At 35.5% G+C, this 72,089-nt stretch overlaps 4 protein-coding genes across 5 annotated transcripts; all 4 read left to right on the top strand.

Moving 5' to 3' along the window:
• Positions 1 to 20,307: 20,307 nt before the first annotated feature.
• On the top strand, positions 20,308 to 23,853 carry LOC113717286 (RING-box protein 1a-like). The gene is made up of 2 exons (XM_027242059.2): positions 20,308 to 20,645; positions 23,531 to 23,853. The coding sequence occupies exons 1-2, from the start codon at positions 20,329 to 20,331 to the stop codon at positions 23,607 to 23,609; spliced, it is 396 nt and encodes a 131-aa protein (XP_027097860.1). The 5' UTR covers positions 20,308 to 20,328; the 3' UTR covers positions 23,610 to 23,853.
• A 7,194-nt stretch (positions 23,854 to 31,047) lies between these two features.
• Positions 31,048 to 33,539, top strand: LOC140016442 (uncharacterized). Its single transcript, XM_072069962.1, has 6 exons — positions 31,048 to 31,469; positions 31,581 to 31,799; positions 32,509 to 32,741; positions 32,856 to 33,077; positions 33,198 to 33,274; positions 33,525 to 33,539. Exons 1-6 carry the CDS (start codon positions 31,048 to 31,050, stop codon positions 33,537 to 33,539), a joined length of 1,188 nt encoding a protein of 395 aa, XP_071926063.1.
• An 8,623-nt stretch (positions 33,540 to 42,162) lies between these two features.
• On the top strand, positions 42,163 to 45,596 carry LOC113716376 (cysteine-rich receptor-like protein kinase 10). 2 transcript variants are annotated; one of them, XM_027240676.2, is made up of 7 exons: positions 42,163 to 43,089; positions 43,523 to 43,657; positions 43,760 to 43,881; positions 43,980 to 44,190; positions 44,311 to 44,548; positions 44,726 to 44,873; positions 44,987 to 45,596. In XM_027240676.2, the coding sequence occupies exons 1-7, from the start codon at positions 42,255 to 42,257 to the stop codon at positions 45,320 to 45,322; spliced, it is 2,025 nt and encodes a 674-aa protein (XP_027096477.1). In that variant the 5' UTR covers positions 42,163 to 42,254; the 3' UTR covers positions 45,323 to 45,596. The 2 variants fall into 2 exon arrangements, with proteins under 2 accessions (XP_027096477.1, XP_027096478.1); XM_027240677.2 differs by lacking the exon at positions 42,163 to 43,089 and adding an exon at positions 43,118 to 43,362.
• Positions 45,597 to 49,999: 4,403 nt separating this feature from the next.
• Positions 50,000 to 63,740, top strand: LOC113715869 (cysteine-rich receptor-like protein kinase 10). Its single transcript, XM_072069961.1, has 8 exons — positions 50,000 to 50,009; positions 51,248 to 51,385; positions 51,721 to 51,837; positions 51,942 to 52,063; positions 52,162 to 52,372; positions 52,494 to 52,731; positions 63,132 to 63,278; positions 63,368 to 63,740. Exons 1-8 carry the CDS (start codon positions 50,000 to 50,002, stop codon positions 63,738 to 63,740), a joined length of 1,356 nt encoding a protein of 451 aa, XP_071926062.1.
• Positions 63,741 to 72,089: the final 8,349 nt, after the last annotated feature.

Raw genomic sequence — 72,089 nt, 5'->3', positions numbered from 1 at the left:
TACCTTGTATTCTGGTGGAGCCTGGCCAACGTCCAGGAAAGGGGTGAATGAAATGAACGAACGAACAAGGGTTTTACTTACAAAAATGCATTTTCAAATAATTGGAAGAATAAGGGGAAATGACAGGAGAATGAATGAACGAACAAACGAATGGCTCCCTGTGAGCCCGTATCCTATTAATGAATCGCTTTCCATTGTAAATGTTACTTGAATTATTGATACTCTATGTTTTCAAATACTGAGCTTTTAGCTAATTCCTTTAGTTTTGTTTTCCTTAACAGGGGAAGGCGAGCCAGGACGGGAGTTTTGTATAGACTAGCTTAGGCTAGATCTTTGATTTTGTAATGGTTCTCGCCCTAGTGCGCGGCACGGGTTGGATGTATGGTAATTTGAGAACCTTTGTATATTCGATGTTTGTACTCCCTTTTGAGATAGCAATGTACATAAGTTTTGCTTTAAGTTTTGGATCGTTGTTATGTTTATTCCTATGGTTTTATGCAGGTTTTGATTGAGGGTTGAAGTGAACGAACGAGTCCAGGCGAGAGTTGGGCAGGCAGTCCGCCGAACCCTTTGGTTCGCCTTAGGGGAAGGTGGGGCTGTCACAGATTGGCTTTAGAAATCTAGAGGCTTTCAACACAGCCTTGCTGGCAAAGCAAATTTGGTAATTCTTAACTTCTCCTAATTTGCTAGTAAGCAAGATGATGAAAGCTAAATATATGAATGACCCTAATTGGCTGGAAAAAAAACCCTCCAAATTCAGCATCATGGAGCTAGAAAAGCATCCACAGTGCAAGGAAATTACTACTTGCTAGATTATGGAAAAGAATTGAAGATGGAAACAGAATGAACATATGGAAGGACAAGTGGATAACAGGCTCAGAAAATGGTAGAGTGACCACAGGTAAGCTGAAATTTGTCACTTGGAGAAGGTGAGTGAATTGATAGATGGTGATAAATGGAGAGGGGAGATCTTACAACACCTATTTTGTAAAAAAGATTTAGAATTGATAGAAAGCATGTGATGTCTCACAAATTTTAAAATTTTAAAATTCCATTTCGAGTTTATTTAAATATTTAATTGCCCATTTACTCTGATTATTATTTTCTAACCTCTTTAGACCTAATTACATGGACTTATAGTTTCGTTATATTTTTAAAGTGACTCGTTCAAAAATTTATTTTTTGGAAATTCATTAAGTGAAAATAGTGAATACGCGATTTGGGATTTTAGCTGGTGTGGAAATACCATAAGTTGGGAAAATTGGATACTCGTATAATGGAGTTAAGATAGGTATTTTATGTTTAAATACTCAAGTGATAGTTATTAGTACCATCGTTATAAGAAATTCCTGGAGGTTTCGCTTTATCGCGCTTAATTTGGAGATACGCGTTTTTTACATGCGCGATTTAATTGAGAGACTTAGACCCTTATTTTGGGATAATTAAGAGTAAATAATATTAATATGATTATAAGTATATTGGAGGTTTAGTGCACTGGTAAAATAAACTCGAGAGGAATCGAGCACAAAACGCGCGCGTACGCGCACTATTGGAGAGTTAACTTTTATACACTTGAAACCCACAATTGCTAAGCTTCTCACGGAAGCCTCACCATCAGCAAGCACTCTCCATTTTTCACCTCAACACAACCAAACAGCAAGGGAAAGAAGAACCAGCCTTGCTCCATCACTTTCTACTCCAAATTCATGCACCAAATCTCAACCAAATCAAACCAAAATTGAACTACACCTAGTTGAACACTTGGGGATTGTATCTAGCTAAAAAGGGAAAGCTTTTCATGGTTTATTTTGAAGCAAGGAGGGGCCAAAAATTCTGTCTTGTTCACCCATGCAAGTAAGTGACGATCAATCCTCAAATTCTTAGCCTATGGAAGTTGATTTACACTTATGAGCTTAGATCTTCATATGGGTGGCTTGTTATTGTTGGAAAATTTTGAATGTGGGCTCTATGAACTCCCACTCTTGGATTGATGGCTGATGTGATGATTGATGATGGATTTAATGTTGGATTAGCGCTCAAATTGGTAGATTAATGGTGCATAGCTAGTATAAACTTCAAGGTGTGCATGGATGTAAAGTTTCCAATTCTGCCCCTGTTATGATCGTGCCTCTTTTTGTGGAATTTTGAGGTTTTAATGGCTTGTATATGATGTTTATATGTTGTATGGATGATGTATAAAGTTTCATCGAAAAATATTGCGGTTTGGTTGGTCAAATGGATTAATCTCACAAAGCTAGCAAACTTGGAAAAATTTTCCCATAATGCTCAGACAGCCTTCTTGTTTCATCCATAACTTTGTGATTCGAAGACGAAATCAAGTGCAGTCAGTGGCATTTGAAACTAGACATTCCCAGATTTCCAATGGTATAAAATGCAACTCCTATTTCCACCCGAGTATTCCGTACCAACCATTTAAAGATGACTGTCATGTTTCTCTGTTTTCTGGGAACGAAGTTCAGAAGCTACAACTTGAGGCTCTAATTTGAGATGGCTATGTGCTGAATTTCAAAAACGATTTCTTCTGTGAAATTATAGTTTTATGAATTTATTTTCCAACACCACTAACCATAATCAATTCTGAGTTGAATTGAGTGATTTGTGATAAAAATACAAAACCTGCCCTGTTCTTGAAAATCCTAAATTTTGGGTAGAATTGATGCTAGACTTGGTGTGGACTTGCCAATTGAATTTCTTGGAGTTGAAACACTTACAAATATACCATGAATGTTCCTTAGGTTTTTCCTACACAAATGAACCATGTTTGAAGGATTTTCCTTGGCCAAATGTTTGGAATGGAAACAAAAAGTTCAAGGCAGTTTTGCCATAGGATTTTTCGAAACTTTGGATGTTTGGTTGACTACCTTTCTGAAGGTATTTTTCCATGAAATTTGATAGAAGTATACCCTTTATATAGGAGTATTATATTGCTGAATTTGGTACCAATCCGAGTCCATTTCGTTGCTCAAATAAATTTCCAAAGTTCATGACTCGAGTTTGGAAAACCCTTGTTTCACAAGGGAATTTTGGTAACTTTGAGTTGCCATATCTTAGTACTCAAAACTCCGTTTGTCATTCCGCTTGTTTTGTTGTAAACTTGGATTCCGACTCTAATAGAGGTCCAAATTTCAAAGGTTAGTTCCAATCAAGTGAATTTTGCCGAATTTTCAAAGTTGGCCAAAAATCAACTTAAATCTACCTTATGAGCCAAAACAGTGACTTTGAGCTCATTTTTGAATGTTTTCCATTTGGAATCTTAGAAAAGTGTATTCTAGAAACTTTTAGTACTTTGCAAGAGGTTTCCAACGGTACCAAGTTTTCCAATTTTTGACATGTGGAATGTGAGATACGATTTTTTAAAATATCATATCAAAATTGAAATTTTTCGAATATCAAGGAAATGAAGTTTTCGAGTACTCCATATTCCTACGATAGTACTTGAATGTTTATGCTTGATTTCCAAGACGAAAGACTCGATTGCTCTTATACTTTAAGAAACTCCACTTGAATCTCGATTTACGAGTAATTGAGCTCCATTATCATGAAATTTTCCTAGATTGTACTCGTGCACGATCTTCCTTGATAATTGGGATATGTGAATGATAATTCACTATTATTTGCTCAGGCGCACACGAGGACCTTCAAGAGGACCCCACGGTGGACGCTTGAACTTCAATTGAATCTACTTACTCTTGTTGCTTGGTGAGTGTCAAGTGTATGAATACTTGATACCTGCTTAATTGTTGTAATTGTTTGGAGATTTTAAAAATGAAGGCGAGCGTGTACTTTACCGCACTCGTTCTTATTTTAAATGAATGACTGAAATGTATTGAATGAACGAATGAAATGCAATGGTATGCTATGGCTGTATACGTCACTGGAATGAATCTCCTCGACTTATAAATGTTAAATGGGGGACGCCCAAACTCATAGGCAAACCTTGGACTCGTGCCAACATGGGTTTGGTCGGGAACCTTGGCGAGCCATCAGAATTATCTGATAAACTTGATCTATTGGAGAGATCTTGCTTGGCATACTCGTTGAAGTATCACCTTATAAATGACGTTCAGACCAGGTGGGGTTATGTGCGGTGGACGAATAGAAGTAAGTGGTGATCTATGGGACAGAGTGTCATCGCGGGAAGGTATATGAATGACAGTAGCAAAACAAGTGGAAATTAGCTCCTATGAGCTCAGATATCCTTGAATTGTTTCTGCTTACTTTCCGCTCGAATTGTCATTTATTGCAATATTGTTGCTTCACTTGTTGAATTGGGATTGTTACTTGAACAATGTGCTTGCATGTGTGTTCGGCCTCACGAGCGTTTTACTCACCCTGTAGATTTGTTTTTCTTAACAAGTTTGGGCTTGATATGAGATTCGAAGGAATTTCTCTTTTGTGTACTCATGTAATAGGGTTCCAACTCTATTATCTAGATTTTTGGCTATTGTATATCTTGGGATGTATTATGGAAACCCGATGTAAGGTTTGGATGATCGTTAAACTCATTACGTTTGAACGCTTCAGCACTATTTGTATGTATATTTTCTAGTTATCGACTTCTATTATCGTTATAAGTTTGAATGGAAATTACTTGACTCCTGGCGAGAGTTGGACAAGCATCCCGCGGATACCCTTTGGTTCGCCTTAGGGAAAAGTGGGGGCGTCACAGTTGGTATCAGAGCATTAGGTTAGAGATCTATATGGGAGACATATTAGATACTCTATCCTTAAAACCTGAGACCGGATAATTAAATTATACCTTAAGAGGTATTTGGGGCATACTAGTAATTGGCTTAGGCATGCATAAACGACATCCGAACTGGATAGTGATTTAATTTCTAACTCGAAAAGCGCTATTATTTTGCAGGGATGGAAAATGGAAATGGAGTTCCGGCAGCTGACGGGAATGGCCATATGAATGGTCATGTAGTGTCTCCTAGGCCTATCTTCTACCGAACTCTAGTTAGAGGAGATCGAATACGCTATTCCCTATCTGACAGATATCCCCGATGTTCCTGTAGGTTGACCTTCGCCTATCTGAACCACCTCGTGCTTACTTTGGACGACGAGCATCGTCAGTTAGTGGATTTTAATTGGGATTTACAGGCCGAGGTGGACGAGATTAGACAGATGGTTAGCGCTCAGGGAGAGAGAATTGTGGAGCTCGAGGAGGTACTCGAGGACGAGGTGGCCACATCTGCTGTGGTTCGTGAGGAGTTTCAGAATACTAGAGCTCGACTTACTAGGTTGAGAGAGGAGGTCCGTAGTCGGGGTTCCGATATCGTAACTGATGCTACTAGGCTAGTGGATAAGGCGATGGAAGTAGTCCAGAGCCCTGAGGAGGAGGAGGATCCTGAGGAGAAGATTCCCCCTGGTAGTCCTACTTTGGATTAGGTCCCTAGCGATTGACTCTTTTGACCCTTTTGACTAGTACAGCTAGGATTAGTAGGGGTGATACTAAGTGCTGAAACCATTGTATTTTGCATGACTGTGTGGCTTATTTTTGAAGCACTTGCTTTTACTTTAGTTTTCTATGACTAAAAGTACTTTTGTGGTACCTGTGTGCTATATTTTTGTGACTACCCCATGACTTGCTAGTTGTATGAACTTGACATGCTAATGAATGTAAATTATTGTTATTTTCAATGTTTTCTTGATTGGTTCCTGCTCTCTACTTTGCATCGCATAATTTATTTATTTCTTGCACTAGGCACGCCTAGGTTATGGAAGGACTAAGAAGTGGTCGAGACCGTGGTCGAGGTCATGGGCGAGGAACTAGATAGGCCCAACCTCAAAGGGATAACCAGGGATCGGCAATTGGGCCGACCCAAGGTCAGGAAAATATTGAGGGTAATCAAGTAGCTACTGCCATTAATAGGATGACTGATATCTTAGAGCGCTTAACTGATAGACAAGGTCCTGGACTGTTCAATCAACCTAGGGGTCAGGAAAGATGAGAGGATAAATGCTTAGAGAGGTTCTTAAAATTCAACCCGCCTAAGTTTCTTGGAGAACCTAATCCTGAAATAGCGAAAAATTGGTTAGAGAGGATGGCCAACATATTCGCCGCTCTAAACTACTCTGAGGATAAGCGAGTGAATTTTCCTGGCTTTTAATTTGAGAGAGTAGCCCGTGCTTGGTGGGATCTGATAAAAGGAAAATGAGAAAGAATTCAAATCCCTTGGACTTGGGAGAATTTCACGAGAGAGTTTACTGAAAAATTTCTTCCACCCTTGATTCAAGAAAAAAGAGAGGATGAGTTTATCAAACTGAAACAGGGGACTCTTAGTGTAGCGGAGTATGAAGGAAAATTCACTAAACTTTCTAAGTATGCTCCTGAGCTAGTAGTCAATGAACGGAAGAGAATAAGGCAGTTCGTGCAGGGACTTAATGTGAAAATTCAGGAGGGCTTGGCCGCAACCCAAATTTCTACTTTTACTGAGGCTTTAGAAAAGGCACAAAGGGTTAAAAGTACAAGACTGCAAGTGAGGGACTTTCACAATAGAAAGAGGAATTTTTCTAGCTCTGCGTCTGGGCAGGCTAGTAAAAATGCACACCCTTCCAAGATGGGAAAAGGAATGGGAGGAATAAGGACTACTGGAGCTTCTATGGGAGTTTTATCCCGAGGAGGTCGCAGTGGACCGGCTTAGGCTAGAGGAGCGCCTTCTACTGGTTCGGCTGTGACTCTTCAATCATATGTGGGTACTGTGGTAAATCCAACCACTTTGAGAATGATTGTTGGAGAAAGTCTGGGAAGTGTTTTGCTTGTAGTAGCATTGAACATCAACTCGCGACTTGTCCAAGTAAGATGAAAGTGGAAGGTAACACCCAAAGACCCGAGAAGTCAACCTCTAAACAGACCAGTGCGGGAGGAAGTCGACCAAAAGTACCGGCCAGGGTTTATGCATTGGATTATCAACAAATCCCTAAAGCGACTGAAGTGGTTGAAGGTACAATTCCAATCTTTCATCGTTTAGCTAGAGTTTTAATTGATCCGGGTGCAACACATTCTTTTGTAAACCCTAATTTTATGAGTGGGATAGATTTAAAACCAATTAAATTACCGTATGATTTGGAGGTTAAAACACCCACTTGAGATCAAAGTTTAATTGCTAACCTGGTGTATAGAGACTGTGAAGTCTGTGTTGAGGAGCGAAAATTATTGGTCGACCTGATAAGTTTAGCAATTAAGGGATATGATATGATTTTAGAAATGGATTGGCTAGCCCATTATAATGCCCAGTTAAACTGCTGAACAAAGATTGTAGAATTGTGCATTCCAGGGAAGGCAACCCTGAAGTTGGATGTAAGGGGTAAATTAGTTTCGTCCGCACTTATCTCAGGGATTCGGGTTAAAAAATTATTAAGTAAAGGAGTTAAAGGGTATTTGGCTTTTCTTATTAACACCCCTAGTGATAAGGTGAAATTGAAGGATGTGCCTGTAGTGAAAAACTTTCCAGATGTTTTTTCTGAAGAGTTAAAGTCTTTATCCCAGAACGGGAAATGGCACCAGCGAAATTGAAGGAGTTGAAATTGCAACTGCAGGATTTATTGGATAGGGGTTTTATAAAGGAGAGTGATTCTCCATGGGGAGCCCCGATTTTGTTCGTAAAGAAATAGAATGGGAGTTTAAAACTATATATAAATTATAGAGGCTTGAATGATGTCACAATTAAGAATAAGTACCCATTGCCCCACATTGATGAATTGTTTGATCAATTGCAAGGGGCGGTAGTATTTTCGAAATTGGATTTGAGACAGGATTATTACCAATTGAGAGTTTTGGAGAATGACATACCCAAAACTGCTTTTAACTTGAGGTACGGGCACTTTGAATTTGCAGTGATGCCATTTGGGTTAACTAATGCTCCTGCAGCTTTCATGGATCTAATGCATAGGGTTTTTAAGCCTTATCTAGATCAATTTGTGGTGGTCTTCATTGATGACATTTTAGTGTATTCTAAGAATGTCAAAGATCATGAGAAACACTTGAGAATTGTTTTACAAACCCTGAGGGAACATCAGTTATATGCTAAGTTTAGCAAGTATGAGTTTTAGTTAAAAGAAGTGACTTTTTTGGGACACATAATTTTTAAGGATGGGATTAAAGTGGATCCAGTTAAAGTTGAAACTATTTCGAAATGAAAACAATCGGAAAACCCTATCGAGATTCGGAGTTTTATTGGATTAGCAGGGTATTACCGGAGATTTATCCAAGATTTTTCTAGAATTGTTGGACCAATGACCGAGCTGACCAAGAAAAGTGCGAAGTTTACATGGAGTCCCAAGTGCGAAGAGAGTTTCCCGGAATTGAAAAGACGTTTAACCAAAGCATCAGTGTTAGCTCTACCTAATGGGAAGTATAGTTTTGTTGTTTACACAGATGCATCTAGGGAAGGATTGGGATGCGTTTTAATGCAAAATGACAAAATGATAGCATATGCCTCTAGAAAATTGAAACCGCATGAAGGGAATTACCCGACTCATGACCTGGAGTTAGGGGCTATGGTCTTTGCTTTGAAGAAATGGAGACATTATCTGTGCGGAGTGACATTTGAGATTTTTACAGACCACAAAAGTCTTAAGTACTTATTTTCTCAAAACGAGCTGAATTTCAGGTAACGTAGATGGATGGAATTTCTGGAAGACTATGACTGCACGATCAAGTACCATCCAGGAAAGGCCAATGTAGTGGCAGATGCTTTGAATCGTCAAGTGCAAATGGCTGGATTGATGATCAAGGAGTTACAATTGTTGGAATAAATTAGTTATTGGAATTCTCGACTGGGACTAAGGAAAGTAATTTTGAAAAATATAGTAGTGAATTCCACCTTATTGGAACACATCAAGGAATCTCAAGGAAATGACACTAAAGTGTAAAAATGGGTGAAAAAGGTTAAAAAGGGAGACAAGACGGATTTTAATTTGAGGTCAAATGGAATATTGAGATTTCGGAATCGAATAGTAGTGTCAAAGGATGAAGGACTTAGGAAGAGAATTTTGGAAGAGGCACATCGATTTAAGTTTACGGTACATCTTGGAGGGAATAAAATATACCAGAACTTGAAAAGTATTTATTGGTGGAAAAGCATGAAGAAGGAAATTGCCCAATTTGTCCAGACATGCTTGGTTTGTCAACAAGTTAAAACTGAACATCAGAGACTATCGGGACTTTTACAACCTTTAGAGATACCTGAATGAAAATGGGAAAACATTATTATGGATTTTGTATCGGATTTACCTAAGACGCAAACAGGCCATGATGCTATTTGGGTAATAGTGGATAGACTGACCAAATAGGTTCATTTTCTGCCGATTAATGTGAAATACCTATTGGAGAAGCTAGCTAAGCTATACATGGACGAAATCATCAGGTTATATGGAATTCCTGTGAGTATTGTGTCCGACAGAGACCCGAAATTTGTTTCAAGATTCTGACAAAAGATGCAAGAGGTTTTAGGAACTAAATTGAATTTTAGTACCACTTATCATTCTCAGACCGATGGACAATCTGAGAGGACAATCCAAACTCTTGAGTATATGTTGAGGATTTGTGTTCTGGATTTTGGGGAAAGCTGATGCAATTTTTTGACTCTGGTAGAATTTGCATATAATAATAGTTTTCACTCTTCTATACAAATGGCTCCGTATAAAGCGCTTTATGATCGAAAATGTAAGTCTCCGATTTGTTGGGATGAAATAGGTGAACGGAAGATTTTAGACTTGACCACAGTGCCTTGGATCGAGGAAGCGAATGAGAAGGTAAAATTGCTACGTCAAAGGATTCAAACCGCGCAGAGTCGTCAAAAGTGCTATGCAGATAATCGGAGGAAGGATTTGGAATTTTCGGTTGGAGATCTAGTCTTTCTTAAGATTACACCTCTAAAAACAAGTTTGATGACTGGAAAAGGAAAGAAATTACAACCGAGGTTTGTAAGACCCTACAAAATTATCCAACGCATGGGAAATGTGGCATACAAGTTGGAGTTGCCGCTAAGTTTATCTCGAATTCATAATGTGTTCCATGTATCTATACTTAAGGAGTACCATCCAGACCCTTCTCACATTTTGCAACCGAAAAATATTGAAATTGATGATACCCTGACCTATGAGGAGAGACCGGTAAAACTTTTGGACAGGAAGGTGAAAGAATTGAGAAATAAATAGATACCGTTGGTGAAAGTTCTTTGGAGGAACCACGGTCTAGAGGAAGCGACTTGGGAAGTCGAGAAAGCAATTCGAGAAAAGCATCCAGACCTGTTCATCAATCAAGGTAAATTTTGAGGACGCAATTTTCTTAAGGGGGAGAGGATGCGATGTCTTACAAAATTTTATTATTTTAAAATTTCATTTCGAGTTTATTTAAATATTTAATTGCCCATTTACTCTGATTATTATTTTCTAACATCTTTAGACCTAATTACATGGATTTATAGTTTCATTATATTTTTAAAGTGACTCGTTTAAAAATTTAATTTTTGGAAGCTCATTAAGTGAAAATAGTGAATACGTGATTTGGAATTTTAGCTGGTGTGGAAATACCATAAGCTGGGAAAATTGGAGACCCGTATAGTGGACTTAATATAGGCATTTTATGTTTAAATACTCAAGTGATAGTTATTAGTAAAAATCGTTATAAGAAATTTCTGGAAGTTTCGCTTTATCACGCTTAATTTGGAGATACGCGTTTTTACACGCGCGATTTAATTGAGAGACTTTAGACCCTTATTTTGGAACAATTAAGAGTAAATAATATTAATATGATTATAAATATATTGGAGGTTTAGTGCACTGGTAAAATAAACTCGAGAGGAATCGAGCACAAAACGCGCGCGTACGCGCACTATTGGAGAGTTAACTTTTATACACTTGAAACCCACAATTGCTAAGCTTCTCACGGAAGCCTCACCATCAGCAAGCACTCTCCATTTTTCACCTCAACACAACCAAACAGCAAGGGAAAGAAGAACCAGCCTTGCTCCATCACTTTCTACTCCAAATTCATGCACCAAATCTCAACCAAATCAAACCAAAATTGAACTACACCTAGTTGAACACTTGGGGATTGTATCTAGTAAAAAGGGGGAGCTTTTCATGGTTCATTTTGAAGCAAGGAGGGGCCGAAAATTCTGTCTTATTCACCCATACAGGTAAGTGACGATCAATCCTCAAATTCTTAGCCTATGGAAGTTGATTTACACTTATGAGCTTAGATCTTCATGTGGGTGACTTGTTATTGTTGAAAATTTTTGAATGTGGGCTCTATGAACTTCCACTCTTGGATTGATGGCTGATGTGATGATTGATGATGGATTTAATGTTGGTTTAGCACTCAAATTGGTAGATTAATGGTGCATAGCTAGTATAAACTTCAAGGTGTGCATGGATGTAAAGTTTCCAATTCTGCCCCTGTTATGATCGTGCCTCTTTTTGCAGAATTTTGAGGTTTTAATGGCTTGTATATGATTTTTATATATTGTATGGATGGTGTATAAAGTTTCATCAAAAAATATTGTGGTTTGGTTGGTCAAATGGATTAATCTCACAAAGCTAGCAAACCTGGAAAAATTTTCCCGTAATGCTCAGACAGCGTTCTTGTTTCGTCCATAACTTTGTGCTCCGCCATGAAAATCAAGTGCCGTCAGTGGAATTTGAAACTAGACATTCCTAGCTTTCCAACAGTATAAAATACAACTCCTAATTCCACCCGAGTATTCTGTACCAACCATTTAAAGATGACTGTCTTGTTTCTTTGTTTTCCTGGAACGAAGTTCAGAAGCTACAACTTGAGGCTCGAATTTGAGATAGCTGTGTGCTGAATTTCAAAAAAATTTCTTCTGTGAAATTATAGTTTTATGAATTTATTTTCCAACGCCACCAATCATGCTCAATTCTGAGTTGAATTGAGTGATTTGTGATTAAAATACGAAACCTGCCCTGTTCTTGAAAACCCTAAATTTTGGATAGAATTGATTCTAGACTTGGTGTGGAATTGCCAATTGAATTTCTTGGAGTTGAAACACTTACCAAATGTACCATGAATGTTCCTTAGGTTTTTTCTACACAAATGAACCATGTTTGAAGGATTTTCCTTGGCCAAATGTTTGGAATGGAAACAAAAAGCTCAAGGCAGTTTTGCCATAGGATTTTTTGAAACTTTGGATGTTTGGTTGACTACCTTTCCAAAGGTATTTTTCCATGAAATTTGATAGAAGGATACCCTTTATATAGGAGTATTATATTGCCAAATTGGTACCAATCCGAGTCCATTTCGTTGCTCAAATAAATTTCCAAAGTTCATGACTCGAGTTTGGAAAACCCTTGTTTCACAAGGGAATTTTGGTAACTTTGAGTTGCCATATCTTAGTACTCAAAACTCCACTTCTCGTTCCGCTTATTTTTTTGTAAACTTGGATTGCGACTCTAATAGAATTCCAAATTTCAAAATCTAGTTCCAATCAAGTGAATTTTGCCGAATTTTCAAAACTGGACAAAAACCAACTTAAATCTGCCTTATGAACTAAAATAGCGACTTTGAGCATATTTTTGAATGTTTTCCATTTGAAATCTTAGAAAAGTGTATTTTAGGAACTTTTAGTACTTTGGAAGAGGTTTCCAACGGTACCAAGGTTTTCAATTTTTGACTTGTGGAATGTGAGATACAATTTTTCAAAATATCGTATCAAAACTGAAATTTTTTGAATATCAAGGAAATGGAGTTTTCGAGTACTCCATATTCCTACGATAGTACTTGAACGTTTATGCTTGATTTCCAAGACGAAAGACTCGATTGCTCTTATACTTTAAGAAACTCTACTTGAATCTCGATTTACGAGTAATTGAGGTTCATTATCAAATGATAATTCACAATTATTTGCTCAAGCGCACATGAGGACCTTCAAGAGGACCCCACGGTGGACGCTTGTATTTCAATTGAATCTACTTACTCCTGTTACTTGGTGAGTGTCAAGTGTATGAATACTTGATACCTGCTTAATTGTTGTAATTGTTTGGAGATTTTAAAAATGAAGGCGAGCGTGTACTTTACCACGCTCATTCTTATTTTAAATGAATGACTGAAATGTATTGAATGAATGAATGAAATGCAATGGTATGCTATGGCTACATACGTCGCTGGAGTGAATCTCCTCGACTTATAAATGTTAACTGGGGGACGCCCAAACTCATAGGCAAACCTTGGACTCGAGCCAGCATGCGCTTGGTCGGGAACCTTGGCAAGCCATGAGAATTATCTGATAAGGTTGATCTATTGGAGAGATCTTGCTTGACATACTCGTTGAAGTATCACCTCATAAATGATGTTCGGGTCCGGTGGGGGTATGTGCGGTGGACGGATGGAAGTAAGTGGTGATCTACGGAATGGAAATACCAACCTGGTTGACGGAGTGTCATCGCGGGAAGGTATACGAATGACAGTAGCAAAGCAAATGGAAATTAGCTCCTGAGAGCTCCGATATCCTTGAATTGTTTCTGCTTACTTTCCGCTCGAATTGTCATTTATTGCAATATTGTTGCTTTACTTGTTGAATTGGGATTGTTACTTAAACAATGTACTTGCATGTGAGTTTTTGGCCTCACGAGCGTTTTGCTCACCATGTAGATTTGTTTTCCTTAACAGGTTTGGGCTTGATATGAGGTTCGGAGGAATTTCTTTTTTGTCTACTCATGTAATAGGGTTCCAACTCTATTATCTAGACTTTTGGTTATTGTATATCTTGGGCTGTATTATGGAAACCCGATGTAAGGTTTGGGTGATCGTTAAACTCATTAAGCTTGAACGCTTCCGTACTATTTGTATGTATATTTTCTGGTTATCGACTTCTAGTATCGTTATAAGCTTGAATGGAAATTGCTTGAGTCCTAGTGAGAGCTGGACAGGCGTCCCGCGGATACCGTTTGGTTCGCCTTAGGGAGAAGTGGGGGCATCACAAAGCATCCCTCTTGCTATTAACAACTTATGGCAAATTTGGAAAGCTACAAACAAAAAGGCGTTTGAAGATTCCAACCTAGATCCAAGTAGAGTTGTGTAGAAAGCCCAGTAGGAATGGATCGAGTATGAACAGGCAAGAGAAATAGACAAAGAAGACACTATCCTAGTAGTTGAGCAGCAATAGCAACAAATCACAAGGGAGCACAAAATGAATGTGTGATAAGATTAAACATGAATGTTGCCATATCTGTAAGGATGGTAAGAACTGGGCTGGGGATAATAGTCAAAAATTGGATAGGGAAAATTGTAAGGGCAGAAAGGATAGTAAAGTAGAGAAATGGAGAGGCAAGTAAAGAGGAAGCACTAGCTGTGAGAAATGCATTAGTGATGGCCAAGGATATAGGGTGGGCCAAAATAGAGGTCTACACAAACTGCAAATCAGTAGTGGACCAGATTAACACAAGTAATGATTATGACTATAACATTGCAACTGTCCTGGAAGACATTTAGGACTTAAGACAATATTTTGAATACTGTAGCTTTTCTTTTGTGCCTAGATCAAAAAATAAATGCAGCTATGCACTAGCTCAATTTACTATAAAGCAAGTCCGAAACGTAGGATGGGAATGTGATTTCCTAGTATGGTTGGTTGATATAGTAAAGACGGAAATAAGTGTAATTGCCCCCTTTTTGTAATTAACTCTTGCAATATCAAGTGTTAATATATGCATACACGTGTGTGTGTGTGTGTGTGTGTGTCTGTGTTAACATTTGTTAAAAAAAATGAAAGGCTTCTAGACCTCATGGTTTCACGATTGAATGCTTTAGTCAAAACAGGGAGATAGTAAAACTTGAGTTTACACAAGGTATCAATTACAAGTTTTCACAAGGATATATGTATTTCCTTTTGAATAGCACTAGTATTACTTTAGTTCCTATGATTCAAAGTCCAAACAGCATGAAAGACTTCAGGCCTATATCTTGTTATAATGTTATCTTTAAATGTTACTCCAAGATACTAACTGAAAGATTCAAGAATGTGCTACTTAGTAATAGGCAAAATGGATTTTTGAAAGGATGGTCTAATGCAGATAACATATTATTAATGCATGACATTACGAGGGGTTATCACAAGGAGATGAGAAAGCCAAGCTGTGTAATAAAAGTAGATTTGCAGAAGGCATATGATACAGTTAATTGCGAATTCATTTTCACAGCTTTGGAAATTATGAGGTTTCCTTCAAAATTTCCCAAGTGGTTGAGAAATGGAGTCTGTACAGCTTAATTTTCTGTTAATCTCAATAGTGCTTCAGTGGATTATTTTTCAAATGCAAAAGGGTTAAGACTGAGTCATCCTATACCACCATATTTATTTTTAGTAGCTACGGAGGTGTTTTCTTTACATTTTGATGCAAGAATACAACAGTCGTGATTTGAGTTTCACCCAATATGTGAAGCTTTGAATATTTCTCATATAAGTTTTGCTAATGATCTCTTCTCACTACTTGCAACTACTCTAAAAACAGCTGAGATGAAATCTATTTTGGATGATTTTAGTAAATGGTATGGATTATGCCCCAGTACATCAAAAAGTGAAATTATTTTTGATGGTTCTAGTCTTCCTTTAAAAGCTACTATTAGCTCCATGCTTGCAATCTAGGATGGATCTATCCCACTCAAATATCTTGGTTTGCCTCTTATCAGTACTAGATCAAGGGTAATTGATTGCCAAGTAATTATTGATAAAATCAAAAAAAGGATTTATAGATAGAGTTAACTCTATCCTATGGTGGAAGGTTACAACTTGTTAAAACTATATTAATCAACTTACAGTTATATTGCAATACTGTGTTTATGCTGCCTAAAAAAGTTATTAATGTAGAACATGCTTTATCTTTGTTTGTCTAGATTGGCTCTTATAAAACATCTAGAGTGAAATCAAATAGGCTGAGTTGTGTAAACCCTTGAAGAAGGGAGGTCGTGAATTGACTAGATTGCAGATATGGAAGAAAGCTCTATTGTAAAAGCATGTACGGAATATATTTCACAAAAAATATTCTCTTTGTATAGCATGGATTCACACTGCAAAGTTGAAGCATAATTCCTTCTAGATTACTATTGATAGTTCATGGTTTTGGATGAAATTGCTCTGAATGCGAGACTTGGCAAGACCACATATTTAGATACTGGTAGGCAATGGTCATACTATTCATACATGGCAAGATTCATGGCATCCACCTGGACCTCTGTAACAATATTATAGGTCTGATGTTATTAGGCAATTTAATAGTTCAAAGAATGCAAGATTGGCTTCAATTATGAATGCAAGTGCTTGGATTTGATTCATAATCTTCTTTCTGCTTGTGTACCTTTGCCTAGGGAGGATGATACATTCAGATGGTTGCATGACAAAATTGGAAAATTGACCATAGAGTCTGCTATTGCTTCGTTGAGAGAACATAGAGTGAATGTTGAGTAGTATAAAGTGGTGTGGTTTAAGCAACACATTCCTAGATATGCATTTATAGCTTGGCTTATATTTAAGCAACATAGAGTCAATAGCTTGGCTCTTGGGGCTCCATTTACTTTCTTTGGTGTGAGTGCAATCAAAGGTAGTTCAATAGCAAGGTGTCGAGTGTTGATTATGCTATACAACACAGGGGGGAGTGCCCACGTATTACACAAGTGTTTGGTACCTGTGATTAGAGAGAATTTTTCATTGGACTAATAATAGTACATTCTAGAAAGAAATGGTCATCAAATATGACAAAGCTAATAATATTACATTCTAATTGTAGCACACACTTGTACAATTTGCTTTATCAATACTTTTAAAATTTTACTATTTCCAAAATGTTTCTACAGATGTCAATTGAAAATCGCCTAAGAGCAGATATAAGTTGTTTCAGACAAAGGAATACGTGACATTAAGATAACGCAGATTCCTTTTTAGTTCTGATCAATTAAACATGATATCCAAAGAAACACACATTGACCAAGATTTGCAGCAATTCTTACAGTTGTGTACTACAATATATTTATTTAACTTCAAAATTTGCCTAAAAAGCCAGCACAAATTTGCAGCAAATAGAATCCAGTAAATCATAATTTACAAAAAAGTGATCAGCTAAAAGGAAAAGAAACAACTAACCTCAGTCCCAGAGAGAAACCATAACAATGTGAAAACATCCTCATGGATTCTATTTCTCAAAAAGCAATAACACAGAGAAACAGAAAGCCAACAAAGTAACAAAAGAAGTACAAAGATCAATCATTTAGCCATGGTGTAGTAATTGCTATAATTTCCCATTATAAATACTCAATACCATTCAATGAAGAGCCTGCCAAGATCCTAAGTAGGTTTCTTTCTTAATTCTACTTTGTTGGAGGTTTTAAACCTAAATAAGGGCATAAAAAGAAATTGGCACTGCTCTCAGCTATAATTAATTGTACTAATAGCAACTAATGTATCAACGACCCCAACCAAAAGACATAGGAAATTAATCGGTTATGTTCCTTTTATTTTGCTATATAAAAGCTTGGACTTAAGTACAAGCTTTGTTCTAGCAACTCATATAGCAACTTGTTAATTGTACAACATGTTAATATTTCTTTGTGTTAATTGCGCAACAAAAGCCACACTTCAATTAAATGTATCTATAACACCATTTTAGTAATTATACCAATACGTAAGCTTATATGAGTTGTACTTGATGCAAAAACGATTGCAAAATAATTTAATATTTTAGAAATACCCAAATGTCTCTATAAATCAGAGCTTTAAATGTACCAAAGTAAGGGCATTTTGGTAAATATGCCTAAACACGTGCTGCCCTCAGTTGTACCAAAAGTTTTAAAAAAACTATACAATATTTCACATTCCCAAATATTCCTATCCATCCGATTGAAATTCAAAACCCCTTTGACCACAACTCATTCTTATATAGTATAAGGATGTCATTTCTACTGTTAGGCAAACTGTAGCAGGTTGGCAAAAGGTGCAAAGGACACGTAATAACTGGAAGTTAGCATTGGATGGAATTTTGGTTAGTAGATTTTTTTCCCTTAGTTTAATATTGTATAGCTATAGGATTTATTCTCCATATAGCATGGGTTCTTGTTCTATTGTGCTTGTATAGGGCAACTTTTCTTGCTATTAGAAACCGTTCCTTCCTTATTTAATGAAAAGAGTTATTGTGCCTAAAAAATAGATATCGTCTATTCTTATTCTAGTGCATGTATTCATTTGAAACCTATGTAAGACTTTAAGTTATCAGTGAGAGGGCAGATGCATTATGAATTTGACTAATAATTATGGTAAAAATTAGTTGAAGCTAACATAAGGAATATTCTATTGGTTGGTTACAGACTTAAAGCCCATTTGATAAAACTTAAGTTTGAAATTTGAATTCTAAAATCTAAAATTTAAGTACTGAATATATTAAGTTGCTGAATTGATTAATATATATATATATATATATATATATATGTTTGGTAATTAAGTAAATTACAATATTGAATTGAAATGTCGAACAAATAATATTGTTTTATCTTAAAAATAATTGTCTTTGTTTGTGTATTTGGAAAGAAAGAAAAGTGTGTCTGTGTATGAGAGAGAGAGAGAGAGAGAGAGAATAATAAAATAATTTAGAGATAGTATAATAAATATGTGTATTTATGTGTCATTGTGTGTATGCAAGCATATATGTGTGTCAAACAAAAGGAGAACAAATGTGCACTTTGTGTTAAAACATGTATGAAAATGTGTTATATATGTGAGAAGTGTAATATATCAAAATATTGAGTACAAATTTTCTACACAAATTAATAGTGCTTAATATATGAAGAGCCTATTCGATAAATTAAAATTCTGAATTTTGAAAATTAATTGCTAAAAGCATTAAGTTGCTAAATTTTTAATTATGTCTTTTTAATAATTAACTGGATTATAATACTGAATTGAAATATCACACAAATATTGTGTTTATATTTTTAAAAGAATTGCATTTATTTGAGTGTTTGGAGAAAAAGAAAAGTGTGTGTGTGAGAGAGAGAGAGAGAGAAAATAATGAAATAATTCAGAGGTGGTATCTAAATATGTGCATTGTCTGTAAGAGAGTCTGTCCATGTGTATGTGTCTATGTGTGTGTCAAACATAAAGAAAACAAACATGTATCGTGTGCAAGAACACTATGAGAGTGTATTGTATATGTGAAAGGTATAGCTTGGTAGTCAATTCAAAAGATTCACTAGGGATAGCAATCAAGTCAGAAATAAGTTGATGGGTCGGCTCGAGACTCGGGAATAACAAATAACTTGTTGATCCAAACACAACCCGCCAACCTAAAATAGTTCAAGTATCCTGACCTGAACCCGAAAATTTTGGGTGGGCGGGTCAACCCGAATGATTTGAAACATAATTTCAATTTACTAATTTATCACTGTCTAATAGAACCAATTTTGCACAAGGCTAATTACATAATCAAGTATTAAAAATCTCGATAAAACAATCTCAAACTAGATCTGAAATAAATTAGAACACTGTAAAATTATTTTATCCGAAACCAGATCTAAAATAAATTAAAATACTATAAAATAGAAAATAATGTAATATATCATTTGTCCAAACATAACAATTTCAACTTCACACAAGTTAAACAAATTCATTTAGAATTAAGTGGTTAATGCCTTTGGAAAAAAAAAAAAAAAAAGAGAATAACTTAGTTTAGTTAGATAAAATATTTTGATATTTATTAAATTATTGTAATTCATAAACGAGTTATTGGGTCAAACCATAAGCGACCTGAATTCGACCTGTTTTTTTTTCGAGTTCATCATGTTCAACCCAATTCTAATCCGAACCCACGAAGTCTCAACCCAAACATATTAATTTCGTATTAGATTCATATCGTGTTTTCAAATCATGTTGAAAATTGCCAACCCTAAGATTCACTGAAAATTTTTACTTAAAATTTTGTACACAAATTAAGCAATGCTTAATAAATTAAGTGGTAAGGCATTTCTATTATCAAACATGCTCGATTCAAAAGGCTCAGAATGAATAAATTTTAGCAGTAGAGTTATCAAACAGATCCTAAATGGCCTAAAATTTTGAACAGAAATTAAATAGTACTTAATAAATTAAGTGGTAAGATATTTCATTTATCAAACATGCCAAATTCAAAAGAAGTTTTGAATGAATTAATTTTTAGCATTAAGTAAAATTATTAAACACACCCTTAATAAGGGGCAACAAAGGAACAAGAGATAGTGCAAGCGAGTTGACATATGTTAACTGATCTAACAGAATTAACTTTGTTGCTACTCGTGAAGAGAGCTCTCTTCGAGCCAACCCAATGGCATCTCTTAACACCGAAGTCACCATGGTTCCGGCTGGAGAAGGCTCCAGCGGAGCCGGACCTTCATCCTTCACGGTGTCCACCTCAACTTCTGGTAAGAAAGCCAAGCGATTCGAGATCAAGAAGTGGAACGCCGTCGCTCTTTGGGCTTGGGATATCGTGGTGGATAACTGTGCAATTTGCAGGAATCATATTATGGATCTTTGCATCGAGTGTCAAGCTAATCAATCCAGTGCTACTAGCGAGGAAAGCACAGTTGCTTGGGGTGTTTGCAATCATGCTTTTCACTTCCACTGTATTAGCAGATGGGTAAAGTGTAAAACCCACGATTTTTTGCACCGACTTTATTATTTTATTTCCCCAATTAATTAAATAGATAAAATTACTAAGTAAAAGAAAATAAAATAAAAATAACTGTAGGATGGGATAAGGGGTCTAATAAATTAAAACTCTGGCCCAAGCCACCTACTAGTAAGTAGGGCTAGGTTTAGGTTTGATCAAAACCCTAGACAGGAAAATAACCCCAACCTTACATTTCTTTCGTCTGCCTCCCTAGAGCAAGAGTCGTCAGAAAGGAGAGAAAGAGAAACAGACAACACCATCAATTGATCCGACGACTAGACATCTAAACCTGTAAGTCTCGAGTTCACGCAAGAAAAACTTTTCTTTTAAAGTGTAGTTGTTATATTAATGGGTCTAGAAATTTTATGGGCATGTATTGTTATTATATAGTCATAGATATATATGTTTTGATAAGATTCGTATCTGGGTTAATAGATCGGGGAGGTTGATTTTTAATCTGGTGAGTATAGGGCGAGTGAATCTGTTTTATAAAATAAAAAAAATAAAAAAAAAAAAGAAGGGGAAGAGCAGCGGCGGCTGCTCTGTCTTGGTGCGGCTGCCATTTCTGGCGGCAAAGAAAAGAGCTTCAAGGGTTGGCCGAAAGACAGCAAAAAAAAAAAAAAAAAAAAAAAAAAAAGGTTGTCGCCAGCACTTGCTGGCGACATTGGAGTGAATTCATTTCGGCCAACCAATTGAGGGTCTGGTCTGGCGGCCATGGTCAGACATGGTTGGCCTTTGGCCAATCATGGGTCCCACCCGAGGGTAAAAAAAATATAAATAAATAAAAAATAAAATAAAACATATATATGGTAATAAATAAAAAATAAATAAATAAATAAAGGGAAACAATTTAAACTTGGACCAAATTATAGTATAAAAATTTAGTAAATGTTTAACAAATAAGTTTTAAATATAACTAGTCCATTTTTATAGTATATCATGAATATTAAATTGCAAGACCCAATTTATGGCAATTGTTACAATAGAAGGGTTAGTCATATAAAGTTATACTTGGTTAATTACGTATAAGATATTTTAATGGAAACCTAAAGCATCTTAATCTAGCTATATTAAGTTAAATTATACAATGTAAGATAAGCTCTAGATTGAGGAACGAAATGCTTAAAATAATAACACTAATAATAATAATAATAATAATAATTAACAAGCAATATTAGTAAGGATAATAACAATATGGACATGGAAGAAATAAATTAAGTATATAACGATGATAAAAGTATAAATGCGAGTGAAATAAACTAAGACAATACTAATTGTAATAGGCCAATATATATATAAGTGGTAATAAAATAAATTAGCGACGACGAGGACGATAATAATAATAATGAATAATTATAAATTATAAGTAAATATAGTAAGATAGTAGTCAAGATATTAAATATGATTATGATTAATTATTTTCTTTTAAATTAAGAAACTTTACAAAAAGGAGAACTTTTCGAATTAAGGAACTTTCTAAAAATAGAAACTTTCCAATTTATGAACACGTTCCAAAAATAGAAATCATCCAATTTGAGGGAAATGCTATTAGGGTCCATATAATGGTCTAGATATGAATCTTGTACTTACTTAGAGGTTGTATATTTATGCATCTATAGGAAGTAATAACTAATTAGGGAACTCATGCATTTGATAGGTACGGTACGAGGATTTAAGGTAGTTCCACTCGAGCAACCAAACAAAGGTAGGTGGTACTTACCCTTTTGAGATTTCAAATGTGTAAATGAAACTCTCGTTTTCAATCCTATTTGGCTATGTTGACTCGAAATGTGTTTGATTAAATGCTTTACTTGGGTATTTATGGAAGCGGTATTTTACTATACAAAGATGGACCATGTGACTTATTTGAAACGTTTTGATATGTTATTATATACAAAATGAGTTGAATCTTTTATGAAAGCAAGGAATTATGTATATGAAATACGAAATGAATTTTGACTAGTAAAACTCAGAGCGGTCATGGAATAGACGGTAGGGGCTATAGTCCTGTCTAATCGCTATGGTAGCCTGGTATAGAGTCCGGCCGATTGACCCAAATATGAATGAGACCAATCGGTAGTCATGAAACTTATTGGTCGCCCACCTAGTAGGGGTTTAATCTCTAGGCTGAGTACTCAGTAGCCGGTTATTACATGTACTTGTTATGAGCTGATCTGGAGGAATGATTTATGAGCCGATATAAAATGAATTTATGAACTGATTTGAAATGAGACTTATGAACTGAAATGAATTGATTTATGAGTGGATATGAAGAGATTTGTGACTTGAGACAAAATGAGTCATGACTTTACGATTTCTTATGTACAACTATCAATAAGATGCTTTTAAATTGCTTGTCACTCTTTACTACTGATTGCTTTATAAATAATGTTACTTTTAAAAATTACGGGTGTGAATGATATGCACATGATTTGAGTTGTACTTATATATTTGTGTACCTATAAAATTAAGAGTGCATGGTCCAACAGAGGGGTAAATATTACTTACTGAGCGATTGTCGCTCAACCCACTTCTTACCATTTTTGCAGATTTGGAAGAGTATGAATTGGTTTACATAGAAGACCCTGAGGATGACTTTTGTTAATTTAGGTGCATAGAAGTTGGCAGGCTAACTACTTCTAGTGTTATCCTATTTACTTTTGTTTCCGCTGTTTCAATTGGAGAATAAATGTACGAACGCCTTGAATATTCGTAGACTTCCTTTTATATGTAATTCGAACCGCACCTTATTTGTTTAAATTCTTTAGTATTGCCAAGTTAAATTAGTTAATGTAGCCTTGTATTCCTAAATGAGACTTGGGAGTACGGCGGATGTCATGTGACGGGCACGTGCGAGCTCGGGGCGTGACATCAAGACACGCCAGGTTTGCCCATTAGATAACAGTGAGTGGGAGTTCCAGAAGTACGGTCACTAGAGCTTGGGCAATTGACAGATGGGTCTCTCTGTGTGTTGTTGAAAATGAAGATTTAGCCCAGCCTTTACTTTCCTTTACCAGTTTGCTGCAAATACGAAGTCAAATATTCTAAGAAACCTTATTTGTTGTAGAATGCAATATCTGGTTCTATTCGGTAATATGTCGGATTCATCGGTAAATTAGTTCGCAGTTACTCGTACTGAATTGATGTCTGTTCTTTGCTTTTAATGATTTTAACACCTTATTGCTGGTTGTTGTCTAAAATAATAATAATAATAATAACTTTGTTGCTACTAAAATTGGGATAATTTTAGAAACCTCCTTTGAGATTTATAACTATTTTACTAGCCACCCTTTAGGTTTTTAAAATTACACTATTCTCCCTTGTGGTTAATTCTCTTGTAACATTTAGGCCCAACTGGCAATTAAAAAGTGATATCAGGAGAGTGAAAATAATATGATTCTATCATTGTCCTCATCTACTATATTATTTAATTAATCTAATACCAGTCCACACATTAAAGAAAAATACTAAATTTTGCTGTTTATTATCAGGGATCAAATCACAGATAATATCAAAAAATAGTATATTATTCTACACACTATACTTAATGTAAGATCCAAATTATTCTTTTCAACTACAGACCCATTATCAAACATAATCAATAGCAAATCATAAAAAAAAACTTGCAACCAAAAAATTATAAAGAGTGAATTTTAAAGGCCAAAAAATCTCAGTAGCACCATAATATCCTTGTGACTTAATACATTGACAAGAATATTAATGATATTAAAGTTCGCTCTTTACAATGTTTTGGTTGCAAATTTTTTTGATTATTTGTTTTTTTTATTATGTTAGGCATGTAACTGAAAAAGAGTAATTTGGCTATTGCATTTAAGTAAAAAAAATATAGAATGATATACCATTTTTTAATGCTGTATGTAATTTGATCTTTAGTGATAAACAACAAATTTTAGTATTTTTTTAATGTATGGATTAGTATTAAATTGACTAAATAATATAGTAAATGAGGGACGGTGATGGAATCATAATATTGTCTTTTCTCTCCTTCTATTACTTTTTAATTACTGGTTGGATCTAAATCTTACAAGATAATTAATTTCAATGAAAGTCGGTGTAAATTTTGAAACTTGGAGGGAGGCCAGAAAAATAGTCAGAAACCTTAGGAGAGATTTATGAAATTATCTCATTAAGATTTCACTTCAACCCAACAAAGATCAAGCAATATGCATACGTTTAGAGTTAAGCATCAATGGATAACTAGCTACATAAATATGACTTTGACCCCTAACAATGATTATTTTTCACATGGTTTAGATTTTTTTTCTCTAATTTCTCTTTAAAAGAGTGTACTATGACATATCGGTGTGTACCATTAGCATATACATTAAATAGATGATTACTATAGAATTTAATTAACAAGTAATAAATTAATTGCATAAAATATAATATTAATGTTACATTTATAAGTCTAATTTCGTGTTTACACTTGTTTGCTTTGATTTGATTAGCGAATAAGGTCTTAGTGGTTTGATGATTAAGAAGGTCAATTATAGTTCAATCTTCATATTGTCACTTGTTTGCTTTGGTTTGGTTAGCGAGTAATGTCTTAGTGCAAGTAAATAGGTTCTTGTATAATATAATCATGCGCCTTTACACTCATTTGCTTTAATTTAATTAGCCACTAACGTCTTAGCAATTTGATGATTAAGAAGGTCAACTATTGTCCAATCTTCATAAAATCACTTGTTTGCTTTGATTTGATTGGCGAGTAACGTCTTAGTGTAGGCAAATATGTTCTTGTGTAGTCTAATATTATTTTACACTTGTTTTTCATTATCTATTCAAAAAATCCAAAATTGAATACCTTAAAAGACCAAATAGCGTATTATTTTTAAACATTTTAAAATTTAATTAATATTTTTTTTAAATCCAAGGTTAAATATCTTATTTATTATTTGAAAAAACAGCATTTGTTTTTAATATTTTGTATGCGTATTTTCTTAATGCATTGGATTTATTACTAACAAATTCTACTGTGTAAAAGATACACATAATCAAAATAACTTTTTTAACAAAAACCAATTCAGTGTACCAATAAATGTTTTTTTTTGAATTCTTACCAATAAATGTTCAAGTACCACTTTAACATCTAGTTTATGGTGTGATTTATGTTTAGGAGCTATTGCAATTAATTGTAGATATGATCGTGTTGGAGGGAAGTATAAAAATTCAAGAACTGTTTCCCTTCTTTGCTTTGCTCTTCCGAGAATTTGATATTTTTTATTTGGTACCAAAGACGTGTTTTTCACTTGTAGACCCGGTATCCAGCATCTAATTGTTAGTTTTGTAATATCACGACGCAACCAATCCTACGGTCCTGCAGAATCTTGATGAATGGGCGGTTTAGACATTATTTCTGCACTATATAAGCATACTAACAACTGAGATTTTTTTCCAAATCAATTAATAATTACGACAATCATATCCCATGCACAAACCAATCCTTTATCCAATTGGTTCATAGTACAGATTAAATGTATGATATACTAACTGTGACGGAAAAATTACTTGTCTTAAAAAATAAAATTACTAACATTTCTTTAATCTCGTGGATCTCGAAACGAGTGTTTGTGCATATGAGCAGAATTAGCTTGGGCTTGTAAACATATGTAAATCACAATAGAAATGTGCGCACATATTCATTCTTACGTACACAAGGCAAGGAAAGAAAGACGGAAAGAAAATGAATGTTTTCTACTTTTGTGTGCACATATGATTTTTCCTCTTGCATATGTCACAGTTAATTCAAAATGAACTCCTTGGACTAATGATTGCTTGTGTCCCTAATCCCTTTATATTAGTCATTCATTGAAAAAGACCAAAGTATAGAAGAAGTAGTGAGAGGATTGTTCAATTGCAACTAACTATCTAATCTTATGGTATCTATTTTGTCTGGAAAATGGCTTGGCATCTAGTTACCTTTTGTGCTTGACACATATTGCCAACTAGCCGCACAGTTTCAAACCTCCTTAATAATCCTCTAAATAATCACATCTGCTGGTTTCCCAAGTTACCCCTTCGTTGGTGCTGGAAATTTTTCTATTTGGCTAAACTTTGACTAAAATGACTGAATTGACCAAAAACAAAAGTTAAAGGACTAAATTTGAATTAATAAAAAGAAGTTGAATGACTTAATAGTTGTTCACCCTTAACTAAACATGTATTTGAAGACCTTCAATGAAAATTACCATTTTAGTCCATTTTCTTTCGTTTTGTTTTCGTGAGTATGGTCCCGAATCCATCACCATTTGCCACTTAGTCCCTTATCTTTGTCAGAATTGACAATGTAGGACAATTAAGTTTTACCAAAAAAATATGTTGCGGGTTAATTGAACAATCAGGTCAATTGCAAGTGCGCCATTAACATAATAATGCAAATGTAGAATTTGGTCCTAAGGTCTTGACCAGTGTTGCCTTTTACTTATCATGGTAAACTAGTAAAATTATTTAATTACCATACACATGTGCTTTAAAGCGAGTCAAATAATACATACATACATACATACATGTGTGTGTATGTATATATATATATGTATGTATTGTATGTATGTATATGTCTAAATACATATACATATATACATATATATAAACAGAACAAATAAATAAATTCAAAAACCACATTATATGCCTCTATTGTGAATAACTTATATCGCGATCAATGTGAAATGGCAACAACCGAGATTTCAACCACCACTGTAATTGTGAACCATTCTTGGAAGTAATGGATGAATGGAACACCGCTAGCTTTGGTGGATCCTAGTTGTTGAAAAATAATCCGAACAATGCTAACAATATTGAAGATATAATTTGAGCAAGTTTGAGTCTTGTTAAACAATACTGATCTAAGAAATTATTTCAGAAAGTTGAAATGTTCCCCCAAGATTAAATAATCCTTCTTCCTATAAACAAAAAAGAACAGAAACAACAAATATTGTATAAACCCATCAAAAAAGGATAAAAGGGAATAGAGAGAAGAAGGAGGAGGGAGTGAGCTACCAGGAAAGAACAACTGGAGTTTTGTGTTATGATGTGCTTTCTAAACTAGGAGTGGCGAGTATTTATAGGCCTCAAGAAAGCTATGTTGGAAAAGGGATAAAATTTCGGTAACAAACGGAACGTTGCTAGGAGATAAAATTTTATCATCTAGTGGAAAGAGTCATCTATTGAAAGGATAAAACTTTATCCGTAAAGTTTAAGATAAAATCCATTTTTCACTGTAAATGTACAACGGAACGTTGCTAGGAGATAAAATTTTATCATCTGGTGGAAAGAGTCATCTATTGAAAGGATAAAACTTTATCCGTAAAGTTTAAGATAAAATCCATTTTTCACTGTAAATGTACAAATAAAAATTTACTTTAGGTAGAAAAACTAAAGAAGTAAAGCTTACTTTTGAAAACAGAAGCACTTAATTTTAAAAAATGAAAAATAAAGGTGATGGATGGGCAACTTTTATGGTTATACTTACAATCAGATGTCATCAATTTTTGGTAAGCATAAATTTGAAGCAAAGAAAAACTAACCTTACCCTCATTTCTTGGTTTTTTGAAATATTTAGTTATGTCACTATAAGGGCATTTTGGGGTTATAGAAGTTAATTTATCACTAGATAAATTAATTTTCTTCCCTTAATTATCGAAAGGGGAAGCTTTTGATATTATCTAACAACCAAGAGAAAGGTAGCTGCTATTTAAAAATTAAGAGTAGAGATCCTTGACTTTGCAAAAACTAGAGGTGAGGTTAGTGTAATTTACCCTAATTTCTACTACTAGCTCTAGATCTTTCTGGTTTTGTGACTCTATCCTCGATATAGTTCAATAGAAAAGTTCCTTCATAAGCCTCTCGTGGCTCTTTTGGCTAGCTCTCTCACCTAGTATGGATATAGAATGTAGGTTGGATGAGGTGTTGGCATGTTGTGAGAAGAATTGTTGGGCATGAGAACTACAAAGGCCATGTTAGGCCTTTCCTTAATGTCTTCTTGAGCATAGAGGGAAGCCAATATGGATGCTCTGAATGGCTTCATCTCTTGCAGAAAGTCTACTTCACTAGCGTTGTAAATGATTGAGTATTTTAAAAGATTTTATTCTACATTGGAAAACCAAACAGATTTCCAATCACCTTTTAAGGCTTAGTTTCTTATTGAATTTGTGTTAGGTTAATAAATAGTGTGGGCTTACACGCATGAAAGGGAAGTTGAATTGGGCCTATCTACTGTAAATTGATAGTTTTAGTCCCCTTACATGTGTGTTAAGCACAACCTAATTTTTTACTTCATTTTTTTCACCTGAAGTAAATTTTTATTTGTATGTTTACGGTGAAAGGATTTTATCTTAAACTTTACGGATAAATTTTTATCCCTACAACAAATGACTCTTTCCACCAAATGATAAAATTTTATCTCTTAGCAATGTTTCTTTGATTGAAAACCCGGAAACTATCCTTTGTTTTGTTACAAAAAATCAGAACTCTAACGTTTCATTTATTACTGAAATTTTACTCTTTTTCCGATGTAGCTTTTGATAAAGCAATTATTTGGCACATTTTGCACTGTTATTTTGTCCTAATTTTGGCTACTTACTGTGCTAAGTATTGAGGTTTAGCTCATATTTCATATTTGTATGAATTATAGGTGGTTGGTGTAAAAAATGCTTTCACGAGGCAAAATTCCAGAAAACTCTCTATTTCATGGCGTGACCACGCCAGAGAAAGGAAGAGGTACATCAAAAGGACGGACCCGCGGGATTAATTGCAAAAAAGCCAACTAAGGATGTCGGTCCACGCGAACCCGAAGCACTGGATCAGAACCTTTAAACAAGAGCTTTGCTCCTGGGTGGACTTCTCCTGCGGCATTATATAAGAAAACAAGCAAAGGGACCCGCAGCACTGAGAAGGAATAGATTAGCTTTAGTTTTCTTTTTCCCTAGCCGTCAGACGTCAAAAACTTTCGTTTTGCTTTTGGCTGGGAGGCTTTTGACTCCATTGCTTTTACTTTGGCTCTGTACAATTTTCGTTGGCTTTTGCGTTATGCTTTTGGGCTTCAGTACAAACATCAACGCAAAGACAAGGAAGACTTTTTCCTTTTTCTTTCTTCAGTGCTTCATCGTTTCAAATTCTGTGATGTTTGCGCGGATGTTTTCAATTAAATCACATGGGATTGACATGATGAGGAGCGGCTAATCTTCTCCTCTACCCAAAGGTTGACGCAAAGGCGCGGTCCATAATATCTGTGAGATCTAATCGAATCTTCATTATTTCTCCCAATTTATTGCTATTCGTGCATTTCCTGAATTAATTGTTCATGGGTATTTTATTAATTGAATATCAATGGCCGGGTATTTGATTTAATTTAATAGCCTACTGCCACGTTAATTAAATAGAATCCGTAATTGTTCATTTAGTTAACACCCCGTGGCAACCACCATAATTGGTTTTATGATGGGAAAACGCAGGATCTAGTTTAAATAAATCCTCTTAGCGTGTTTGTTGGTTAGGGTTGGGTTCTTCTACCTTTAATGCAATTGGGTAATTAAATTCCTACGGTCGTACCTAGGGTTGTTATCTGGTTAGGGAAGCAGTCAATGGTCGTACCTTGACTGTCGAAAAGGTAAGGAAGAACTGGTTGTCAGAGCTTATTGGTAACTATAACCAATATAGTGATGAATGGATGAAATATCTTTGCATCGATGATCATTTAATTGGACCGTGCCTGAGCAGTTGATCCTTTGGGTAGAACTTTTATTAATTGCTATTTTTAGTGAATTGTGCTTTGTGAGTTAGTTCTGAATTTTGTTTGTTTTATTCTTATTTTTATTTGCCTCCCATTGAAAATCCCCCAATTTCGTTCTACTAATTTGGAAAGAAATAATTTCCTACCCGCTCCCTGTGGAATTGACCCTACTTGCCATTGTACGCAAAATTAACATTTTTATAGACAAATCTGGTATATCGGATCAAGCAAACTCTTCGGGAATAGGGTGAATCAAGTAACCCATTGCATACCTAGGGTCCCTGCTCCAGTACTTGGGTTTGTTCTATAATTAATTGTGGTGGTAATTAGGACTTTTTAGTAATTATTATTGCACAGATTCGGCACCTGTCAATTTTTGGCGCCGTTGCCGGGGAGCTGGCGTTTGAATTACTTGTTTCTTTTCAAATTCAGTTTTTATTTTATTTTTATTTTCTTCTATTCTTCTTGGTATTTTTGCTAGTTTATGCTCCGTTCTTCTCGCACAGGTGAATTGGTATACAATCCTGAGGTTGAGAAGGCAGTGCGTAGGCGGAGGCAAGACACACAAGAGGCGAAAAGAAGGACACTTATTTGCTGCGAACGAGTCAGTGGAAGACGAAGTAAGCATGGCCAACACCCAAACATTAAGGGAGCTGGCTGCTCCGGAGTTGACTCACCAGCCCTTATGCATCACATTCCCCACTTTGGCTGAGAATACTGCTTTCGAACTGAAGTCGGGGCTGATTCATCTCTTACCTTCTTTCCATGGTCTCTCTGGCGAAGAACCCCACAAGCACGTTAAGGAGTTCGAGATGGTTTGCTCTAGTATGAAACCTCTTGGGGTCACTGAAGAGCAAATTAGACTGAGAGCTTTTCCGTTCTCTCTCAAGGATGCGGCTAAAGATTGGCTGTACTACCTACCAGCAGGTAGTATTACCACATGGGTACAGTTGAAAAAGAAGTTTCTGGAAAAATTCTTCCTTGCATCTCGGGCTGCGAGTTTGAGGAAGGAAATCTGCAGCATTAAACAGTATCCCGGGGAGTTCTTGTATGAATATTGAGAAAGGTTTAACAAGTTGTGCACTAGATGCCCGCAGCATCAAATTAGTGAACAACTGTTAATCCAATACTTATATGAAGGACTCCAATCAACTCATAGGAGTATCATTGACGCTACGAGTGGAGGAGCACTGGCAAACAAGACACCGAAGGAAGCATGGGAGCTTATTGAAGCTATGGTAGAGAATTCTCAACAGTTTTGCTTCCGTGAGAGTAACCCTACCCGCAGGGTTAATGAGGTGGAGTCAACATCTATTCAGCAACAGTTGTCGGAACTCACATCCGTTGTTCGACAATTAGCTGTGGGGAAGTGCCCCAAGTAAAGGCCGGTGGAATTTGCACAAATATGGGCCATCATACTGACTCATGCCCTATGTTGCAAGAAGATGGGACTGAACAAGTGAACATGGCCGGAGGCGTATCCGCGCCCCGCAGGCAGTATGACCCGTACTCCAATACATACAACCCGGGTTAGAGGGACCATCCCAATCTCAGTTATGGGAACAGTCAACAAAATCCATTCCTGAATCGTCCACCAGGATTCCAACAACCGTGGCAACCAAAGACTCAACCCTCATCCTCTAGCTCAGGAAATTCTTTGGAGGAGATTGTCAAAAGTTTGGTCACAACCAGCAGGAGACTAGAACCTTAGTCACGACCACCGCTCAACTCCAGCAAGAGACTAGGTCCTTAGTCGCGAGCACTATTCAGTTCCAACAGGACACCAGAGCGGGCATGAAAGACATGGAGACTCGAATGAGCCAAATGGCAACTGCCATTAATCGCCTGGAGTCCCACGTCTATGGGAAATTGCTTTCGCAGCCTGAAGCAAACCCTAGGAATGTAAGTGCCATGATACTGAGGAGTGGCAAGGAACTGAAAGGGCCTAGATTGGAAAATTAAAAAAGCAAAAGTGAGGAGGAGATAGAAAAGGAAATCGAAGAGGAGGGGCGCATTCGCGAAGACCCTAAGGTAACATCTATTCCTTCGATCCCTATTAAATCTAATCTAGCTCTTTTTCCTTGCAGGTTGGAAAAGACAAAGAGAGCAGAAAAGAAAAAAGAAATCCTGGATGTGTTCCGCAAAGTTCAAGTAAACATCCCCCTATTGGACGTGATCAAACAGGTACCCAAATACGCAAAGTTCTTGAAAGACCTGTGCGTTAACAAAAGAAAGCTAAGGGGTGATGAGAGAGTGATGGTAGGAGAGAATGTATCAGCTGTACTTCAAAGGAAATTTCCACCCAAATGCGGAGATCCAGGTATGTTTACTATTCCCTGTAAGATTGACCATTCTAGTATCAAAAATGCCATGATAGATTTAGGGGTTTCTATTAATGTGATGCCTAAGTCAATCTATGATTCCCTAAATTTAGGACCTTTAAAAGAAACGGGGATAATAATTCAATTGGCTGATCGTACATGTGCTTATCCGGATGGGATAGTTGAGGATGTTTTAGTGCAAGTAGATGGATTAATTTTTCCTGCTGATTTTTATGTGCTTTACATGGATGATAGAAGTGCCCCAAATCCATCACCCATTATATTAGAAAGGCCATTTTTGAGTACTGCCCGGACTAAAATTGATGTTAGTAAGGGTACTCTCACGATGGAATTTGATGGAGAAATAGTCCACTTTAATATTTTTGATACAATGAAACATCTTGTTAACTCTCATTCTGCGTTTGCTATGTATACCACTAATCCCTCTGTGCAAGAATTTTCTAAATTTGCTTATAGGGGTAAATTCAAGGTTGCTGCGAATAAGTCCTATAGGATGAAAGCAATTCATGAGGTAAAAATGGAGAGAAAATTTAGGAAAAAGGTTGCACTCAATGGCCACGTGGATCCCGGAGGAAGGCCACCAATTACAAGAAAAATTCAATTACATCCAGATTAAAGAGTGGTGCTATGTCTAGCCAAAGACATTAAAGAAATGTGCTGCTTGGGAGGCAACCCAAGGCTTCTTTTGTTTTAGTTTTCTTATATTTTTGAAGTTTTTGTTAAGTGTTAGTGTCATTTAGTGGGTTGTTATTTTGTGACAGGAAGTTGGCAGTTAGACATGCCCAAACAGGTCGTCACACCTAAGAAATGGAGTTTTGGAATTGACGGTCAGAAGACTATAACTTCTAAGGCGTGCCCACGCCTTCCAACCCTTCCGAAAATGAAATCTTCCCCTTCATGTTGGTGTTGCGTCCGCCGCCGCCGCCACTCCACCTTGCATCCGCCGCCGCCACACCACCTTATGCACGCAGTCGTCTCACCTCCTCCACCTTAGTGTCTCACTTTCCCTCCCCGGTGGTCAGGGAAGTTTCTCTTCTTTTCTTCTAATACTTCATCTGTCTTTTCTACATTGAGAACAATGTCGGTCTTAGGTGTGGGGGGAGTGGTTTCCATTATTTCTTTTTGCTTTGTTACTTACAACAAAAAAAATGAAAAATGAAAAAAAAAGAAAGAGAAAGAGAAAAAAAGTGTAGTTAGTTGAGTTCTTTGCTATGATGAATAACTCAATCAAGGTGCATGGGCATGTGGTTAGATATACTAGTTATGCATTTCGTTTTGCCTTGACAGTATTGTTGAGTGTTGAATACACTAGACTTGATCCATTCTTGCAACTTTTGGGAGCTTTTGAGCCTTGCTTGAGCATATTATTCTTGTTTGCTCTATTTTTGCTTGATTGAGTGGGTATCGCACATGGTATTGGCATTCTAGAACTTGCTATTTTATACATGTCAAGACCACATTTTGTTGAATTGGATGCATTTGAAATGATAAGGGCATTTAGGATTTAACCCCCTTTAGCTATCTAAAAACCAAGTCCTCATCTTATCTCCCGATAGTGAACCGATGTGAGCTTTTATCCTTCTCTTTGTTTGTTAACCATGTTTAATAACCCATGACTTCTTTTAGACTTTCTTATTCAACCTTGTGTTATAAAGAGATGTCTGAAACTCATTACTTATACAAGGCAAATAAATCTATGGTCGCAAGTGTTTTCAGAGTAGATATTATATGGTGCTGTTTCTGTACATCTGAGATCGATCGCAAAAAAAAAAAAAAGTAAGAGAGAGAAAGCGGCTCGTGAACAAAAGACTCCAGCCTACAAGGCGTGCCCACGCCTTGCAAGCCGTCTTTCAAAAAAAAAAAACTTTAGCACCTGCACAGTATGGACAGCAAATGAAAATTGTCTTGCATGTGAAACTCCTCCGGTATAGCACTGTGGTTATATGGTGGGTTTCGGACATCATCTTGACACATTAACCCTTATTTCTACCTTCTTATCCCGCCTTTCACCTGAGCCCCATTACAACCCTATTAAAGTCCCTTTGATTTATGTATTTCGTTCACTTTTGAGTGGTGGAGATGTGATAAATGTGCAAGCCTATGGTAATGGCAGTCCGTGATGTTGATTTGAGCGTTCCTAGCATTTATATATTTTCCTTGAATTACAACATGTCCGGTGTTCTAATTTTGGCGATATTGTCAGGAACCTGAGATGCTTGTGTTAGTATAAACTACTACATGACCTTTGCTCTCTTGGTTGTACTTCTGAGCTTCGAAATGCTTGAGCCCTATAAATACTAGTCACTCCTAGTTTAGAAAGCACACTAACAACACAAAGCTCCAGTTGATCTTTTCTGGCAGCTTACTCTCTCCTCCTTCTTCTCTCCATTCCATTTTCTCCTTCTCTACTGGGTTTATATGATATTTGTTGTTTTCATTCCTTCTTGTTTATAAGAAGAATGGTTGTTTAATCTTGGGAAAACATTTCAACTTCGTGAAATAGTTTCTTAGGATAGTGCTGTTTAGCACGACTCAAACGTGCTCAAATTACATCTTCAATATTGTTAGCATTGTTTGGATTATTTTCCAACAATCTAAGACACTATGGCCTCTGACAATGTTAGCAGATCGTATTCATCATCCGCATCAGTTGCAGTCGCAATGCCATTTGCCAAGCCTTTTCCAGACGTCTCCAAAATTGAAGTTTTCGCTAACGAAAACTTCAAAAGGTGGCAAGAATGTGTACATTCACAGGTCGACATCCATGGAGTTGCCTATACACTGACTGATGCTCAACTTGCTATAACTACAGATGCTATGTCACAAGAGTCATGGCAATATGCCAATAAGGTATGTCAACATACTATTTTGCAAACACTTTCTAATGAATTATTTGACGTATACTCCAGCTGCAAGGGAGCCAAAACTATCTGGGAAGCTTTGATAACAAAGTTTACAGCAAAAGATGCAACCAATCAAATTTTTGTCATTGCAAAGTACTACTAGTGGCAAATGACCAATGACATCGAAATGAAATCTCAAATCATAGAGTACAAAATGCTTTTCAAAGATTTGAAAAATGAAAACATCAGTCTGCCTGAGAAATTTGTTGCAAACATGCTAATTGAAAACTGTCAGAATCATGGACTAATTACAAAAAGAACTTGAAGCACAAGCAGAAAAATTACAACATTGAGGAACTTGTGAAACACATCTTTATTGAAAATTCTAATAGGAAGGAATTAAGAGCTGTCAAAACCAAGTAGATGGCTTTCAAAGCCAACTTGGTACAAAACAACAATAAAAGGTACATTAACAAGTCCCAAAATTACAAGCCCAAAAATCCCAACTGTAAGAAAAATAGAGACAATTGCAACGTTTGTGGAAAACCAGGACACCATGCTGCCCAATATAGATACAGAGATAGAGGCGAAAAAGCAAATGCTAATCCTCCTAAGGTTAATTTAACCGAAGGAGATGAAATAATTGATGTAGTCATTATCAAGTGAACATTGCAGACAATATGAAAGAATGGGTGGTAGAATCTAGGGCTATTCGGCACATATCTGTAAATCGAGAAGCATTTACCTCCTATACTCCAATAGGGGATGATGAAGATATGGTCTACCTTGGAGATTCATAAACTGCTAAAGTTTTGAGTAAGGGTAAAGTGCTCTTGAAACTCACTTCAGGAAAAACTTTGGCGGTGCATGGGCCAAACATTCTGGCAAACCTGATTTTTGTGGCTTTGTAGGGAAAAGTTTGGGTGAAAGTGTCATTCGAATCAGATAAAATTGTAATGACAAAAAATAATGTGTTTGTGGGCGAAGACTATTGTAACCAGGGACTTTTTGTACTTAACATTTTCTATATGATCAATGAAAATGCCTCTTCTTCTGCTTATATTGCTAATTCCATTTCTTTATGTTATGTTAGTTTAAGACATGTTAACACTAGCTATATCAAGAAAATACAAACTATGACTAGAGGAGGTAAAAAATATAATATTATTTTTGTAAATGATTATTTTAGATATACCGAACTATACTTATTTAGAAATAAAGATGACACTCATAATGCCTTTTTATATTATAAGTCTGAAGTAGAAAATTAACTTAAAAAGAAAATGAAAGGAATTAGATCTGATAGGGGGGTCAATACTTAGCCTTAGATAAATTTTGTAAACATGAAGGTATAATATATGAAATAACACCTCCTTATTTACCAAAATCTAATAGGGTAGTTGAAAGGAAAAATAGTACACTAAAAGAAATGATGAATTCCTGTTAATTAGTTCTCATACTTTTGATAATTTGTAGGGAGAAGCTATATTACCTGCATGTTACCTACAAAATAAAATTTCACATAAAAGACTGGCAAAAAACCTTATGAGTTACCAAAAAATTATAAACCAACTTTAAAATATTTAAAAGTATGGGAGGTGTCTTACTAAAGTATTATTGCTTGAACCTAAAAAAAAAAATTTAGGTTCTAAAGCTTCTGAATGTATATTTATTGGATATGCTAAATATAGTGTTGCATATAGGTTTCTTATTTTAAGGAGTCATGTGCTTGATTGTAATATAATTATTGAGACAAAAAATGCTGAGTTCTTTGAACATATTTTTTCACTATCTAATAACTTCTCATGTACGTGTTGAAATAAATAGAGAAATAACCTCTAGTGAGAAATTGAGAAGGAATAAAAGACTAAGAAAAGAATTTTCTTATGCAAATGATTTTCAAACCTTTCTTGTTGATAATGATTCTTTCACTTATTTTGACACTATTTCTTCTTCCGATTGCAAGTTTTGGAAAGAAGCAATTAAATCTGAAATGAATTCTATTATGAAAAATAAAATCTGAACTTTGGTAGATTTATCCATTGATTGTAAATGGATTTTTAAAAGAAAATATAATTCTAATGGCTCTATAGAAAATTACAAAGGTCGTTTAGTAGCAAAAACATTTTCTCAAAAAGGAAATATTGACTATTTTGACATATTTGCACCAATAATACGAATTTCTTCCATTCGTATTTTATTTGTTTTGGTTTCTATCTATAAATTTTTGTTCATTAGATGGATGTTAAAGTAGCCTTTTAAAATGTTGAATTAGAAGAAAAAATTTACATGACTCAACCTAAAGGTTATGTTGTAATTGGACAAGAAAATAAGGTTTGTAAATTAGTTAAATCTCTTTATGATCTAAAACAAGCTCCTAAACAATGGTATGAAAAATTTGATCAAGTTTTGATAAGAGAAGGATTTTCATTTGTAGATATTAAAGTTGTAAATTATCAATATATAATAATTAGCTTATATGTGGATGACATGCTTATATTTGGTACAAGGCTAAATATTGTTAATAGTACTAAAGATTTTTTGTCTTCTAATTTTGATATGAAAGATTTGGGTGAATAAAAAATGATATTGGGTGTTAAAATCATAAGGAGAGATGATGGTGTCACAAGAACATTATATAGAGAGATTTCTTGGGAAGTTTGAAATTTTTGATGTGACACCTATAAGTACCTCTTATGATGCTAACACTCAATTCAAGAAAAATAATGGTGACTCAATTGGTTAGTCTAAATATGCTCAAATTATTGAGAGTCTGATGCATTCGATGAATTTCACAAAACCTGATATAGCTTATGCCGTGTGTAGACTGAGTAGATATATTCACAATCCCAATAGCAAGCTTGGTTTGCACTAGTCAAACTAATGAAATATTTGAGAGGTACGATGGATTATGGTATCTTGTATTGTGGATTTTCCAATGTATTAGAGGGATACAGTGATGTTAATTGGATCTTTGATTCAAATGAGACAAAATCTACTAGTGGTTATGTGTTCATCCTTGATTGTGGTGCAATAACATAGAATCAGTTAGATAGACAATCATTGCTAGATCAACTATGAAATCAGAGCTTATAACTCTCGAGCTGGCTGGTTCTAAAGCCAATTGGTTGAGAAATTTATTGACCAATATTCCACCAACTAAGAACCTTTTGCCTCCTGTGTCTATATACTGTGATAGTCCAGCAGCAATTGCTATTATTAAAAACAAGTCCTATAATTATAAAAGTCGACACATGAAATTGAAACATGATATCGTAAAGCAAATACTTAGAGATGAATAATTTTCACTGATTTTGTAAAGTCAGAGTTGAACTTAGCCGATACTAAGCCTGGGAGAAGAAAATTAATTCTTTAAACTATAGGAGAAATGGGACTTAAGCTAATAAATTGTCAATAAAGATGGTTGCCCAACCTATGTGATTGGATTACCATCTTTAAGGTTCATATGGGTAATAACAAGTCAATATTGACTATAAAACACTTCGAATTTAAGTCCCTTCTGCGGTGAGTGTTTTGACTACTAGTAGCTGTGAGGTTGAGCTTAAAACTTTTAACGAATGCATGTTCCTTTGATATGGTGTATTTAAGCAGTATACACTTAATGAATTCACCTATATGAAAATGGAGTGAGCTGCTCCAATAAGATATTTTTAACCGAATCTTTAGAGGTCTCATGAATAATCAGATGGGTGCATGGCCTAAAAGCACAAAATAGCTTTAAACAGTAAATTGTGAGTTGCAATGTGATTGATAAAATCTCAGTCATACATCAAGAGTTATTGGTTTATAGAAATTCATATTTCACTAATAATTCTGTTGGTCATGTTTTGTCAATCTAAGTTTGATTGATAATCCAAAAGACACCAAACTAATTACATTACACCCAAACAAATCCAGAAGATTATTTTTTTATTTACTCTTTTGTCCAAGACCTTTTGAAGTAGGAATGAGATTGTTGTAAATAATTGAGTATTTCAAAAGATTTTGTCCCACATTGGAAAGTCAAAGAGACTTCCAATCACCTTTTAATGTTTAGTTTCTTATCGGACTTGTGTTAAGTTGGTAATTACTGTGGGTTTGTGCGCATGAGAGGAAAGTTGAGTTGGACCTATCTAGTGCAAATTGATGGATTTGCCTCCCTGTAATTCTCATGCTCAACAATTCTTCTCACTACATGCCAACACCTTATCCAACCTACATTCTATATCCATACTAGGTGAGAGAGCTAGCCAAAAGAGCCACGAGAGGCTTGTAAATTGCACTAACCTCCCCTCTAGTTTTTGCAAAGTCAAGGATCTCTACTCTTAATTTTTAAATAGCAGCTACCTTTCTCTTGGTTGTTAGATAATATCAAAAGCTTCCCCAATCGATAATTAAGGGAAGAAAATTAATTTATCTAGTGATAAATTAACTTCAATATCCCCAAAATGCCCTTATAGTGACATAAGTAAATATTTCAAAAATCTAAGAAAAAAGGGTAGGGGTAAGTTTTTCTTTGCTTCAAATTTATGCTTACCAAAAATTGATGACATCTAATTGTATGTATAACCATAAAAGTTGCCCATCCATCACCTTTGTTTTTCATTTTTTAAAATTAAGTGCTTCTGTTTTCAAAAGTACATTCACAATACTTTTTTCTGTATTAACTTTCCGTCTTAATTTTGTTATTTAATGTTCACATATATATATAAGTTGGGATTTCATAGGATTAAAGAATTTGATAAATGTAGGGTTAAACATATCTCATTTTGTTTGAATCTATTTTATTATAGGAGCAGATACACGTGCACACCTATTTATTTTGATAGGTAAGAATAAAAAATCTACAATATATAATAAAACCACAAATAGAGAAAGTCTTCGAATTTCATGAATTAAACTTTTTTCTTTTTCTTCCTTCTGTGAGAAAATTAAAACTCTTTGTTTTAACAACTTTCTTTGGTTTAATATGAAGAATATGAACAAGAAAAGTAAAGGCTAAAGTTGTAATTTCAAAAAATAATAGATTGTGGTTGGATGAAAATTATTGGTAATGGAGATCTTGTTATTTTAAATCAAGAGAGGAGGTCCCTAACTTTTCAAAAACTAAAGGAGAAGTTAGTGTAATTTATCCTAGAACTTATTGAATATTTTGATTTCCTAAACTTTGGATATAGAACCCAAACTTCTCTAGACTGAAATTTGAGCCTGCAATCCAGCTTTCTCTTTTCTAGATGCAAAAGTTTGCTAAAGCTTTTTTAGTTCCATGTTGAAGACTAGGGGTGAAATACATATATATATATATATATATATATACATATCTATATTTTGGTAACAAAAAGTTTGGATAGATCTGGTTCCTATCACCACCACGAAATATGGCATATTAGGTTAATGAAAAAAAATTTTTGTTTAGGATTGAAAGCATTAAACCCTCTTTGAATTTTATCCCCAGTTACACTTTATTTTTCTCCTCCCTCCCCTTCAACTCAATAAATAGGCATATTGCCCCATTGCTTTATATATTTAGGACAAAAGTACTCATTCCATATTAATTATTATTTATTCTTTTTTCTCTTTTTTGTCCTTTTTCTTCTTGTCCATTTTTTTTTAATTTTTTTGGGTTTTCTTCCTTCTCTCATGTGACTAACTGCTTTCTTCTCTTTACTATTATTATTTACATTTTATTTTTTATTTTTTATTTTTTATTTTTTATTTTTTTGATCCCATACCCTTCCTACGCGCAACTAACAAGTACATGATTTGAATTCTAAACTTGACAAATATGGAAGACTCTAATAGCTTGATTTTAATTTTCTTGAACTTATTCTTTATTTATTTCTATATTTATAACTTTTTGTTATTAGAATTAATAATGATATAAAGTCTATATATAACCAAGTATATATTATCTATATGCATAAACTATTTCATATATTATTTAAATCAATACATTTAGAGTTTAAAATAAATTAATTTTTAATGACAAATATAACAAATTCAGATTGAAATAATATGGTAGTTAATCAACAATTAAAAAACGTAAATAAAAATATTAGTTACTCGGGATGTACTTTTAAATATTAAGTAATTTAAAGTCCTAGTCTGTTAATATCTTTTTAAATAGTCAAATTGCTAGTAATATACACTCTTATAATGACATGCATATATTAATTTTTTACTGGTTTGTCTTGAATTTTCTAATAGAGTAAATAAATAAAACAAGAATGAATTCTTCGAGGAAATTCCTTGGAGAAATTAGGTACATTTGGAAAATTCTTCGAGGAAGACTTGTACTCGCTTAAAGGAGGCACGGCAGTTGAGTTGACTGGACCTCGATCCCAGTATCCGGTTTTATTAATCTGCAGAATATCGTGCAAAAAAGACAGAGCATGGAAGTGTGGGGCGTCCTCACTTTTTCACTCCCGTCAGCATCAACGACAAAGACTTTCGTTACTTTCCTGATTCCTGTTTTCACACATGAAAGAGCGTGGAAGCAGGATGACCAGCTAATCTTTCAGAAGTCTTCCTAAGTGACTTCGTTCCCTGGCATAGTGGATTTCATACTAATATCTCAAGGTTCAAGCACGCCTGAATACAAAAATTGACAACTGTTTACTTTTGATCATCTACTTGATTCTGATCAAAATGATCTCCAGAAGTGTATTAATCTCTTGTTTCCTGCTAATTTGTATGATTAGCTTCGACACCAGACTGATTTATGCCGATGCTTGGTGCGACAATTCTGCGTATAATCCTAACAGCACTGTTGGCAGAATGTATACAGACAACTTGAATTTCCTCCTTTCCATTCTATCCTCAAATGCTTCTTTGGCAAGCAGGAATGGCTTCTACAATTTCACTGCTGGCCATGACCCCTCTAACATGGTCTACGGCCTATTTAATTGTCGAGGAGATGTGAATCCCGATGGTTGTGGACAATGTGTAGCAAACGCCCGTGGGGATATTCTAAAGAAATGCTGGAATCAAACGACTGCTTTTATGTCTAACGACGAGTGCTTGTTGCGTTATTCAAATGAGTCCATGTTCTCCAGGGCCGATCAGGGGATCATCTTCTATAGGGTGAATAAACAGAATGCCACTGATCCAGACAAGTTCAACCAGGTCTTAAGTGATATGATGGATGACATAGCAAGTCAGGCTGCAAATGCTCGGTCAGGGAAGAAATTTGCTATCAAAGAAGAGGATTATTCCCCATTTCAGAGGAGATTACACGCCCTTGGACAGTGTACTCCAGATCTTTCCAGTCTTGACTGCGAGAATTGCCTTAGAAGCGCCATTTCTCAAATACCCACATACTGTAAAAACCGTCAGGGCTGTAGACTTGCGTTTTTTAGCTGCAATATTAGGTATGAACTCTACAAGTTTTACAATTCTACAAGCCCAGCACCCGAGCCTGCATTGAGTCCTCTTCCTACTCCTCCTCCTCCATCTCCTCCTTCCAATTCTACTGGTAGTGAAGGTAAGTTCCAGCTCTTGCTAAATTGATACGAATTTTATCTGAACTCTTAATTGCAAATTTATTTTAGGATTAGTTAGTAATTCAGGTCTTTCACACTTGTAGCTATTGAGCCACACCTGGTAGTCAACAGCTATATTCATCAAGTTCTCACGTGGATTGTATAGATTTCATTACTTTTTTGCAGCCAATTGCTCGCTTAATGAAGCAGCGGAAGAAGAAATCCCGAATCTTTTTCTCTATATATAACTATGAAAACCACAAAAATCTCCATTGGTCAGTTATTTTGACAGAATCCAGTATGGGAATTCAAACTGTCTTATTTGTTAAAGATTTTAAAAGATAAATGGATCTGAACATTTCACTTTTCAAATCCTTGCCTACTTTACTCTAAAAGCAGATTTTTGAGCTAAAGAGCTTTTATTGATTTATTCAGAGGGGGGCGGAATCTCAACACAAACAATTGTTGCAATTGTTGTCCCAATATCTCTTGCCATTGTGCTATTGGTCGTGGGCTTCTGCATAGCAAGGGGACCCAGGAAGCCATATTATGCCATTAGCGAAACAAGCGGTAAATTATAAGGACTAGGAAGTGCAGTTGCAGTAAACACATTTATCATTCTTAAAGGGTCGATTCATTTAATTCACTAAGTCTGTGCCATTTTTGCTGCAGGTGCAAGTGAAATCTCAATCACAGAATCGTTACAATATAACCTCAGTGATATTCAAGCCGCCACGAACAACTTTGCCGTTGGAAACAGAATTGGAGAAGGTGGATTTGGACCTGTATACAAGGTACATTAAGTTTAAGCCATTTTCAAGTATGCTGAAAAGTTATGAATATGATCGTTGTAAATGAAAATTTTGCTTATACTTTGTTAATTTGCAATCAGGGTACACTTCATAATGGACAAGAGATAGCTGTGAAAAGGCTATCAAGAAGCTCAGCTCAAGGTACAGAAGAATTTAAAAACGAAATTGCCCTGGTTGCTAGGCTTCAACACAGAAACTTGGTCCGACTACTTGGTTTCTGCTTGGAAGGAGAAGAAAGAATACTCATCTATGAATTTGTGACCAACAAAAGTCTTGACTACTTTCTCTTTGGTTAGGTTCCAGTCAAACACCCTTGATTTATTTTGGAATTGATTGTCGAGTCTTTTTTGGAAATTAACTTTTGTAGTTAAAGAAACTAACAAAGATGTGCCATGTTTGTTGATGGTATAGACCCAGAAAAGCAACCATTGTTGGACTGGTCAAGACGATTCAAGATCATAGGAGGAATAGCAAAAGGACTTCTTTATCTTCATGAAGATTCTCGACTTAGGATTATACATCGTGATCTTAAAGCCAGTAACGTATTATTAGACAGAAATATGAATCCAAAGATCGCTGATTTTGGCTTGGCAAGGCTCTTTGGAGTTGATCAATCTGAAGGAAATACAAGTAAAATCGCAGGAACATAGTAAGTTCTGCACCCACATCTTGTTATCTACATGGTTATATGATTGTAATAACACAATGATCCCACTATCTTTAAAACTCTAATATTTAATTACATTCTCTACATTTTGTCATCATCAGTTTTAAATTTTCAAATTGCTGAATCCTGAAGTTTATTACAAATGGTTCTAATTTGTAGTGGTTACATGGCTCCTGAATACTTGCACGGCTTGTTCTCTGTAAAATCAGACGTGTTCAGTTTTGGTGTTCTAATTTTAGAAATTCTGAGTGGCAAGAAGAACAGTCAGTTCAACCAAGCTCAAGGAGGAGATGACCTTCTAAGCTATGTAAGTGCAAAATAAACATCTCATTTTCTTGGAATTCTCATTGGAGAGCGCTTTGTATACATTTGAATGAGACAATTATATTCCACTATCATCACTTGCAATACATATTGCAGGCTTGGAGACAATGGAGAGATGGAACACCATTAGCATTGGTAGATCCAACAATCGGAGATACATATGCAAGAAATGAAGTTATTCGAAGCATCCATGCTGGCTTGCTGTGCGTTCAAGACGAAATTGAACAAAGGCCAACCATGGCTTCAATAGTTCTCATGCTCAATAGTAACTCTATAACGTTGCTTGCACCAAATCCGCCTGCATATTTTGGTCGTAGTAGAACACAAAGTTCACCTAACGATTTACCAGTATCTGATTCATCTACCAGCACCAAGTCAGCACCAAACCCGTCTATCAACGAAGTTTCAATCACTGAGTTACATCCCAGATAAACAACAGCAGAATGATAGACACCTCGAATCACGTCAAGTAGTTGCATAGGGAAAATTTGTCAAGATTTTGTAAGTTCATTTTTTAATTTATTGTTTTGTACTCTGCAGGTTTTATCTGAATTCTAGTACAGAAAGGTCATGAATATTGTATCCAAGAGGTGTAATAGGTTAGTGGCATTCTTCACTTTCGGTGCTTTGAGCATTTACTTGCAATTAGTGATCAAGTGCTCTAGACAATGGTATTGAAAGATTGGAAGACAGCGTTATAGTTGCATTTGTCTCCTTATTGATTATTACTAATTGATGCTAAGCCGAGTGCTAATTTTTGACCATGTGCAAGAGCCGATTGCTTTTGTCTGCTTAGGCTCATTGATAGGAGAGGTTTTGATATGACCAGCCATCCAGACTATGTAGTCTCCGGCCGCAGTTGCTTTGGAGAATCCAGAGACGATGGTCAACTGCAAAGCCGCCAGAGTGTAATGACCATTTCAATTGGAAAAGAAAATATAGATGGTTTGACGATGGGATATATGATAAAGAAAAGAATAGCACAAACAAGTATAATAATTGGATGACAGCGGGGATAGATTGACCTTCATAGGGCTGCAAACGAATCGAGCCGCTCGCGAGCCGCTCGAGTCAAGCTCGAGTCGAGCTCGTTATTAATCGAGCTCGAGTCGAGCTCGAGCCAGCTCGAGCTCAAAATATTAAGCTCGTTAGCTCGCGAGCCGACTCGCGAGTTTGGGTATATATATATATTTTTATTTTTATTTTTATTTAATAATAAAATTACGTATATTATATATATTTTTTTTTATTTTTTATTTTTATAGTAAAATTACGTATATATCCTTAATATTTTATTATTTATTAAAAAAAATTAATTTATTTATTTTTTTTTAAAATAAAATAATTATTTTTAATTTTTTTTCGAGCTCGAGCTCGGCTCGACTTGATTCGAGTCGAGCTCGAGCTCGAAATTTGCCGGCTCGTCGAGCTCGAGCTCGAGCTCGAACTTGGTAAAATTTAATCGAGGCTCGGCTCGATTAGCTCAAAGCTCGACTCGGCTCGGCTCGTTTGCAGCCCTAGACCTTCAAATGATTGGGCAAAGCTTTCTGTCTTACCCTGATTTAAGAAAAATACATGCTTGTGGTCATCAGAATTAGGCTTTTATTCTCAAAACATACTACTTCATTATGCTTTTGGTTTATAACGTTTAGATTCGGAATGCTTTGCTACAGTGACTTGCATTATATATATATATATATATATATATATATATATATATATATATATATATATATATATATATATAGCTAGAAGGGCTATTTCAATAGCAGCATCCAAAATGCCTATACGGACTCAATTCATTATTTCGAGATAAGGGATAAATAAAATAAAACCAATAGAAATAAGTCTTGGGAAATTGCAATTTTTTTTTAAATTTTAGACAGAATATTTCCTTTTTTTTTTCCTTCATCCCTTGCATTAAAAGAACATATTTCAAAATGATATGATTCAACCTCAAACCTATTTAAATGTAACAAATAACAGCGGAGCTCAAGAATTGATGTGTATTCGAATCATAGGAACTAGCAATATATATATATATATATATACTAGGAAAGTGCACGTACATTGCGTGTGTTTTGTTGCACTAAAACTTGTCATGCTTCTATGTTATATATACTGTTGGCAAAGAATTAACAAAAAAGTAAATAGAAACGCTTATTTTAAAAGTTACCTTTTCTATGAAGCCATGTTGACTAATTGTGTGTTCAATTTTTTTTCCTTCAAATGATCTCTAATCTTTTCATTTCTTTTATAACCATTTGTCTTTATTTGTTAGCTATAATGTGTTGATGCATAAACTTCTAGAAAGACATAAACAATTATTGTGATAAATAAGATATTGTATGATACTTTGCTTTCAAGTTATTTGTGTAAAATGACAAATATGGTTACTATAAAAATGTAAATGCCATAATTGATAGAATCCGTTTGAGTGCCTATAAATCATTTGATAGGTAAGTATCACCTATAAGTGGCGTTTTTATGAAACTAAGAAATGAGAAAAAGGTATAATAAAGAACTTGGTCTAAACTACCACTAAACTGATTTGATGTAAAACACAAAAGAGTCCACAAATTGCAGTAGAAAAGATGAAACAGAACTAATACTATAAAATGAGAAGAAAAACTTCTAATTAGTGACATACTTGATGTAAAAATTTAATTCAACAGGATGTCCCATAGAAGTGCTTGGGCATATGGAATCATAACATCATATTTTTAGTGCAAAAAAAAAGAAAATTATTTTTGTACAACACTGTTAACAATATTGATGTAATATTTAGTATGTATTCATTTGTTGAAAGTCATGCACATATCAATGGATATGATGGTGGATAAAACTTGATTGCACACGTTTGATAAAATATAATAAGCCACATAGGTTAAAAGAAGAAGAGATAGCATAGACTTGCTAATTGAGACTTTTGTTTTTTGTAAATTTATGTTTGCATGCGTAAAATCTATTTACATGTTTTTAGTGTGTAAGTGCTGAGATCTCCCACATGCACTCCCATCCCACAACATAAAATATATTTACTTAATGCTATTTTCGATAGCTTAAAGAGTTAAATATAAAAAAGGTTAGAAATGATATAATTTTATAAAAAGTTTTGAAAGAAACATACATGTATATATGTGTGTGTGGGTTTTTTGTCCTTTCATTTTAAAGTCATAAGTTTGTACTTGATCTTATTTCATAAGTAGCTGTTTTATTAATATCAACCGAAACTATAATTTAAGGATTTGCGAGTTAGTACAATTATTAAGTTATAGAGCTTCCAAATTGATTCTATAAATGTTGGCCAGCGATAGGATTCAAAATTGGATAAGGATAAGACTTCATAAAGAGGAAAATATTATAGACAGTGGATATGTGAAGAAGTTTTCATTCCATTAAGTCAAGCTTCTTAATGGGTTTTGTGATTCCTATCTTCATTATCAACTTACAATAAATTTAGGAGAAAGAAAATTTATGTTTATGAGATTGTTTCCTTGATACTCTCTTCTAATATAAACTTGAAAAGTATAATAAGATTGACCTGAAAATTCATCCCTACTGATGCCAAGTAACATTTAGTATCTACCAAAGAAGGTTACATTTTCAAAGGAAAGCGAACAATTCAAGAACTCCAAAAAAAAAAAAAAAAAAAAAAGGAAGTCCTCATACTATTAAGAATTAGCAAAACTCAAAGTTGGTGCACGTAAATTAATTAACCTTCAAACTCATATAGTATTCATGTAGAAGGAGCATTACGAATCTAATTTTGTATGCACAACCAATTACGTATAGAGCTAAACACTTGTGAACAAAGACAATTAATGTTTTTTTTCTCCAGATAATAGCTTAGAATTTGAGGAAAAATTAGAATCCCAAAAAAAAAGTAAAAAAAGGCAAAGTACATGAAGTTAATTTAAGACTTATTCCACACATTTCATACCTCAAAACTTTTTCATGTCTGCTGCATAATAACAATACAAAATCTAAAATCAATCTTTCTGAATAGCTGATGGTGTCATGACATGATCCCTTCTCATCGAGAGACCAATGAGTCGAAGGCAAACGTTATATTCGTTAATTATAATAATACTGCAATTGAATAAAAAACAGCATCTTTGCAAGTCGCAATTCCCACATAGAATAAGACAAGGCTCCTGCTACAGAATTTGCTATTTGTTTTATCACTTTAGTCCTCAGACTTTTTTCCAATACGTTGTTTAATATCTCCATTTTATAGGTTAATTTTAAGTGTCATGAAAGCTGATTAAAGAAAATATTAATTTTCCTTTGACGAAACTACCTTTCTTTAGTCTAAAAATTAAAAGCATGAAAGAATACTATACTTTCAAACACATATGCAGCTATATTCGCGTTGTGTGTTTTAGTACTATTTATTTTCATTGGAAACTTAAATCCAACAACTATTTTGTCCAATCTCTATTTTTTAGGACAAAAAATAATAGAGAAGGAAAAATTCATGCTATTATTGTATGAGTAAAATAAAGGCTACATGAAAGATACTTTTCAAAGTAATTTGTAGATTGGGTCTTTCTATGTACGTAGACGAAAATACAATTCAAGGTTCATATACACACTTGGGATCCTCGGTGACATGTTTTTCTATGCCAACCCAATACCACCTATAATATTGCGCTAAGTGTCCTGTTATTATTTACATTTTAATTTCTAATAATTCAACTTGGTTTGGTTTAATACAAGTGTAAATAATAACAGGACACTTGGCACAATATTATAGGTGGCATTGGATTGACAAAAAAATATGTCACCGAGGATCCCATGTGATACACACATGCCTTGAGCATTAATTTAGATTAGCAGTAACAAATGATCTTAAAGTTCTTTTTTCTTTTTGTGTCATCATTTAAAAGTCAATATTAAGAATGGTCTTAAAAATTGTCAAATGGAAGGAAATTTGGGTTTTTTTTTTGGTTAAAAATGTATTAAGTTGAATCTTTTCAAGCTTTATAAATAAAAATCACCCATAAAGTTTGTGTAACGATACATTTGTAAACCTTTTATACAACAAATCACACAAAAAATTGCTATACATTAGGTTCTCATGCCAAAGTAAGTTTGTCCACTATAATGGCCCCAGGTTTGTGGGCATCAAAAGTGAACTAAAAGCTACAATTACAATCAGAGAATAAACTAAAATCATATAGAGAGAGGAGCACTTGCACCATCACGAGTTACTTCAAAAGGCTTTTTACTACAATCAAAAATCCATTACACTTGCAAGCTATATTAAAGTTTATCCGTACTCAAGAGTATAAGTCAGGACATGCCATGCCATTACTTCTCTTTCTTCATTTTCTTGATAAGTTAAATTGATTATTAAAAAATCTACACTTTAATAAGAAGAGCTGCATGAAGTTTGCAGAAGTAATTGGTTCAAGTAAATCTAATGATTTTAGCATTCACTGCAATAGCAACAAAAAATTCGCTGCAAAAAGATGATGATTTTGGCAGTTATCTCACGGTCTTACATGAAAGGATGGCATAATTGACATTGATAAGAATGGTGCCTTAAATATTTAGTGACTTGAAAGATACGAATTTAGAAAGAAGGCATTACCTTTTCTTCTCTTGAGACTGGGGAAGTTCTATTGTGGACCATTTGTTTCTAAGATAGTGCACGTGTGAAAAATTATATTTTTGTCATTCACTACCAGTGATACAAAAAATGTTGAAAAAATACATTAACAATCACCTGTATGTTGCAGGACCAAATGTAAAAGTAAAATCACAAGGTATTCTTGGGCATTAAGAAGGACTTACTACTAAGTGGGATTTAAGAATCACTACTTTTCCACGATACTTGATCCAAAAGATAACCCATATAATTCAAAGTTTTTAAGACAATCACAGCTTTTAATCCTTGATTCTAAATAAATCCAAGTTGAATGAAATTTGGAATTCAGGATGGGAATTTACTACTCAAATACAAATAGCATATTTTAGGACAACAATGAACCATCAATGTTGAAGAACAATTCTTTTTTTTTTTTTTTAAAAGAATGAAATAATTAGAATATGATGGTACAGTCATGTATTAAAACATATTAACTATATTCATAAGAAAAGGAATAAATAGCTTCACTTGAGAAATTTAAAACAAAAACACCTATACTCATGCAATAACAATTAATAAACTTGAGGCTTCAATTTTTTATTCTGTAAACACACATCACCCTTGGTTTGTTGGTATATGCTGCTGGTTTTGTAGATTGACCCTCCTGTTTTCTACATCTTGTCAGCCATGGATCAGCTGCTGATTGTTGGTTTTTGTCCGACTTATATATCTAATGGCTGAATGACTTTGACCTCAAACAGGTTACATATCTGGTTCAAATATCGTCAATCTCTTCACATGGAAAGTATACCATGTTGATGAGTTTTATCCTATGCTTAACTACATATTTTATGGGAATAAATTGTGGTACCCTCCTTCCAATTCCACTAATAGTGAAGGTCATTTCCAGTTCTTACTAAATTGATATGAATTTATCTGAACTCTCAATTGCAATTTTATTTTAGGAGTAGTTAGTAATTCAAGTCTTTCACCCTTGTAGCTATTGAGCCCACCTGGTAGTCAACAACTACACTCATCGTATTCCCATGTAGATTGTATGGATTTCATTACTTTTTCTCCTTTGATCCGTTATTTTGACAAAATCCAGTATTAGAATTTAAATCGTCTCATTTGAATCTGAACATTTCACTTGTTAGATCCTTACCTACTTTAAAAGCATATTTTTGAGATAAAGAACTTTTATCAAAATACTCAGAGGGGGGCTGACTCTCAGCAAAAACAATTGTTGCAATCGTTGTCCCAGTCTCTATTGCCATTTTGCTGTTTATTGTGGGCTTCTACATGGCAAGGAGATCCAGGAAGAAATATGATGCCATTATCGCAACAATCGGTATATTATAAGGACTAAGAAGTGCAGTTGAAGTAAACATATTTATCATTCTTAAAAGGGTCGATTCATTTAATTCACTAAGTTTGTATCATTTTTTTTTGTAGGTACAAGTGAAATCTCAATCACAGAATCATTACAATATAACCTCACTGATATTCAAGCTACCACGAACAACTTTGCCATTGGAAACAAAATTGGTGAAGGTGGATTTGGTCCTGTATACAAGGTACATTAAGTTTAAGCCATTTTCAAGTATGCTGAAAATTTATGAATATGATCGTTGTAAATCAAACTTTTGCTTATACTTTGTTAATTTGCAATCAGGGTACACTTCATAATGGACAAGAAATAGCTGTGAAAAGACTATCAAGAAGCTCAGCGCAAGGTACAAAGGAATTTAAAAATGAAATTACCCCGGTTGCTAGGCTTAAACACAGAAACCTGGTCCGACTACTTGGTTTCTGCTTGGAAAGAGAAGAAAGGATACTTATCTATGAATTTATTACCAACAAAAGCCCTGACTACTGTCTCTTTGGTAGGCTTCAACTTCAAGTCAAATACTCGTGATTTATTTTGGAATTGCCGAGCCGTTTGTGGAAATCAAATTTTGTAGGCAAAGAAACTAACAAGACTTGTCATGTTTGATGTTTGCATAGACCTAGAAAAGCAGCCATTGTCAAATTGGTCAAAACGATACAAGGTCATAGGAGGAATAGCAAAGGGACTTCTTTATCTTCATGAAGATTCACGACTTAGGATTATACATTGCGATCTTAAAGCCAGTAACGTATTACTAGATAGAAATATGAATCCAAAGATTGCTGATTTTGGCTTGGCAAGGCTCTTTGAAGTTGATAAAACTGAAGGAAACACAAGTAAAATCGAAGGTACATTGTAAGTTCTGCACCCTTATCTTGTTATGCTACATGTTTATATGATTGTAATATTGCAAGAGAAATTTCTAAAGTTATGATGGTTTTTAAAAAAATTCTACAAAGGGGGTTTTTTGTGTAGTGATTTCTGTTTTTAGGGTCTTCGCATTCCTCAAATGCGAGCTCCTTGAGCTCGCATTTGATGAATGCGAACTCTCCATAAATTTTCTACCACCGAGATTAAAAAAAAAATCAAAAAACAAAGCTGGCCTCGCATTTCTGAAATGCGAGGTATAAGACCTCGCATTTCAGAAATGCGAGTTATATGTACCTCACACTTCACAAATGCGAGGTCATGTAGCTCGCATTTCTGAAATGCGAGGTCATGTACCTCGCATTAAACCACAAAACCTCCGTTGTCTAGTGGGCGCTGCAAGCTGCAATTTTACACTTATGATTATTGCTAGTGATCAGGTATTGACCATGTACCTATGTTGTCTGCTTTCCAATAACAGGATTCTAGATTTTGCCTAAAAATATTTCTTTTTGCTTCAGTTGTAATGCCATTTTCTCTTGCTTTATGAATTCATTGCAAATTGTAAATGATTTACAATTTGCAATGCAAATTTCTACAAATTTGACTACTTAAGGCTCTAAATTCATCACAACTGGAAAAAAAAGATCCCATAATATTGACATCAATAGTTGATAATAAGTTGGGGGAATAAATCTTAACCAATCTAGCAAGCTCTTTGGTTGGACTTTAGCGTGCATCCGATAAATACAAATTTGTAGAAACTTGCATAAAAAAAATTCTATTAATTGTTAAATTACTTATAGAATTTGTTTATTTGTTAAATTCATTCTTAATAGTTTACCATAAACTCTTTGTTGTTAAAAAATATATGTAGCTGATGTTGTAAAGTGTATTAATCTAGTACGTCAACAATTTTTGCAAAGTGTATTAATGTAGTAATTAAAAAATTTACGTATCTATAAACTAATTGAGAATTCGTAGTTACTCAACTACTTATATTAAAAGTAACATATTATATACCACATAACAAAAGAAAAGTTAGCAATTATTATTTATAGTTAAAAAAAAAATAAGAATGAACAAGAATAGTAGTTAATTTTTTTGTTATTGATACTACTAATAATTGATTAATCAATTTCTCTAATTTGCTATTATTGATACTACTTAGATTTGCTTATTTGTTTATTGTAATTTATTATGATTAATATACATACATATATACATTTACTTATCTTTTTTGGAAAAAATTTGACAGAGTCTCCCCTTAAAAGTGGCCTAAACTCCCTGGCAGCAAATCCACACACAAAACATTTAATCTGAACAATAAGTCCTACATTGAAATAACGGCCCTGCCAGCAAATCCAGAAACAAAACATTTAATCTGACATTGAAATAACAATATATTGACATGTCAACTGTGTTAGACTTGTAACATATGCCTAGCACATTAGCTACATTCTGATTAATCAAAAAACAAAGATTACAGCCTGTGACTAATTTCCGTGTTCATTTCGCTCCACTCGGCTTGTGTTTTGACCACCACTCAATGCCTCCAATCTGTCTTCGATCGCAGACAATCGCCCCTCGACTGCATGTACTCTCCCATCCAACCGATCAACCACTTCACGCATTGCACGCATCTCAGTGATCACAGCTCCAATCATGTCCTGAATCGTTCGCCCATTTGTAGCTTGAGAAGACCCTGCATCAGTTGTGGCCTGCCTGTTTTCGCCCTCTTCTTGTTGTTCTTCCTCACCCAATTCTGTTTCATCGCGATAGGCAATTCGGTCCATTGTGGCTTGGTTCACCATTGCTGATGCAGTGTTGTACGATTCGCCTGTCAAATTTACACCGAAGTGCTCAAAGATACGCGTTAGTGTCCTAGCATAGGGTAGTGCTTTCTTAGCCCCCTTAAACCCTGCAGTTCTTGACATGGCACCGAGTATGATTGTGGATATCGGAATCCCTGATACATTGCCTAAACCAGCCTCTAATTTGTCTAGGAAATAAACATCCATTACCCGGACTTCATTCTTGCTGCTTGAAGCCGGCAGAATGTTGTGGTTCAACAAATATACCAATAAACTGTGCCGGAGCCTAAGACACCGTGTGGGAATAGGTGCCGATTCCATTCTTAAGTCCCCCGTGATAGGATCCGCTATGGTTTTAAAAGAATTAAAGCTACTGGCATACTTAGGGAGAGTGACCTCGAATTGCCATGTTGGATCCCCCTTGACTATGTACTTTCCATGTTCAAAGGTGGGACCCTCGTCATCACCTCTTATAATCTCGGATAGAGTCTCTCTCGTTAGAGTTATATGTACCCCTTTCACATAACTCTGTAGTTCTACAGAACTGACATTCCCTTTATTGGAGATGTTAGCATAGAATTGCCGCACCAAACTCGGGTAATACCGTCGAGGTAGATTCAACATACAGTCCCACCCCATTGTTGCAAACTGTTCTCGAAAGTTAAATTTCCCATCAAAGACAGGATCAAGGTCCACTTCAACTAGAACTGTATTATTAGCACGAGCGAGATACCAATGTTCATTTTCAACTGAAGTGAACCTACTAACATCGAAGTTGGGGCCTGCACTGCTGCTAGCACCGCTGTTTTGGTCCCGACTCCTCTTTCGTGTGCCTCTTTTTGTATTCCTAGGTGGCATTGTCAACTGACTCAAGTTTGCAACGTTGCTTCGCTGACCAAAACTGATTAAATCAAACAACACCTAATTAATCTCCTCAAAAGGTTTTCGATTGTGACCCCCGGACAAAAGGTTTTCGATCTAATGGAAGTAAAAGGGCTTTCACAAACAAGGGCACCGGAATGATTTAGTAGCAAGAGCCTAGCAAGGTACTGATATTATTTAATAAGTGGACTAGCATCCCAGCTTCTGTCAAATACACTAATGGTGGATTGTAGAAAACATGATTTGAAGAATTTAAACCAAAAGGACAGAAACCGGATATGTATAAACATATGGTCTTATAGACAGAAGCAGAAAAAGCTTTGGCCAAATAAAGAAAAGAACCTTGCTGTACAGAAAATGAAATTGTGTTTCATTCAGCTATCTTTGTGTCACTGCACTTTGGTTAATAAAGTTTTCTAATTATAGGATTAAATGTTGACCTATAATAGATAAAGATTGAAAGACTGGCAAGTATGATAAATGGTAGTATGAGATTATTATTGAGAGAGTCATGGTTTTTATATCTAAGATTAGGGCTGTTATATTAAGCAGTTTCAAGACAAACAATAAGATTTGTTCAACAACTGAGATGCAAATCTTGCTCGGCTTCTGTCAAACTGTCATTTCACTTCACCAAGTAATCAAACATGCCAAAAATTCATCCCAATTCGCCAAATGGAAGTACTTGAATAACAGTTAAACTGGTTGGCTACATGCTTCAATATCAAATTATAATACAACTCCACAATGACGTGGTTATGAATTACTGTCCTTAAGTGAGACAAGGGACCATATGCTAGGCTGTCCAACTTAAAGTCCGACGACTTTTTGTTCCCTTTTTTTAATCCAGTTTTCAGATGATACCAAAATAAAAACACTTTTACTCAGGCCTAACAGTGGAATTTAACAGTGAAGTACCGAGAATTTAACAGTTTAGTACCAACATCTAATACCTGACCACCAATTAAGTGACATTTTTCATTGTCAGCCAAAAACATTAACACAAATGCCTCCCAATTGTATTCCAGATTTAGCAACGGCGCAACTCAACAACAGGGCAACCAAATTATCTACTTTAGTCAAAACAAAATGAAAACACCTAGAACATATTGGGTGACAGCTTATCTAATTTGATTTAGGCTAATCAGCTTATGTATTTTAGGACAAACCAAAAAAAATATGGAAACGTGCTCATCAGCCTATAATAAGGATCATATGCAATGACAAGTTAATTCTCATCATAAATTGATAAAAATTACAGCAGTACATAAACATTGACTATGAGGGCCGAGGGGACGGTAGGGCAACCAAAACCCAGTAATTTATTGAAGGAAATGAGCAAAAAGGGAAAAAGGATAAACAAACCTGGTAAAACGCAGATGGGTAGTAGCTGAGAAATGAAGCGGCGGCTATGAAATGAGAAGAGGGCCGAGGGGATAGGTGTATGCTCCCAAAAACCCCTATCACATCTCCTAACATCCAGCTGATCACCCACAATATGCCCGTGAAATATAGAATGTGCCCGGTGAACTGAGCCTGGTGGTATAACATCATACACAAATGGACTCGGATGTGGGTCTGCCTGTATAGGGATGTCTGCCATACTAAAAATAGGTATCCTGCTCTACAATATGCATACGTGATAAATACGACCACACACATTAGAAAAGTAGAATAGGAGATCTAGATGCGAATTCATATTATATTGACTTTAAATATGCGAAAACGCTCAAAATACATGAGAATAACACAAGTCATTAAAATGTCTCATCGAAGTAGGTATCACATATAATATACTACTTCGAAAATCCCACCCAGGTACGACTAGTACAATGGATGTATTGGCTAAGACACAAAATCAAGCTCTAAGATTAGGGCAATTTCTTCTATTGTGGCCCGACTGATGACAATTTGTACACCTTCTCGGTTCCGCCGGGTCTCTCTCATCCATCTCATTCCGAATTCTTCTAACTCGTACCCTTCCCGCCCGACGGGCAACATATTTATTTCTATCTGCCTGCAGCTCCCAATCTGGTTGGAGCCAAGTATCCCGATGTAGCATAGGGGTAAACTTTCCTGAATACTGCACTGCCCATCGCCTTTTTGTGAACTGAGGGTCTACAAGCGATCCTGGATTATCCCTTCGGTGCCTGCACACAGCCAACACGTGAGAACATGGCAGTCTGTAGCACTGCCACTTTCCACAAGAGCAAGTTTTTTCAAAGTATTTGACCGTTTGTGTATTACCCCCTTTGCCATCCACACGTCGGCCAGTCACAACTTTATACACCCCGGAAGAGAAATCGAACTCAACAACCCTGTGACTTCCCGCCTTCTGGTCCGAATTCTTAAACTTCTTCCATATCTTTGGAGGAAATAGATTACGGCAATGTCTGGCCTCCTGTGTTCTTTTTTTAAATAACTCAACTGTCCGATGAAAAGTCAAATCAATACAAGCCCGGATAGGCAAATGACGTGCTGCTCTAAGTACATTATTCCAACTTTCGGATATGTTGGTTGTCAGAATACCCCACTGATGATCACCGTCATGCGTTAGACACCACTTTTCGATTTCAATGTTGGACAGATAAGTCCATGCGTCTGGAAACGTGCTCCTCAATTCTCGTTTGAATGCCCGCCACTTGTGCAATTGTCTGGCTCTTCCCATTGCCCAACACAACCTTCTTAGGTGCAAACCTTTGAAGTGAGTCATTAGGTTACTCCTAACGTGTCGTAGGCAAAACCTATGAAAGGCCAAAGGTTCTTGCCAATAGTCAAAATGTGTCATCGAATGAATGATACCATGATGCCGATCTGAAATGACACAAATAGGACACCGATCACGGGCTACGTTGTATCTAAATTGCTCCATGAACCAAGACCAACTAGAAATAGTCTCTTCGTCGATTATGGCATAAGCTATTGGAATAATCTGGTTGTTGGCATCTTGCATGACAGCAACAAGTAGTTTGCCTTTATATTCGCCTCGCAAATGCGTGCCATCAACACATATAACCAGTCGACACATGTGAAATGAATCAATAGCTGGTCCAAAGGCTCAGAACACATACTTAAATGTCTTCACGTGATCCGTACTATCAGAATGGTGCAACCACTTGATCACAGTACCGTGATTTGACTTCATAAGTGCATCAACATATCTTGGTAGGTCGGCAAAATTGGCATCCCAAGAACCAAATACAAGTTCAATAGCTTTGCGTCTGCCGTACCAAGCCTTTTTATAAGAAACATCCACCTTCAACACTTCTTTAACATCACTTACTATGCTCTTTACTTTGTACCCAGGATCGTCTTCAATGCTATAAACAATATGTCTAGCAATAACCGACGATGTGAGGCTAGCATTGCTATTACTAAGCAAATCACCTAGACAATTGTGATCCTTCACCCACTTAGTTATTTGCCACAATTCATGTGTCTTTTTTTTCACTGCTCGGACACACTAATCGCATGGAGGTTCCGATGAGTCGGCCGCGGTGGTGAAACTCCTTTCGAATGCAGATTTACATTTGGCAACCCAGGTGTTCCTCTTGCTCTCAACAACCCTAAACTCCCTATTATTATTGATAGACCACAATCTAATAGCCCTGCTCAGCTGTTGTTTGCTTTCAAATCTCATATGCATCTTTATATTATTATTCTCCTCACTGAATGTCACAATGCGCTCCAACTCACTTTCATCAGTGAGATGCTCGTCATCATCTATGTTTCCAAGATTAGAGAAGAATTTCAATTCTCGTGGAGCATATGACAGGTTGCCAGATGCATCAAAGGGCTGATGGTTCTCGAGATTCTGGTGGACTCCACGTTGTTCATTTTCACCATCCGAGTCACTGCCTGACACATCAACCGACTCAGATTCCTCTACATCTTCCACATCATGCTCCGAGGATTGAAATAGGGGGCTGTTACAATGACTTGGACTGGCAGTGAAATCCAAGCCATAACTACCAACATGTTCTGGTGATTCTCGATCCCTAAAATTTTGAATCGAGTCTAGGCCTTGAACATATTCAACATCCGTCCTTAGGCCTGATGGAAGACGTGGCTCTAACGAATCCCTAACACAATCCCCCTGGGCCATTTGTGATACCGATGTTGTGTCACGTACTGCTGTACTAAAGTTTGGTCGAAACCTTGTTGGATCCATGCATGCATGGACAAGCGACATCATCGGACCACAATTGGTATTTGGTGAAATGAATGTCCCGGTGACTCGAGGATTTTGGCCGATTTCCTCCTTCTCGATATAAAGTTCTGCGATGTATGGGACAATTTCGTTCCATACATCATATATTATCTCCAGAGTTTCATCATCCACCACTGGGGAGACATTATAAGAGCTCCGGCCACAAGGTTGGCGGAGAAATATATTAAACTTGAACAACCCCCTATCCACCCCCATTTATTGATAAATTCTATCCACCAACTCATCATATCCAATTCTGGATCGTAATGAGAATGTACGGTTGCACGTACGAGGCAAGTAACAAATTGACCCATCCTTGTAGTGTATTCTACCTCCCCAATAAACAGACACTCGCAGAGGTCTTTCTATAGACATACGTGTGAAAAGACTCCCTATTTTGGAATAACATAAGTTAGCTCATGTGGTACAAGAATATATAACACATAACAATAGGTACTTTTTTATGTGGTCCAAATTTACCACTGAATTACCCAGGAAAAATGCAACAAAATAGCACAACCCACATGATTTTTTCATCCAAATTTCACACCAAATCTAAACTTTGCATCACATTCAAGAGTGTAGGTATAGTTTTATTATCCTCTTGTTTTTTCCATATATAATGGTTAGAATGATGAGGATAATTTAAACAGAGGTTAAAGTAAGAAGACTAAAAATCGAGGAAAGGGGTGTTTAGGGAATTAATAATAATTAGAATTGTCAAATCATAAATAGTTCAGAAAATCCCACTGTTTTTTGCAAAAGGTATAGGTTCCAAATAGCGATACTAAATATAGGATTGGTATAAAAGACAAAAGTAGTGCAGCGGGAATATTAAGCATTTTCACTTCAAACCTTGCCTTTACCTCCATAAATGTTAGCTTTAGTAAGGGGTGTTTGATATAAAGTTCGTACACAGGGTTTAAAAATTTGTAAGGATAAGGGAGCTGTTATTCAAGTATAATTGTTTGAACGAGTTCTTGTCATTAATAACAAGTTGGCATGAAATTACCCCCTTTGTAGAATATCTTTTTTTTCATCACAATTTAAGAATTTTCTCATATTTTAGTAGTACAAGCAAATGTGATACATGCTTGTCTTGTATACATATTTTTAGTTCTATACCTAAGTTAATATTCCCTCTAACCGCCTATACATTATTACGAATCATGCCAAAATGTTAGTCAAGAATTCCTAATTAAATTGAGTATAAGTTTATTAAATGCGGCCACATATCTTGTTTTATTTAACGTTTCCAAGCATTCCACCTTTTCAGTCCATATTGTCGCCAATTCGTCTTATTATACTCTTAAGGCAATCACTAATCAAAAACACCCAAAAATATTTTAAAAATTTTTTGACAGAGTTTCCCCTGTAACTGGGCTAAACTCCCTGCCAACCAACATAGGCACATCGATTTTCAAACAATTGAGAAATATGACATAATTTAGACCACTGCAAATACAGTACAATAATTTCATATACAATAATTTCTTAAAGAACACAAGAAACTGTGATATTTGACAAACCTACAATAATAATATAATGTATATAGTAGAGTGTGAAACAACAGTAATTTCTTATACTCCCCTGTCAACCGACATAACATGCAATTAAAAAATATACTACAGTAGAGGGTCTCACTATACATTCATGAATTCACCATAAAATGAATCCAAGCAAAGTTCAAAAAATTAGAACATTAATATGACTACAATTAAATCTACTTGTAAACTACATGACTTACCCAATGATTTGCCTCAGATTCTGACGATGCACTTGTGCGGACAACTTCCTAATGGTACCAATCAAAGCCTCTTCAAGTCTCCTGGCTTGTGTCGAAAACTTTGTATGCACCTACATGAATATGATGGAGATCACAGAAAACCAAGATAAGGTACTGGAGCAGAGGATCTGGGGTGCAATGAGGGATTTGTTCAGATGAACCACCTCGTTCCCGTAGATCTTGCTTGTTCCGATATACCTTTTTGGATCTATTCCCCCAATTTCAAAGAAAATATACGTTGGTAAACTAAATAACATATGTATAGAAAACATACTTATAGAAAATAAAAAAAAAAGGTCCTACAAATGACATGGAAGGAAATAATTCGGGGTCCTGCAAATGATGGCAAGGAAAATATCTAAATACATAGGAAAGAAATGAAAACACAGTACATTATGATATAATTTCAAAACATCTACAACCCTAGATAAGTGGTAGCTAGAATACGACAATGGCAACAAGATTGGAATGTTTTCTCAAAGTATATCCTTTTGACGCTTCATAGCTAGAAAACATGCCACAAGACAACAAATAGCTAGAAAATCTTCCAAAATAGACATAAAACTACTACAGCAATATAATCACTAAATCAGTAGCAAAATTATGAAGAAAAAGTTAATTATATACCTTTCAAGTAAAAAGGCCACAGTTTTGGCACCCCTCTATTTGCTATCATTCATTGTTCTAGTTAAATGATTTTGAATGGTGATGCACATTAGCTAATTTTTTTTCTAGATTTGGACCATAGAAACAGATATTCCACAAGTGGCTTGGATTCTTTTCCTATTTTTTCCCCCTTACATGTAATCTATTCCACATGCATTATAAATTGCCAACCCTAACAACAACAATGTCCAATAATTTGCCAAATCATAAAAGCCACTTCAATTCGTACAAACAAATAATCCCACAAATAAATTAAAACTCAGAAAACAAAAATCTTACCTCTTATGCTGTTTCTAGTGAAAGGAATGGCAAATGGAGAAGAAAAGAGATGCCGGACTTAAATGGAGCTAGCTACCACAGATGGGTTCCCAAAGGGGAACCTCTGCAATGGCAGAGAGCTTCCGATGACAGCTTCGGAAGGGAAGAAGTTCGCCTGAGGAGATACGCCGCACCTCTACAAAATTCCAGAGCTTCCGAGGAGAAGTCCGACGGCTTCCGACGACAATGCTGTGGCTCTGATTTCCGATGACAAAGCTCAGACCAACATTTAATCTGACAGTGAGGGACTGAAGACTCTCCACAGAAGAGTAAAGGCAGTTTGGACTGAAGAGTAAAGGCACTGAACACAAATGCGATACTGGGAAGAGTACCTCGCATGCATGAAATGCGAGGTAATAAATCTCGCATTCTCCTAATGCGAGCTGAGAAACCTCGCATTAGAAGAATGCGATTTATTTTTCTTTTTTCGTGAAATTACTGACCTCGCATTTGTGAAATGCGAGGTACTTGAACTCGCATTTCACAAATGCGAAGATCACAAGTCTAGAATCAACTCCACAAATTACCCCCTTTGTAGAATACATTTTATTTTCCATCACAATTTAAGAATTTTTTCAATATTGCAATAATTCGGCTATCATTAAGCCTCTAATGTTTGATTAAGTTCTCCATATCTTTTTGGTCACCATCAACCTTTAAAATTTCTAATTATTGAAGCCTCATATATTCAACAAACGGTTCTAATTTGCAGTGGTTATATGGCTCCAGAGTACGCATTGCACGGCTTGTTCTCTGTAAAGTCAGATGTGTTTAGTTTTGGTGTTTTAGCTTTAGAAATTCTAAGTGGCAAGAAGAACAGTCAATTCTACCAAGCTCACCGCGGAGATGACCTTTCTAAGTTATGTGAGTGCAAAATAAACATCTCATTTTCTTGGCATTTCTTGGCGTTCTCGTTGGAGAGCTCTTGTATGCATTTTAACGACATAGTCAATTCCACTATCATCACTTGCAATACATGTTGCAGGATTGGAGTCAATGGAGGGATGGAACACCACTAGCATTGATAGATCCAACAATTGGAGATACATATGCTAGAAATGAAGTTATCCAGAGCATCCATATTGGCTTGCTATGCGTTCAAGACAAAATTGAACAAAGGCCAACCATGGCTTCAGTAGTTCTTATGCTCAACAGTTACTCTGTAACGTTGCCTGCACCTAATCCACCTGCATATTTTGGTCAAAGTGGAATACAAAGCTTGCTTAACAATTTACCAGAATTTGATGCCTCTAGTGGCACCAAGTTTCTACCAAGCTCCTCGATGAACGAAGTTTCAATTACTGAATTATATCCCAGATAAACAAAAGCAGAATTAAAGACATTTCTAATCATGTCAACTTGGTGCATGGGCAAAATTTGTCTAGATTTTGTATGTTCGTTTTTGAATTTATTGTTTTGTACCATAAACTGTTACATGTCTTTAACTCTTTATCTGTCCCGCGGTTGTGTTGATTGAAGGTGTCCCGCCTTGACCATTGTAGATGTAAACCGTGTGGAATGTGGACTACATTCCGGCACAACATTCTACTTAGGTGGACAAAATTATCCGCTAACATGAAAACTCGCCATATTTTATTCGATTCTATTCGATTCAAAAATCAGAATACCCGATATATATTATTTGATCGAGTCAAAAGAGAGTCAGGTACCCGCTAAGATGCGCAGTGGGTTAGGGTCACATAATTAAAAACTTGTGGGTATCTGACCCGCCCCGCATATAGACACACACACACACATATACATACATATATATAATTAATTATTTGTTTTTATACACATATTATGAAATAATATTTTTAAAGCCAAATAATGAATTTCATTGAACAAATTGCATTACATATATGAGAGACTATAGTTTATTTATAAGATTCATTTGTAGAGGTCATGATCTTATGTTTTATAGAAAAGAGTTTAATTAATGTGAAACATATATTTAAAAGAATGTGCTACTTATTTCAAAGTTTTATTGATTTTAAATTCTTTTAATTTTTTTCTTTTATCTTGTATTCTTTTCACATGCTTGTTTCTTGGTGAGAAACTTTTTTTGAAAAAAAAAAATTTATTAAATCTTATATGAATGTGTAAAATATAAAATTATATTACTATAAATCATTTTTTTTAAAAATTAAATAATAAGTGGAACGGAGCAAGTATCCGTTAACTTGACCTTACCTCAACAGATACCTGCTGATATGCGAGGTGGGTAAGAGTTAGAAAATGACTCACCTGCAAGATGCGGGTCGGATTAGCCAAATGGTAGACCCGATCGTGCCACCCCAAATTCTACCATCTTAAAAGTAAGAGAGTTAACACATAAAAGGGTGTTTGGTCCCTTTTTTTTTTTATCGAAACGTTAGCTTTATATATCACCATGAACTTTACTGTATTTGGACAAAGGTCCAATCAAAAGAACAACCGTCCTACAACAATCATTGGTGCCTAACACTTAAGATTGGAATTCACCCATTCTTCATTTAAAAAGATGTTTAGAGCATGCAAGCTCAGTTTAATACTACCTACTTTCCCTGAATTAGCAAAAGAGAAAGAACACTTGTGAAACAAATTACTTATGAACTGGATGTCTTCTATTAGAGTAGCCATAAGTTATTTGATGTGCCTTGTATCCTTTATGCACTCCACCAACTCCCTGTTATCTAGTTCCACTTTGATATTCCCCTAGCCTTGGTTGACCGCATTCAGTAGTGCTAATGTCACTGCAACAGCTTGGTCTTGTAGTGGATCAGTTGACATTCTTTCCCTCAGTCCCCTATGCTGCTGGGGATTTTGTTGTTTTGAGTTGGGTATTTCTGTCTTTTCAAGTGGGTTGGTCTACTCTCTCTGAACCGTAGGTTTACGGGTGGCTGTTTGCTGCCAGGCAATGGTGGGCTTAGTCCCAATTCTGGCCCCCAAATATTTGTGCCACGTACTCATTGCGACTAAAGCTGTGGGCAGGTGGCATTTTGTCATGTGATGGCCCACATAGTTTCCGTGAGAGGCTAGCTTCCCACCATAAGAGGGTATGGATGACTGGATTTGTTTGGACAGAAGATTATTTGAAAATATTATTCGAAATAATATTATTATTTTTTTTATGATATGATTTAATATATGTAAAATATAAAAGTGATTGAAATTATAAAAAAAAAATGGTTAGAAAATATATTTGTCATATATGTAAAATGAAAGGGGCTATCTCGACAAATCGTATCATCATCATCATTATTATTAGAGTTTAAAATCATTGATTGATAGATTTGGTTGGCGATTGCAACGTATACAGAAGAGAGTTTGAGTGATTTATCTTATTAGAAGATAATTTAAAATTTTCTTATATTTTTAGATCTGTTCAAATTTTTCAGATCTATTGTTTCCGTTAAATTACAGATCTATTATTTTTTATGACAGTGTTGTAAATCAAATTGTGGTAGACAATTTTCAGGATCCATTAACAAAATTTGCTTTTTATAAAATACCATTATTAAATATTGAAACAATGGGAAAAGGAAAAAGAAAAAAAAATCTGTCAATTGCATATTGCATATCCGTACCCTAACTGCCCCCAGTTAAATATTGTATATTTGCCCCCCAAATGTCCACCCTTAAACAAACCAAGACTAACCTAATGAAAGAATGCCACCTCGCTCAAGTTGTCCATATGGTACTTATTGATAAAGGTAGTGTTAGGATTTTATGTAGTTGTTAGATAAATCAAGGAGTCTTTTGCCTAAATAACCTTTTTTTTTTTTTAGAAAATATTCCTACAATGATTCAACTTCAAATTTTATTACTAATCTAATCTTCTGGCCTTATCCCCTAACAACGAGCAACCTCCTCCATGCTTTTTCAATCAAATTCTTCAAATTTAATCAAATTCTCGTTGCCACCATTATTAACATAGGAGGTTACCACCATTATTTAGGACACAAGGTTTGTCAAAAAATATTCAGTTGATTAAATTAGGCCACGAGATTGGTCTTGAAGTGAGTTGTTGCTAAAGAATTTGACCATAAAATTGGTTTGAAATTATCAGATTGTTGTGACCATCATGGCAAAAATTAGAGAAGAATTCTGTTAGATTTGTTGATTGTTCTAGGTCATCCGATTGAGGGATTTGATTGGTTAATTAGTTAGGGAGGTCAGGAAAACTTGACAGAAAGGAGAGAATTTAATTCAGGTACTTAAATTATTTTGAATTGCCATGAGGAGAGAATTTGTCAATGGTGGAAAGTTTAAAATTTTACACATACTGGTAAGTGTGACAAAATATTAGAATGGGAGGAGGTAATGAAGAAATATTTCAAAAGGTGTGCATGGTTTGTGTGATATTTTTGAAATAAAATTTTTCTATGGTTTGTCAAAAGAAAAAAAGAAAAAGAAGGCAAAGTTTTTTTTTTCAAGATTATGCAGAAATCCATTGTTGAAGAATATTACATGAGTGTCTTTTGTGATTCTGAATCACCTTAGTGGTTTTTGTGAGGTCCCAAAATTTCATTTGTCTTTATAGCTCGTATTTGAACTTACTTGCCTTAGATTTTTGGTTGTTTTAATGGTTGAATTTGAGGCAAGGGAGTGAATTTTATTAAGAAAAGTTTCTTAATCTCAAGTTGTTAGAAAATCTGAAAATTTTCGCAGGAGACTCTCCGCAGCTTTGGGAAATTGGCTATAACTTCGTATAGGAAAGTCGGAATTGAGTTTTGTTTGTTGCGTTTCAAACTAGACTCACAGGGCTTCCTACGATATAAAATTTAGAGTTTGATTCAATCTCTATAAATTCCAGAAAATTGGCAAAGTTGATTGAAAATTCTGCCATGCACAAGTAAAAATAGGAATGTTGTAGTAGATTATGGTTCAATTTGGACCAACTTATGAGCTGAATTTCTTTGAGGTGTCTTCTAAAGATTATTAGTGTTTTAAGTTTAGTTTTTAATAGGCCAATTTGTATGAATTTTTGACATCTATAACTCAAGTTATGATTTTTTTAAATGAATGGCGTAAGTTAGGGTTTTTTGTGCATTTTGGTAGTGTGATCACTTGGTGAGGTGTGCGTACTAAATTTAGTGGATAATGTCGCGCCCCATTTTTTTTAAAAAAATAAATAAAGAAAAGAAAAAGTGGTTTAAAATCATAATGTGTAGTGTGTGTGAAATATGTGAAGTGTGCGAGTGTGAGAAATAAAGGAAAAGGCCATGGGACTTTTAAATGCGACGGTTTCGCCAAAATGATAATCTAAAAAGGTTTTGGTAAAAAATGTAGGAGTCGCCACTTGGTATTGAGTTAGAGTGTACCAAGTCACCCAAAAAATAGTTTTTGAAAAAGTGAAATAAAAACCTTTTTAGATGATTCCTAACCTACGAAAATCAAAGAGACGAGTTCGGGGGTCACGGTTGATAAAAGGGAAGACAAAGACAAAGTCTAAGGCACCCTTTTACCCTAGCCTAAACTAGTTGAGTGATTTAGTCACAATTTTCCTTAATTTCTAACCAAAAGATGTATTGCATTTGGATGCGTCTAATATGAATGCAAACCTAAGTCTAATGATTGGTGCGAATGGAACAAAATGTGTCTTTTGAGGCTCGATTGGTCCTAATCACATGAATTGTGATAGTCAAAGATAAATCCTCAAAGAGGTCACGAATAATGCCAATGACATAAAAATGAGTCGAATGAATGTATGCAATGTGAAAACATGAGCTTGTGTGAAGTGAAAAAAGTAATACGAGATAATAGTGTATAAAGTGGGGTGTGCAAATGGACGTGCAAAGTAAGGTGGGTAAAGTGACAGTGTGCAAGGTGAGAATTATAAGGTGGTGGTGTGTGAAGTGTAGAGTGAGGGTGCCAAATGATAGTGGGTAAAGTGTATAAAATGATAATATGTAGAAAGTCAAAGTGTGTGAAGTGATGGTGGTCGAAAGTGGTAGTGTGTCTATGATAATACGAAATGCATGAGTTCTAAAGGAATGCAAAGCAAGACGGGTACGGGGAGACCCTAAAGTCGTGACTTTTGATTTTCCTTTTGGTTAGAAAAAGAATGAGCGTGCTAAGACTATATGTAGCCACACTCGTCCATCCCCCTTACCAGAAGGGTAACTCCCTAACCTATGCAAGCAAATGAACTAGTCTAAAATGAAAATGCAGCCCTAAATGTGTAGGGAAAAGGGTTAGGGGAGCATGTAAAAATGTAAAGTACTAAAAGGAAAAATGAATGAAATGTAGTAAAGGCATGCGAGTATGTACTAGCGAGGGACGGTCCTATTGGGTCTAGCATTGGACTAGCCCTTTATTAACGCTCTCTCACAAGCATTGGACTTGTGAACTCGAGGGGAAGACCATGACTAGCATTGGACTAGCCACGGTAACGTGCATTCCATCCACATAATCAGATATAATACTAAAGCAAATAGACATGTAAAGCACATAGTTTCACATAGCACATAGCACATAAGCATGCTTATCTAGATGCAGAAGCCTAGGGAAAGCAATTGAACACATAGGCATATAGGCATACACAAGCACATAGCACACAAGCCCTATCTATTACACTTGGGGATGCCTACTACAATCTAAGGGGGGAGAGGAATAAAAAAACAAATAAATAAACTCCTAACTATTACAACTTCGGCATTCAAGTGCCTTTCAAATGATTGAAATAAATACACAAAACAAAATCCACTAGAATGAAATAAATAAATAACAACCAAAATTTTGGTGTCTACAGCTTGCCCCTCTTTGTTTGGATTTCGAAAAAACTCAAGACAAAGACGTAGACACCAAATAGTTTTTCTGTCCGTCTATCTCCACTGAAGTAGAAACAACTAGATAAATCTAAGGGATTGATAAATCTAAACCTAAAACCAAAAGGGTTAGTGGGATACAACCCAACCCCAACGAGATAAAAAAAAAACGGTCAGTGGGATAAAACCCAAACCTGCCGAGATCGGTGGGATACAATCCAAGTCCAACGGAATAAAAACGGTCAGTGGGATAAAACTCAAGCCTGCCGAGGTCGGTGGGATACAACCCAAGTCCAACAAGATAAAAACAACGGTCAATGGGATAAAACCCAAGTCTGCCAAGGTTGGTGGGATACAACCCAAGCCCAACAAAATAAAAAACGGTCAGTGGGATAAAACCCAAGCCTGCCGAGGTCGGTGGGATACAACCCAAACCCAACAAGATAAAAACACGGTCAGTGGAATAAAACCCAAGCCTGCCGAGATTGGTGGGATACAACCCAAGCCCAACAAGATAAAAAAAAACGGTCAGTAGGATAAAACCCAAGCCTGCCAAGGTCGGTGGGATACAACCCAAGTCCAACAAGATAAAAACACGGTCAGTGGGATAAAATCCAAGCCTACCGAGGTCGGTGGGGTACAACCCAAACCCAACAAGATAAAAACACGGTCAGTGGGATAAAATCCAAGCCTGCCGAGGTCGGTGGGGTACAACCCAAACCCAACAAGATAAAAACACGGTCAGTGGGATAAAATCCAAGCCTGCCGAGGTCGGTGGGGTACAACCCAAGCCCAACAAGATAAAAACACGGTCAATGGGATAAAACCCAAGCCTGCCGAGATCGGTGGGATACACAACCCAAGCCTAACAAGATAAAAATACGGTCAGTAGGATAAAACTCAAGCCTGCCGAGGTCGGTGGGATACAACCCAAGCCCAACAAGATAAAAACAACGGTCTTATAAAAAAATGTATTGGACTCAAAAGGTGTGTCACGATTTTTATAATTGTTCTAAATCAAAATTAGACTTACTTAAATGATTAGATACCACCTTTGGAATAAAAATTGCCCCAGTATAGACCACACTTGACTGGATGATTGCTGATTTTTGCTTTTTCAAGAAAATGGGTGTAGTTCAATCCTGCAAAAGAGAAATAATTATGATGAAATATGATGCCTCCACCATGCAGTCCCTCGAGCCTTGAGAAAACTGATTTTTTCAACATCGCATAACCGTTCGATTCGAACATTTTGGTGTAGCCCTTTCCTTGATCCGCTGGCATCTGTATTCAACCAATTGTACTCGGACCATAAAAATAAGTTTATATACCAATTTCGATAAATTATAGGGATTGTCTCTTGGCCAAGTTAAATGATAGCAAATATAAGGTTTTAGACCAAATTATTTCATGCACAGACACCAAATGGAGTCAAATAATTCTCTAATGATAAAAATAATAAAATAAAATAAAATAAATGACTCTTATGAAATTTATAGAACAATTCGAAGACTCAGAATGCAAATTTGAATAGCCCTTCTATAATGAGAAAAACATCACATTTGACCCCTTCGGATATCTCGTTTCTGGAAATCGATATCGTCGGAAGAACCTCAACACGGGGAGAAACCCAAACGAACCTAGTCATTAGCTTCTTAGCAGTCGAACCTCCGCTTTCCATTTCTGATTCAATCGATAACTCAAGAACCCTACCTTAGCGCCCTTTCGGGTTTTCACCAAGGTTATCCCCACCCATTTTATTTTATTCTCTTCCCCTTTTTTTTCGTCTTCCTCTTTTTTTTTTCTTTCTTCTCTTCTTTCTTTTTTTTTCTTTTTTTTCTTTCTTTTTATTTCCCTTTTTTTCTCTTTTTATTCCTTTTTTTTCTTTTCTTTTTTTTCTTTTTTTTTTAAAAAGGCGCCCTTTCGGGTTTTCACCTAATGAACAAATCTTGCCTACAATCTTTATCAATTCAGAAATGTATTTTACGAAATGACAGCATCAGTGCGACAATCCTTCCCTTGCAAAATCGGCGAAGGTGTATTGACATCATTTGCCGTTTGATTAAATGACTTTCATTAGAAATACTATTAAGGTGGAAGTCGGGACTTCATGGCTTTTGTAATGGGGTCAGGTGTGGGATTAAGAAATGTTAAAACTCGAAGGCAAAATTTTGAAAGGTTTCAAAAATCCTAAGATCGCATTCTATCAACATTGGCTTCAATATGAGGATATTAAAACCAAAAAATTGCCCCAGTTTGACTTTTGACTCCTTTCTTTTCTTTTCTTCTCTTTTTTTTTTCTTTTTTTTCTTTCTTTTTTTTGTAGCAATTAGGAAATAAAATTTACCCCTGTGTGGGGTTAGCGATCTTTAGGAGGTTATCAAATGAACGATTAAATTATTCTGGAAGTTCAAAGGGGAAAACGAGGGGTGGGATGTTCAAGGGGAAAAGAAGAAAGCCCGCTTTTAATTCACCTTAGATGGCATTTCAAAAAGAAAAGTCATATAATCAGATAAACAATTTCTTACACATATCTGAATTGATTGGTTGAGGAAAAACCTGTCCATCCATTTCTGTGAGAATGAGTGCTCCTCCGGGTAATATTTTCTTGATGATGAAAGGTCCTTGCCAATTTGGAGCAAATTTTCCTTTGGCCTCATCTTTAACGGGAAGAATTCGTTTCAAAACTGTATCTCCTTCTTTGAATAATCAAGGTCGGACTTTCTTATTATAAGCACGAGCCATTCTCCTTTGATAGCATTGTCCATGGCAAACAGTGTTTAACCGTTTTTCATCAATTAACGACAACTGTTCGTGTCTCTGCTTGATCCAATCAGCCTCCTCCAATCGTGCTTCCATTAAAATGCGTAAGGAGGGGATCTCAATCTCTGCAGGTAATACTGCTTCCATCCCATACA

This window comes from Coffea arabica, chromosome 11c (genome assembly GCF_036785885.1).
Source record: "Coffea arabica cultivar ET-39 chromosome 11c, Coffea Arabica ET-39 HiFi, whole genome shotgun sequence".
NCBI lineage: Eukaryota > Viridiplantae > Streptophyta > Magnoliopsida > Gentianales > Rubiaceae > Coffea > Coffea arabica.
Note: the sequence above shows the minus strand (reverse complement) of the source record. Positions and strands in the feature narration are given on the sequence as shown.

What these genes read in the sequence shown, in the direction of transcription:
- LOC113717286 (XM_027242059.2), top strand. Translation starts at nt 20,329, where the DNA reads ATGGCATCTCTTAACACCGAAGTCACCATGGTTCCGGCTGGAGAAGGC. An exon ending in TGTATTAGCAGATGGGTAAA is followed by an intron (nt 20,646 to 23,530) that starts GTGTAAAACCCA and finishes GGCACGTGCGAG; the next exon opens with CTCGGGGCGTGACATCAAGA.
- LOC140016442 (XM_072069962.1), top strand. Translation starts at nt 31,048, where the DNA reads ATGGCCAACACCCAAACATTAAGGGAGCTGGCTGCTCCGGAGTTGACT. An exon ending in CAGTATCCCGGGGAGTTCTT is followed by an intron (nt 31,470 to 31,580) that starts GTATGAATATTG and finishes ATCAACTCATAG; the next exon opens with GAGTATCATTGACGCTACGA. An exon ending in GCTGTGGGGAAGTGCCCCAA is followed by an intron (nt 31,800 to 32,508) that starts GTAAAGGCCGGT and finishes TTTTCCTTGCAG; the next exon opens with GTTGGAAAAGACAAAGAGAG.
- LOC113716376 (XM_027240676.2), top strand. Translation starts at nt 42,255, where the DNA reads ATGATCTCCAGAAGTGTATTAATCTCTTGTTTCCTGCTAATTTGTATG. An exon ending in TCTTGACTACTTTCTCTTTG is followed by an intron (nt 44,191 to 44,310) that starts GTTAGGTTCCAG and finishes TTGATGGTATAG; the next exon opens with ACCCAGAAAAGCAACCATTG. An exon ending in GAGATGACCTTCTAAGCTAT is followed by an intron (nt 44,874 to 44,986) that starts GTAAGTGCAAAA and finishes TACATATTGCAG; the next exon opens with GCTTGGAGACAATGGAGAGA.
- LOC113715869 (XM_072069961.1), top strand. An exon ending in CCCTGACTACTGTCTCTTTG is followed by an intron (nt 52,373 to 52,493) that starts GTAGGCTTCAAC and finishes ATGTTTGCATAG; the next exon opens with ACCTAGAAAAGCAGCCATTG. An exon ending in CGCGGAGATGACCTTTCTAA is followed by an intron (nt 63,279 to 63,367) that starts GTTATGTGAGTG and finishes TTAACGACATAG; the next exon opens with TCAATTCCACTATCATCACT.